This window comes from Pinus tabuliformis, chromosome 9 (assembly GCF_031772625.1).
Source record: "Pinus tabuliformis cultivar Carrire ecotype Pingquan chromosome 9, CPIR1, whole genome shotgun sequence".
In the NCBI taxonomy this organism is placed as follows: Eukaryota; Viridiplantae; Streptophyta; class Pinopsida; order Pinales; family Pinaceae; genus Pinus; species Pinus tabuliformis.
In genome coordinates, this window is record NC_142307.1 from 1,417,447,811 (window position 1) to 1,417,519,899 (window position 72,089).

Below are 72,089 nucleotides of genomic sequence, written 5' to 3' on the forward strand. Positions count from 1 at the left end.
CAATGGATCAGGGGATCCCTCCAAAGGAAAAATTTAAGCGGACTTTACCTTGACCGCAAGGGTTTCAAAAAAGCCTAACAGTGAGTGAGAAGATGAGGGAGGGTTTGGAGCCACAGAGGTATGGATGTCTGCAGGCGGCACGATGAAAAATGCCAAAATGGACGGATGAATATCGAAAGAGGGTGATGGGGGTGTATTCGCAGTCAGAATGTGCGGGATACCAAGTGATAAAGGAGGGAAATCCAAGGCATGGGAATCTATCGAGAGCGACCCAATGTGAGGAGGTGCAGAACAGTGCCCAGAAGATGAGACCACCAGCAACGAAATAGGCGGAGCAAGTTCGGACAAAAAATGCTGAGATTGAAACAAGATGATGGAGCTTAGTGAAAAGAGTCGCCTTCACTAAGTGGGCCCGTAGGCAAATTATGGCGCAAGTTCTATTTTTGGATCACAGCAGGGATGATCACAGCAGGAGTGACCACAGCAAGGATGATCACAGCAGGAGTGATCAAAGTCTATTTTTAGACTGGCTGTCCAAAATAGAAAAGTCAAATATTATTGTCTCATAATAATATTTGGACTATAAACTTGATCTTATTCTCTTGGATCACTTCAGTTTGAGCTACAGATGTGGCACATGCAGCTGTCAGAAGGAAGTTTGCTTTCTTTGTGGGTCAGTTGAGTTGTTGCATGCATGACTTCAGTTAGAACTCATTTAGTTGAGTTTGGTGGAGTTGATTGTGGAGTTGATGGAGTTGTGTTCAGTTTGACTTGGTTAAACTAGTTGTAATTAGTCTAACTGCAAATAGACTAATGATGAGTTGTTAAACTAATTATTAACTCATAATGAAACTATAGAATACATCAGTTAACTCAATTGCATGTCAGTGCATGTTCAGTTCAGCAGGGACAGGTGTTAGAGGATCAGATTGCTATCAGTTGTGACTATAGTTGTGCATGAGGATTTGCACAATCAAGGGATTGAGTATGCCAATGAGTTTGCCCAAGTATTTGCCCAATATTATAGCCTCTGCTCACGTCTTTCCCAGTGTGAGTGATTCTTTGGAGGTAAATACGAGTTTGGTTAATCCATTCTCATTCTTTCTTGAGCAGGTATTGAGCAGTGGAATAGATTTGGAGATCAGATCTGAGCTGTATTGTGTGTAACAAGTGGAGCTAGTACTGGATTTCTTGTGATAAGAATTGTACTTTGTAATGTTACATGTTCTCAATTATTAATATACAGATAGTGTGGGGTTTTCAGCTATAAGCTTTCCCCGAGTTACATACTGTGTTAAAGTGTGAATGCTCTTGATGTTTTATTGTTATTGATGCTGCTAAATTGATGATCAACATAGAGGAGCTTATGTATTGTGTATGTATTCTGCAATAGTACATGATCAGGATAATCTCCATTGAATATGTGCTAAATTATTCAAAATTTCTACATGGTATCGGAGCTGTTGATCATCAGATCTACTATTCAGGAAGTGTTTACATTTTATTTCTTCAGGGAGAGTCTGTAATCGGGCGAGGTAGCCTCTGGATTCATCCTTCCTTTGGAAGGTGAGATATCCGGTGAATTCCCATAAAGTCAATCTCTGTATGAGAAATATTGTGTTCTCACGAATCTTAGATCCGAGGCAGTTGAGTTTGGAGCTGGTGGAATTCGAATTTGCATCAGTGTTTTCTTGGTGGCAACACAGCAATGTCTTTCAACGGATTGCGATTGGAGTATGCTCTTAAGGGCAGCTCAAACTATATTGCATGGAAGGACAGGATGGAGGCAGTATTGGATAATAACGAGCTGAAGGAGTTCATAGAGACGGATGTCCCAAAGCCCATTGATGCTGCTGAAGCGGAAGTTTGGCAAAAGAAGACTGCAAAATGTCGAAGGATTCTGTTGGAAGGCGTGAAGGATCACATTGTGTCCAGCCTGCATGGAAAGACTTCTCCATATCTGATGTGGAAGGCTTTAATAGATCTATTCCAAAGCAAGAGCGATCAGAGGAAGCTGGCGCTCAAAGATAAACTCAGAAACATCAAATGCGAGAAGGGTGACAGTATGCCCAAGTATCTCACGAAGTTCACTCATTGTCGAGATGAGCTGGGAAGTGTGGGGGTGACTGTCGATGATGAGGACTTGGTGAGCTTGGCTCTCCTTGGTCTTCCGAAGAGTTGGCATTCCTATTAGGATTCTGTCAATTGTCGGGAGAAATTTCCAGGATGGGAAACACTGTGGTCAGATCTTGTGCAGGAGGAGATTAGGCGGAGTACCAGGGATGGATCTGCGTCAAAGGGAGCTGATGAAGAAAATTGCGCTTTGGCTGCCAAAGCAAAGAAAGGGAAGAGCAAGAAAGCTTCTCAGTCTGGTGCGAAAGGCAAGAAGCAGGATATGTCCAAGGTGAAGTGTTTTCACTATCACCAGCACGGACACTATGCCACTAATTGTCTGTAGAAGAAGAAGAACAAGCAGGCTGCTGGATCTACAGCAGGAGAGGCTCTAGCCTCGCAGTTTGAGCTTGATTTTTCATTGATCGCATGCTTAGTTTCAAGTGTGATGGGATCGATGTGGTTCTTGGACAGTGGTGCGTCTTTCACATGACAGGAGATAGAGATTTGTTTTATGATCTGGAGGACAAAGATCTTGGAGTGCACATCAAGATGGGCGATGATGGTAGATATAGTGCGACCTGTATCGGTACCATTTCCTTTGAGAGGGAGTCTGGTAAACCCTTCGTATTGAAGGAAGTCATGCATGTTCCAGGATTGAAGAAGAATCTTATCTCTGTGGCGATGTTAGAAGACAAGGGGTATGATGTTGTTTTCAGTGAGGGAAAGGCTTTCCTGCGCAGCAAGACAACTGGTGAGACCCGGAAGATAGGGGTTCGAGTCAGGAACCTTTATCAGTTGCATGTATATGGATGCGCAGAAATGGCAGGCAAGGCAGAAGGATTGGTGAGCCGGGATGATGGCGAGTTGTGGCACAGCAGATTGGGTCACCTTCACCATGGAGCCTTGAAGATACTGCAGCAGATCACTACAGGGCTTCCGAAAGGCACTCTTGTGCAGTCAGATCAGTGCAATGGATGTACTTTGGGGAAGTTTGTGAAAGCCACCTTTCACGAGAAGGATAATCACGTCACGACGATCCTTGAGATAATTCACACATACGTGTGTGGACCTTTCTCAGTTGCTTCGACAACAAAACACAGGTATTATGTGATTTTTGTTGATGATTTCTCTCGTAAGTGCTGGATCTTCTTCATGCAGAAGAAGAGCGAGACATATTCAAAGTTATGTGAATTCAAAGCACTGATCGAGAAGGAGTCGGGGAAGAAGGTGAAGGCTCTTAGGAGCGATAATGGTGGTGAATACATCTCAGACGAGTTCAAGGATTTCTGCAAGGCAGAAGGGATTCGAAGAGAGCTCATAGCTCCCCATAACCCACAGCAGAACGAGGTAGCTGAGCGGAAGAACAGAACGATTGTGGGTGTTGCACAGGAAATGTTGCATGATCAGGGCCTACCCCTTCACTTGTGGGCGGAAGCATGCAATACAGCAGTTTATGTGCAGAACCGTTGTCCTCATAGGATACTTGGCATGAGTACACCCGAGGAGGCTTATTCTGGTAAGAAGTCTGATCTTTCTCATTTGAGGATTTTTGGTGCTAACATTTACATGCATGTGACAAAGGATGCCAGGAAGAAGTTGGAGCTGACCACAGAGGTTGGGATATTTGTGGGGTACACTGATACGCCTCACAACTATCGTGTGTATTTGCCAGACAGTGGTAAAACTGTTGTACGACGGGATATAAAATTTCAGGAGGAGAAAGCCATGAAGTGTTTGCTTGAGAGGGAGCTACACTTGCATGCAGATGAGGAGCTATTAGTTCCTAAGGATGAGCTTCAGGACATGGATCAGCCACAGGACGAGGTTCATGGAGTGGAAGAGACCACTCATGCAGCGCCAACCATCAGAGGGCGAAAGCGCTTGACAGAAGTTGAGCGACTGGCTCAAGATGCAAAGAAAGTTGTAGGACCACCTACAGCCCAACGCAGGCAGAGACAGTCACCTGATCGGTACACTGGATACATGGCTCTTATGAGCAAGTGTGTTGTGACTGAGCCATCCTCTTTAGAGGAAGCTGTGGAGGATCCCGCATGGGTAGACGCCATGGTGGAAGAGTATGATTCTATTGTCAGAAACAGTGCATGGGAGATTGTTCCTAGAGCAGAAGGGAAATCAGTGGTGGGTTCGAGATGGATCTACAAAGTTAAGCAGGCAGCTGACGAGAGTTTGGAGAAGTACAAGGCAAGATTTGTTGCCTGAGGCTTTTCACAGATAGAGGGGATCGATTATGAGGAGACCTTTGCACCTGTCGCAAGGTATTCTTCCATACAGATGATTCTTGCTCTCTTAGCGCAGATGGGATGGCACATTCATCAAATGGATGTGAAGACTGTGTTCCTCAACGGAGTCATTGAGGAGGAGGTGTACATTGAGCAGCCCGAAGGCTTTGAGGTATTCAGCAGCGAGTCGCATGTATGCAGGCTCAAGAGAGCGTTGTATGGGTTGAAGCAAGCACCACGTGCTTGGTACACAGGAATAGGCAGCTATTTCACAAGACTTGGATTCTCCAAGAGCGAGATAGATCCTAACCTATACTAGATTATGGTGGAGGGTAAGTTGCTTATCATTGTACTGTATGTTGATGATTTGATTCTAACGGGTGATGAGCTGTTGATACATTCATGCAAGGATGATCTTGCTAAGGAGTTTGAGATGAAGGACTTGGGCATCCTTCACTATTTCCTAGGATTGGAAATATGGCAGCGCAGTGGTGCACTGTTTGTTTCTCAGGGCAAGTATTCTCGAGAGATAATGGAGAAGTTCAACATGCATGGCTGCAAGCCTGTTGATACTCCTTTTCCTGGAGGTTGGAGGAAGGAGGATGCCACTTTGGGAGAAGAAGTGGATGCCATTGTTTATCGAAAGTTGGTGTGGTCACTGATGTATTTGGTCAATACACGACCCGACATATGCTATGCTGTTAACCAGCTTTCACAAGCTATGGTTAATCCTACCAAGCTCTTCTGGAAGGCGGGCAAGCATGTATTGCGTTATTTGACAGGCACATTGGGATATGGATTGTGGTACAGACAGGAGGATGAGGTGAAGCTATGTGAATTCACGGATGCAGATTGGGCAGGGAGCCCAACGGACAGAAAGAGCACATCAGGAGGGGTCTTCAGTATTGGATCGACAGCAGTTTCTTGGTACAGCAGGAAGCAGAGATTCGTGGCACTCAGTTCAGTGGAGGCCGAGTATATGGCAGCAAGTTTGGCTGCATGCGAGGCTATATGGATGAGGAAGATCCTGGTTGGTTTGTTCGGTTCTAATTTGGATCCTACTGTGATTTACTGTGATAACCAGAGTTGCATTGAACTCTCGGCTAATCCTGTATTTCATGATAGATCTAAGCATATTGACTTCAGGTACCATCATATCAGAGATTGTGTGCAGCAGAGGATCATGTTGCTTTCATACATTCCAACGGAGGATCAGGATGTTGATATCCTGATGAAGGCTCTCACCAGGAGCAAATTCGAATACCACCGAGGCAGGATAGGGGTTGCTGATAATCCATATCTTGTCAAGAGGGAGTGTTGAGATTGCAACAAGATGATGGAGCTTAGTGAAAAGAGTCGCCTTCACTAAGTGGGCCCGCAGGAAAATTATGGCGCAAGTTCTATTTTTGGATCACAGCGCGGATGATCACAGCAGCAGTGACCACAGCAAGGATGATCACAGCAGGAGTGATCAAAGTCTATATTTAGACTGGCTGTCCAAAATAGAAAAGTCAAATATTATTGTCTCATAATAATATTTGGACTATAAACTTGATCTTATTCTCTTGGAGCACTTCAGTTTGAGCTACAGATGTGGCACATGCAGCTGTCAGAAGGAAGTTTGCTTTCTTTGTGGGTCAGTTGAGTTGTTGCATGCATGACTTCAGTTAGAACTCAATCAGTTGAGTTTGGTGGAGTTGATTGTGGAGTTGATGGAGTTGTGTTCAGTTTGACTTGGTTAAACTAGATGTAATTAGTCTAACTGCAAATATACTAATGATGAGTTATTAAACTAATTATTAACTCATAATGCAACTACAATATACATCAGTTAACTCAGTTGCATGTCAGTGCATGTTCAGTTCAGCAGGGACAGGTGTTAGAGGATCAGATTGCTATCAGTTGTGACTATAGTTGTGCATGAGGATTTGCACAATCAAGGGATTGAGTATGCCAATGAGTTTGCCCAAGTATTTGCCCAGTATTATAGCCTCTGCTCACATCTTTCCCAGTGTGAGTGATTCTTTGGAGGTAAATACGAGTTTGGTTAATCCATTCTCGTTCATTCTTGAGCAAGTATTGAGCAGTGGAGGCAGGCAAGCAGTGGAATAGATTTGGAGATCAGATCTGAGCTGTATTGTGTGTAACAGGTGGAGCTGGTACTGGATTGCTTGTGATAAGCATTGTACTTTGTAATGTTACATGTTCTCAATCATTAATATACAGATAGTGTGGGGTTTTCAGCTGTAAGCTTTCCCCGGGTTACATACTGTGTTAATGTGTGAATGCTCTTGATGTTTTATTGTTATTGATGCTACTAAATTGATGATCAACGTAGAGGAGCTTATGTATTGTGTTTGTATTCCGCAATAGTACATGAACAGGATAATCTCCATTGAATATGTGTTAAATTATTCAAAATTTCTACAAAAAATTAGGGCCAGATGCCGGCGAGGTGAAGCTAGGATTCCCAAAGATGACACGGTCTGGATAGGGATCCTTGGAATAATCGATCTCTTCTACTTCCATTGTATCCCCCATGTTCCAAGCTAGAATCCGACAGCGAAAAGCGATGGACAAGGTGAAACAGAAACGGCGGGCATTACCGACGGTATATGGGTACTCTGCTCCAGATGTCTATAGTAATCTACAGTAAAAACCCTAGGGTTTTACCCTAAACCCTTACGGAAAACGCCAGAATTCCTCTCCATCTTCACCTTCTAACCCCCCCCCCCCCCCCCCCCCACTATATATATATATATATATATAAATCCTTTGTTTAATGGGTAAACAAATATTTTAATGGAAAAAATATATATATATTCTTTCCATTAAAATATTTGTTTACCCATTACACAAAGGATTTATAAACAAAAAATGAATAACATACATAAATGTCCATAAATAAACAAATATTAGTATTTTGGAATTAACTATTAATTCTTTGTACTCAAAGCATCTTAGTTTGAGTGGTTTGGTGAACAATTTGTTTCCCCACCTGTGTGGGTTATCAATTCTTCAAAAATTCTCATTTCTATTAAAAAAAAACTAAACTAATATTTTTTTGCAAGTATTTTTTCATCTAATTATATGCACTTTGATATGGTTTCTATGGGATCATGGGAAAATTTCTACAAATTGGTTTTAAATTTTCTTGCATTGAGTAATTTGAAAAATTCAAATAATTGTATTTTTATAAATTTAAAATCCATTTTTATTAATAATACTCTCTAGTGTTAATGTTACTCAACATTCAAAAAGAAATTTTATAAGAAATAAATTATTTTCTCTTAAATGCAATTTCTCAAACAATTGTTTTTTCCTCCAATGTAACATGGCTCGCCAAAATCTGGAAATGACCGGCTCCAATCAAAACCATTCTATTCGCATGGTTGTCATAGTCGAATTAGATACTAACATGAGATAATCTAATGAAAAGAGGCCACTCAAGTCCAGGTCACTGTATATTCTGCAGGGTAGCGTCATAATCTGTCACTCACATTTTCTTTTCATGTACAATTACCAATATAATATGGGAATGCATATCTATTGCACTACATATCCCATACAGGAGGACAAACAACCTTGAAGACTACATAATGAATTAGCACACTATTAAAAAAAAATTATGAGTTTCCCCTCTACATCATCTGGGAAATTTTGAGGGCACGCAACCATCAATTGTTTGAAGAAAAACAATACAACATTAGCTAGATTGTTCATAAGGTATTTACATGTATTAAAGCTATCACTCAGAAGACTATTCACACTGTTGATCTTTCCCATAGATTGAGCCCTACATTGATCAATCTCCTAGCTAGATTTTTTTATGGAGCTGCACAGCTGGTCATATGTGGATATGGAGCAGTACTTCAGATAGACAGAAGAAAGCAATACTATCTACATTGGAATAGAGGCAAAGGCACCAACACAAGATTTGAGGTAAACACATTATGGGGGCTACTCTGGTTTACACAACAAAAGAAACTAAACGACCTACATATCTATGGGGATTCCAAATCTCTTATTGATGGAATTAGGGGACAATTAGAGTTTGATCCACCCTCACTATCAATTTGGATAAAGAGGATAAATCACATCTTGGGATCTCTAACTACATACCCTATCACTCATATATATAGAGAATCATCATGTTTCTCCTTGAGAACTTGCCCCAGCATCGTTTTTAATTGCCAATGTAAAGTGATCGAATGTATGTATTATGATCTTTTCCCCCTAGTATTTCCTAGGTCCAAGAGCCAATGAGAGGCTTCTACAATAAGTTTGGAATCTAAAAAAGATTGTCTCTCCCAATGCATAATCCTCTCCAATCTTTGAATATCAGATTGAGTGCTAGGATAGGTCGTGGTCTAAAATGTAGCAATAGCCTCCTAGGCCTGAATCTTAGCCCGTGAATGGTTGGGCTAGCCACAACTAGATTGCCCATGTTCCCCCTCCCCACAGGGCTACGACCCTGTCACCTAGGCATAATGAGTTGTGTTGCTGGCCCATCTCAACACTTGTTATGGAGGCATTCATGATACTAACTCAAACAATCTCTCCACTCAAGCTCCATTGGACGTGCACAAGAGTGTCTTCCCTTTATTATAATTTTTTTTTCCTGATTGTCATGTTAATTCATATATGGAATACACCACCAGGAGGATGACAAGACAATGTATGAGATATGGTGGAGCCCCATCCCCTACTAAAATCCCTAACCCTAAAGGAACAAAGGTCGAGGAAGGGGCGTCAATATAAAACTAGAACAAGACAATAATTGAAGCTCAATAATACAAAATTCCAATGAATATACGGACAGGGAAATCCCTAGAGTCATAGCCATGACAATTCTAAAATACAGTAAAAGCATTATAGAAGAAATGAGCATTAGAGTTAAATTAAATAAGCCAAGCAGTCGAGATTACCTCAGAGCCTAATTTTGGATGTCATGAGACCTTAGTGCTTATTGCATGCATGTAATTCTTGTTTCGGCTAGGGGTGATGAAACCCTTATTCAATTTCTTCCAAATTGTCATGTTTATCAAATTGGTTATCTTCCCCTGCCAAATGGAGCAAAGAGTTTGCAAAACCATACCACACTTTCTGCAATGATAAAGCGTTATACAACAATGCCACCTAGTTCCATCCCAGGCTGAGAATCCCATAGAAGACCCCGACTCATTCAGCCAACATCCTAAATTAAAAATTTTCAACCGAGTTACAAGGGAGCTTGGCTAGCAACCCTGCAACCATCTAAGACCCCTATCTACTCTCCTCTACATACCCTTTGAAGGATAAACGAAATAGCATTTGATGCAAGTTGTCATTAAATGATGTTTACTCTACACACATTGAGCATGGGATGGGTGTGTCATGCCGCCCCCCTCCTTAATCACCATGGGAGTCCGTAGGGTGGCAGACAACCCCCGCCCCCATGAGATCCCTTTCGCTTCAATCATCCACCTCATGAGGGTTAAATATAGATATTTTATACATATTAAATTTGATATTTAATTTAATGGTAGTTTTTAAAATTACATTATTAAATATAGTAATACAATTAATAAAAAATAGTTTTTGAATAAATTACCCCCCCCCCCTCTCCCTATATATATATATAGTAATACAATTAATAAAAAATAGTTTTCGAATAAATTACCCCCCCCCCACAACCCCATATATATATATATATATATTTCCACTGGAAAAATCATAATTTTTCATTAAGACTTAGAAAAATTACATATTGTAGATGCGATTGCATATGCTGTATCATTCTAGCCACTGAGGACTTGATTCAAATATTCACCAAAAAGCTAAGTACCTTTCATATTTAGGGTGATCTTCCAAAAACTATAAGAGGAGCCTGTTATAAGCCTATACATATGCCACACAGGGCATTTAAAATCCACATATATGTCTTGTGAAATAAAATATATACAAAGTCAAAATTTACATTTCTCAATAATAGACATAATAACCAGTGATCAAGGGCTCTCTGCCCCGTCATAGTGCTGATCTATTTGAGAGCGATGATAGTAGTGGTATTCATTTGTCCCCCGTTGTTCCCGGATCATCCACTCTCCTCTGGGAAGTGTCGTGGCCTCCTTGGATAGCCCGTCAGCACTGCTATTATGTTCCCTGTAGATGTGATTGCAAGTGATGTTATTAAATTGAGCCTTGAAAATATTAACTTCATCCAATATATTACTGAGTGTGTGTATGTGACAAGCAGTAATATTATTGAACCAATTGCTTGGTACACATGAATAGACAACTATTTCACAGGACTTGGATTCTCCAAGAGTGAGGCGGATCCTAACCTATACCAGATTGTGGTGGAGGGTAAGTTGCTTATCAGTGTACTGTATGTTGATGAATTGATTCTAACGGGTGATGAGCTATTGATACATTCATGCAAGGATGATCTTGCTAAGGAGTTTGAGATGAAGGACTTGGGCCTCCTTCACTATTTCCTAGGATTGGAAATATGGCAGCGCAGTGGTGGACTGTTTGTTTCTCAGGGCAAGTATGCTCGGGAGATACTGGAGAAGTTCAACATGCATGGCTGCAAGCCTGTTGATACTCCTCTTCCTGGAGGTTGGAGGAAGGAGGATGCCACTTCGGGAGAAGAAGTGGATGCCACTGTTTATCGACAGTTGGTGGGGTCACTGATGTATTTGGTCAATACACGACCCGACATATGCTATGCAGTTAACCAGCTTTCACAAGCTAATGTTAAGCCTACCAAGCTCTTCTGGAAGGCGGGCAAGCATGTATTGCGTTATTTGAGAGGCACATTGGGATATGGATTGTGGTACAGACAGGAGGATGAGGTGAAGCTATGTGGCTTCACGGATGCAGATTGGGCAGGGAGCCCAATGGACAGAAAGAGCACATCAGGAGGGGTCTTCAGTATTGGATCGACAGCAGTTTCTTGGTACAGCAGGAAGCAGAGATCCGTGGCACTCAGTTCAGCGGAGGCCGAGTATATGGCAGCAAGTTTGGCTGCATGCGAGGCTATATGGATGAGGAAGATCCTTGTTGGTTTGTTCGGTTCTCATTTGGATCCTACTGTGATTTACTGTGATAACCAGAGTTGCATTGAACTCTCAGCTAATCCTGTATTTCATGATAGATCTAAGCATATTGACATCAGGTACCATCATATCAGAGATTGTGTGCAGTGGAGGATCATGTTTCTTTCATACATTCCAACGGAGGATCAGGATGTTGATATCCTGACGAAGGCTCTCACCAGGAAAAAATTCGAATACCACCGAGGTAGGATAGGGGTTGCTGATAATCCATATCTTGTCGAGAGGGAGTGTTGAGATTGCAACAAGATGATGGAGCTTAGTGAAAAGAGTCGCCTTCACTAAGTGGGCCCGCAGGCAAATTATGGCGCAAGTTCTATTTTTGGATCACAGCGGGGATGATCACAGCAGCAGTGACCACAGCAAGGATGATCACAGCAGGAGTGATCACAGCAGGAGTGATCAAAGTCTATTTTTAGACTGGCTGTCCAAAATAGAAAAGTCAAATATTATTGTTTCATAATAATATTTGGACTATAAACTTGATCTTATTCTCTTGGAGCACTTCAGTTTGAGCTACAGATGTGGCACATGTAGCTGTCAGAAGGAAGTACACTTTATTTTTGGGTCAGTTGAGTTGTTGCATGCATGACTTCAGTTAGAACTCAATTAGTTGAGTTTGGTGGAGTTGTTTGTGGAGTTGATGGAGTTGTGTTCAGTTTGACTTGGTTAAACTAGTTGTAATTAGTCTAACTGCAAATAGACTAATGATGAGTTATTAAACTAATTATTAACTCATAATGCAACTATAGAATACATCAGTTAACTCAGTTGCATATCAGTGCATGCTCAGTTCAACAGGGACAGGTGTTATAGGATCAGATTGCTATCAGTTGTGACTATAGTTGTGCATGAGGATTTGCACAATCAAGGGATTGAGTATGCCAATGAGTTTGCCCAAGTATTTGCCCAGTATTATAGCCTCTGCTCACGTCTTTCCCAGTGTGAGTGATTCTTTGGAGGTAAATACGAGTTTGGTTAATCCATTCTCATTCATTCTTGAGCAGGTATTGAGCAGTGGAGGCAAGCAAGCAGTGGAATAGATTTGGAGATAAGATCTGAGTTGTATTGTGTGTAACAAGTGGAGCTAGTACTGTATTGCTTGTGATAAGCATTGTACTTTGTAATGTTACATGTTCTCAATCATTAATATACAGATAGTGTGGGGTTTTCAGCTGTAAGCTTTCCCCGTGTTACATACTGTGTTAATGTGTGAATGCTCTTGATGTTTTATTGTTATTGATGCTGCTAAATTGATGATCAATGTAGAGGAGCTTATGTATTGTGTATGTATTCCGCAATAGTACATGATCAGGATAATCTCCATTGAATATGTGTTAAATTATTCAAAATTTCTACAAAAAATTGGCCAGATGCCGGCGAGGTGAAGCTAGGATTCCCAAAGATGACACGGTCTGGATAGGGATCCTTGGAATAAGCGAGCTCTTCTACTTCCATTGTATCCCCCATGTTCCAAGCCAGAATCCGATAGCCAAAAGCGATGGACAAGGTGAAACAGAAACGGCGGGCATTACCGACAGTATACGGGTACTCTGCTCCAGATGTCTATAGTAATTTGCAGTAAAAACCCTAAGGTTTTACCCTAAACCCTTACGGAAAATGCCAGAATTCCTCTCCATCTTCACCTTCTTTCCATTAAAATATTTGTTTACCCATTACACAAAGGATTTATAAACAAAAAAATGAATAACATACATAAATGTCCATAAATAAACAAATATTAGTATTTTGGAATTAACTATTAATTCTTTGTACTCAAAGCATCTTAGTTTGAGTGGTTTGGTGAACAATTTGTTTCCCCACCTGTGTGGGTTATCAATTCTTCAAAAATTCTCATTTCTATTAAAAGAAAAACTAAACTAATATTTTTTTGCATGTATTTTTTCATCTAATTATATGCACTTTGATATGGTTTCTATGGGATCATGGGAAAATTTCTACAAATTGGTTTTAAATTTTCTCGCATTGAGTAATTTGAAAAATTCAAATAATTGTATTTTTATAAATTTAAAATCCATTTTTATTAATAATACTCTCTAGTGTTAATGTTACTCAACATTCAAAAAGAAATTTTATAAGAAATAAATTATTTTCTCTAAAATGCAATTTCTCAAACAGTTGTTTTTTCCTCCAATGTAACATGGTTCGCCAAAATCTGGAAATGGCCAGCTCCCATCAAAACCATTCTATTCGCATGGTTTTCATAGACGAATCAGATACTAACATGGGATAATCTAATGAAAAGAGGCCACTCAGGTCTAGGTCACTGTATATTCTGTATGGTAGCGTCGGAATCTGTCACTCACATTTTCTTTTCATGTACAATTACCAATATAATATGGGAATGCATATCTATTGCACTACATATCCTATACAAGAGGACAAACAACCTTGAAGACTACATAATGAATTAGCACACTATTAAAAAAAATTATGAGTTTCCCCTCTACATCATCTGGGAAATTTGGAGGGCAGGCAACCATCAATTGTTTGAAGAAAAACAATACAACATTAGCTAGATTGTTCATAGGGTATTTACATGTATTAAAGCTATCACTCAGAAGACTATTCACACTGTTTATCTTTCCCATAGATTGAGCCCAACATTGATCAATCTCCTAGCTAGATTTTTTATGGAGCTACACAGCTGGTCATATGTGGATATGGAGCAGTACTTCAGATAGACAGAAGAAAGCAATATTATCTACATTGGAATAGAGGCATAGGCACCAACACAAGATTTGAGGTAAACACATTATGGGGGCTACTCTGGTTTACACAACAAAAGAAACTAAACGACCTACATATCTATGGGGATTCCAAATCTCTTATTGATGGAATTAGGGGACAATTAGAGTTTGATCCACCCTCACTATCGATTTGGATAAAGAGGATAAATCACATCTTGGGATCTCTAACTACATACCCTATCACTCATATATACAGAGAATCCAATAGGGAGGCTGACAAATTGTCTAAGGATGGAACTTGAGATCCCTATGGATACATGAGCTTCAGACTCATGGTGGACAACACTACACGGGATGAGGGTCTGCTCGGCCTACCGTGACAAATTTTTGCACACAACAACTTTCCTTTCTACTTTATTGTGGTATCTGTATTATTCCAGTCAACATATATTTCTATCTTATGAAAGTTTAGTGATAGACATTTTCACAATATTTATATTAGAAAATGGAGATATGAATGTATGTTTGTTTAACAAAATAGTTGATTATTAGTCTTGGCATAAATGGCTATCCTTATATACTAGACCAATTTCTGCAATTTATATGAAGATCCTATACATGTACTGGTTTTATTTTTGTTAATAGAATCAACATTTTTTAATCTTAAAAAAAACAACAACAACAACAAATGGATATTTTCTTCTAGGAACAATAGATTTCCCCCTATTTATAATGGTTGATCATTTCTCCAAAGTTCATAATTGAATTTTGAATATGGTTATTGCATAGGTATCATAATAAATTTAGAAGGAATTGCACTAAAACAACATGGTCCAATAGAATGAGAAAGTGGACGATAACAACTAAAATATAAAGAAGTTCAAATGTTCTATGAATTTGAATTTTTTTAATTGCCATCATTGAAATTAGGCATAAAATTTACACTGAAAATGAAATTTTGGATTGTTTCTATCATTGTTTTAAATGTAAAAATAGATTTAACAACCCAAAAAATACCCTTCTCGTAAATTGATTTTGCAATGTTAATGATTGATATTTATAATTTCATCAATCCAAAATAATTATAGATCGCTTTTAGAGAAAAATTCTACAAAAGGTCAATATGCATTAAACTAGCACAACCATATAAATAAAAGGGTTGACAAACTTCGATAGTCATCAAAACACTTATGTGACATTTGATGTATGTAATGCTAATTATTTTTAACGTCATAATAGAGTGAAGGTAGCAAATACATCGGAGAAATTTTGAAGTAGAAAAATGGTTTAGAGGTGGCAGACATCGAACATAAGTTTTGAAACAGAAAAACCATTTGGAAACTCTTGATTTCATCCCACAAATTGTATATGTGTTGAAGAATATTCTGAAATTATTAAATCTAGACCATTTATACATTTTTATTTTTTAAAGAATGGAAATTCTAGAATCCCTATTCCAAAATAGACCATGCATATCGACATAAATATGGATGAAAAGTCATTTGTATGATGAAATTCATTCATTCGCATCATGTTGAACCCATGTATACCTATAAATCTAATTCCAAAAGTTTGTCAAAATTTTGTAACATAGGTAAAGGTTAAAAAACTTAAGGTAAAGTGGACAAAAGTAGAATATTATTATTTATTTCCCTTATCCCCTTAAGTTCTTTTTTTCCTTATAATGAACTCATATTCCCCTCTATATTCACTTGTGGTTGTAGGATACCCCCTTAGAATATCTCAATTTTTTCCCCTAAGATTTTTTAGTTTGTTAAAGTTTTTCAATGATGTATTTTGTCAAACAATTTGCATCAATATGGTTGTAGGTACATTTCTCTTGCATTTAGTTTAAATAAATGTGTACATAGTTTTAAATAACACCACAAAAATGCTTCAGCACAACAATATATGAATTATATTTAACTCAGAGAAAGTACATACCAGTAATGAAGCATGCCACAACAATATTAAGAGAAATGTAATAATAAATATCGAGAAACTCAATGCAACAACCAAGTTGTAGGTTACATTCAGAAGATAAATCTAGAACTCAACACAGAGAGATAAGTTGGACTAACAACATAGAATATATGTAGCTATCTCGACCAACCCTCAGCGAATAATGACAAATATTCACCAACAGCTCGAATAGACACCCAAAATGGGAACTAGGCCCTCTTAAAATCAACAAATCGACCTCTAAAGGATTGGTTGTAAGTCGACCCCAAAGTATGATAAACTCAGCCCCACAAACAAACTTTTTATGACAATCAACTTGGCCAATAAGGAATGTGGTTCTTATCCTATGTTAACATGTATAAAATTGGCCCAACTCACAATAGAACTCAGATCTTGGGAATGATATAACTCAACCCTCTTTAACTGAAAATCTTGGCCTCTTTTAATAGTGGGAAACTCGCCCCCTTAACCAACCAAACTCGTCCAAAAAACATAGTAGGAACTCAACCTAATGCTCCAACAAACAATATTAATTTGGCCCTCCAAATAAATCCAAAAACTCGTCCTCTTCTAGATGTGAGCCTAGTCCTAACGGATCTGCAAAGATAATATGAAATACCAAACATCAAGTTATAAAATCAACTAATAACACATTTAAAACTTACTCCATTTCTTCCATTGTCTTTATCCTTGTCAATAATGAAGTCGAATGTCAAAGTTTGAGTGATTCTGCTCTAATACCTACTAGGGTGTATATTTTCAACACTGAAAACATCAATCAGAACAAGGGTTTCCAAAGTCCTAGTCTCTTTCTTAAGATCTCTCCAAAATTCTATTTTTCAAGTGAGCAAATGATAGAATGAGGAGAGACTCCTCATTTCCCCTTTTTATATCTCACTTGACTCTCTTGCCACCCTTTTACCATTTTATTTTAATAAAAGTCACTTTAGTGGGTTTTCTCAATTTATAATTTAAAAGTGACTTTTTGTTAGCCTAGGGCCCATGTCCCCTTGCCCCCCTTTAGCTTTTATAAGGTTTTCTCCTAGGTGAATTGTGTTCCCTTAATTAATTTTCTTGTCCTATCATATGTGAACTTAATTAAGCTAGTGGAATCATCCCCTTATGTCTCCTAAGTGGATGGGGAGATTACAGTCCTCCCCACCCAAGATTGATTTTCCTCAAGCAAATTCAATCTAGGATGTTAGAGAATTTTTTCTCCTTCCTAAGTGGTGTCTTCGACAAGAAAATATTTCCATTTGACCAGGTATTCTTTAATGGTCATGTTCCTTAAATTTTGCTCCCTTACCTCCAAAATTTCCTCCAGGACTAGAATCAACTCCCCTTCTTCATCCAATGGTGGAAGCTCAATAGAAGTGGCAATGTTTTACCCAAGGGACTTCTTGACACATGAAACATGGAAGGCATTGTGTACCTTACACCTCTCTAGAAGCCTTCCATCTCATAGAACACCTCTTCCATGCGCCTCCCAATCATGTAGGGTCCATAGAATCTGGGTTTAAATTTGTCTACCCCTTTCTTTTTAAGTAATGATTGTCATCAAGGTTGCATACAAAGATATACCAAGAACCCAACCTCAAAGCTATGATCCACCTGATTATTATATGCATAAATGTTTTGTTGATTATGAGTCATCTAAAAATTATCTCTGAGGATTTGTTGTATGTCTTGGCTCTCCTAAATCTATTCCTTATCTATAGGAACCCTACTGTCTCCAAAAAACTGATCTACAAATATTGGTGCATCATACCCATATAGGGCTCTTAAGGGAGTCATCCCAATCAACATGTGATAATTCGTGGTATAACAATGTTCTCCCAAGTGTAACCACTTTATCCAAGCTTTTTGTTAGCCTGACACATAGTTTCTCAAATAGATCTCCATCCATTTTTTGACTATCTTGGTCTTCCCATCAATCTATGGGTGGTAACTAGTACTTGACATTAACTTTGTCCCAACCAACCTGAACAAGTCCTACCAAAATCCTACCATGAACCCATTTTCCTTGTGATCAGGTGCTCAAGTTTATGCTTAAAAATCAAAGTGTTAGAATCTTGTTAAACTCAGCTTCAGATCGAAGAGCTCGTCATTATGAATCCAGTGGTGTGAATGGCACACAAATCCGAGCTCGTATGTAGAAGTTAGAGCAAGTCAAAGTTCATTTTTTACTTGTCCACATGGCAAGATTGGATGATGTGGCAAGGCCTTCAGCGAATGAGGAGGCACCAAGTGGCAGGCTGCCATTGGGCCCAGTAAATCCAAGTCAAAGGTGTTACAAATCGGCCCCTGACAGGTACAGGGTTACAATGCGATCGCACATCGCATATCGTAAACAGGTCAGAATTAGCCCCAGCAAGTACCAGGTTGCGATGTGATGGATCGCAGATCACAATCGCAACTCGTAGGAAAACACAAGTCCCGCTTTATGACTATCACTAGTTCTCCAATGATTGTGAAATGCGATAAGTTCCGGATGCGAGGCTTTTATGAATTCTAGTTAATACTCCCGTCGGGTCTGCTGATGTTGCAATCGCAACAACCCCATCGTGTTAACAAGACCTTCAGTGGCCAAACTTTCACAATCAGTCAAAGAAGCTCCTCCAAATCTTAGTAGCAGCATCAAGATCATCAGCATCACCATCCAACACCTACACATCAACATCAACTCAACAGCAGCATGCAGGTCTCTCAAACAACCAGCAAGTAGGTACAGTTATGCAATATTCTTGACCTCTTCTCTTAAGCATATTATAGCTGGAAATTTGTTGTCAATGCATGAGAGATGAGGTTTTATGAGCTAAGGATGGGTCAGCAGTCTCAGCCCCGTATATTGCAAGTCATAGGTGGAAAGCTGTTACAAATCAGCCCTCGGCAGGTACAGGGTTACGATGTGATTGCACATCGCATATCGCAAACAAGTCATAATCAGCCCCAGCAAGTACCAAGTTGCGATGTGATGGATCGCAAATCATAATCGCAACTTGCAGGAAAACACAAGTCCCGCTTTATGACTACTGCCAGTTCTCCACCGATTATGAAAAGCGATAAGTTTCGGACGTGAGGTTTTTATGAATTCTAGTTAATACTCTCGTCGGGCTGTTGATTTCGCAATCGCAACATCCCCGTCGTCTTAAAAAGACATTCAACCACCAAACTTTCACAATAGGTCAAAGAATCTCCTCCAGAGCTTAGTAGTAGCATCAGGATCATCATCATCACCATCCAACACCTACACATCAACATCAACTCAATAGCAACATGCCGGTCTCCCAAACAACCAACAGGTAGGTACAGGTATGCAATATTCGCGACCTCTTCTCTTGAGCATATTATAGTTGGCAATTTGTTGTCAATGCATGAGAGATGAGGTTTCATGAGCTAAGGATGGTTCAACAATCTCAGCCGCCTTCAACTAGATAATTGCAACTCACTCGTTCACTCATGCAATGTGAAAAGTCAAATTATGAAGGGTGATGATTTCAAGGAATAAGGTCAGCAGTTAAAAGAAGAATTTTTTTTGCAAAGGCCAAGTCACCACAGCACTCCAAGCCCTCCATCCACTTCATATTCACTATCTATCCATGATTCATCCATCCCATTTCATAATTTCAAGAACAAGTCATATCTCACCCTAAAAATTTCTTGAAAAAGAAAACAAAGCATCCTCTCCATTTTCACAAACCTACATCATTTCTCATCACTCCCATACAATTAGAAGACTTTGAAGGAAGAAGGAATTACTACTACATGAAGGTAAAATGCTGCTACAAGAAGGAAGAAATAAAAAGTTTGTGCTGAAACCCAAAATGACAGTGCCTAAGAGAGACCTAATCAAAACAGAGAACTCCAAGGCCATTAGGCAATCATCTAGGCTACAAGAGAGAAGAATTAGGCAACAAAAGGAAATGAGGCATCCACCATCAAAACAGAACTCAAACTGCAATGATGAAAAGAGGCTTTCCAACAGGTCTCTAATCTCTTTCTAGCTTTTGTCCAAGGCCTAAAAGATGTTATAGAAATGAGAGAAAGGCATGGGAATCAAGTTGAGGGCCTCACCTAACCTCAAACTATCATTTATGCTCAAACTGGTTTCTTGTAGTTTTAACAGGGTTTCCTATAGGTTTCCTGTAGTTTTGACATGAATTACTACAGGATGTCCTAGTTCTCATCTAAATGCATTTTGAAGGTGTTATAGGTGTACAAATGGTGGAACAAGGTAGCAGAAGGTTGATAAGGGTGTGGAAGACCTTGCCAAATTGAAAGATATTCAAGAACCCATCTTGAATAAGGGGAAGAAGGAAATCTAATGGTCTCAGGAAACAATGATTTTTCTTTGCACAAATATGTTTTTGGGCTTGTCCTTGCAGAAATTACAGCCAAGATTCTTAATGCACAAGAGACAGGCCACCAGTGCCATGGATGAGGCACAATGAGGTCACTAAGTTGCTCAAAGGATGAGCAACACTTTCAGCAGGGGGATATGATGGGCCTCTAAATTAGACATAAATTAAGGCCCATGCTTCTAAATTAAACTATAATTGATTTTTAACTTTAATATATTCATTAGGAAGGTTTATGAATAAATGGATATTTGTGCCTAATATTATTTATTTTTGTGGAATATTATGAGAATATTGGGTAGATTATGAAGATTTGGAGGAGGAGATAATTTTGATGGCTTAGATGATCTTAGGTCACAGTTTCTTAGACCATATGGTAGTCTCACAAGTCAAGGACACATTACCAAAGTACCAAAAAAAGATATTGAGCTATACCCCAAAACTTTAAAACTTCTACAATATTATTATAGGCCAGCAACTTAAAGATAACCTCTATTCTATTAAGAACAATCTTTAACATGCATATATTTGTGGGTAATTAATATTTCTAAAATATCTTATATGCCTATTACAAATTGTTAATACTTCATATATTCCAATACTTATATATACAAGCTCTCATAGTAAAAATATAATTCTAACATCAAGATCCAAAAAATTAACTATATATCTAAAAAACTTACATAGAAAACTTCAAAATTGTGTACCATAACATTCCCTAAGAAAAATGAAATTAAAGAAACCATTACCAACAATTCCCTGGAAAAAATTAAAAAAAAAATATTAATCCAATGTGAAGGGATGACTCAAATGTGAAGCCATGCTTTCCATATGAGAGTTGTCAACCATGTCTTAGACATGGTCACATTTCCATAAAATCATGGAAAAGATCAGCAAAACTAAGTTAAATATTTAAATTGTCATACCTAATCCCCTAATTCCCTTTCATTGGTTTATAGCAATTCTCTTATTCCCATGAAATCAAATTTCATTGTCAAGATTTTAATTATATTATATTATTTGAAATGAGTTACATCATATGGTATGGAAACTTTGAAATTTTGTAATAGTCTTAAGCCTGTAATGGGACCTAGGCCCAAGCCCTTGCATTTCACTACCACTAGGTTTAAAACTAATGGATACCAGTAATGGTTTATTGACATGTTGGCATAATGAATGTGGCATAACTGTAAGAGGTGCAAGTGAACATATTAGGACAAGAGTTTAGAGCAATGATGGGACGCAACAATCTAGGTCCCCCTTAAAAGTAACAAAGAATGCTCTTCTACTACTCTTCTTCGGTAGGGAGCACCAAAAACCTGCCCTCCCTACTCCATATTCCTTGCTTCCCTACCTGAAAACATAGACCTAGAATGATACCTAATATTAATTTAGGAAACCCCCCACCTATTATTAATGTATTAACTTGTGCGACATGGTCTGCGACCTCTAGATGATGGGATATTCAACATCGACGACGAGCCTACAATGGAAGAGGAAGTTCGCTAGCAAGATGGAATTTGATGGCCAAATATTTTGTCATGGGGTGAATGGATCATCAAATACAGTTTAAAAAATAGTTAAATTGTCAAATATTTTTCTTGAAACTATGAAAATGGACCCTGGAGGTGTGAAAACCATAAAAATTTAACCAATGTTCTATTTTGGAATTCCAACCCTAGTCACCAGCACTAAGATTTACTCTCTTGGCTTTCAGAACAACACAAAGTAATCGGTCAAGAAGCTCGCGCACACTTGACTCTTTCTTATTCTCAAACATGCTCCTACCTAACTAGGGACACCCTCAGACCTCTAGGATATCTGTAATAAAATGAAATGATAGTTTAATGTCCACAAGACTAAAAACAGTCTATGGGGACATTATTTCTCTTATTTTTTCCTTTTACAAGTCAATCCTCTTCTTATTCAAATTGATGATGAGCGGGACCAATCTTCCAACAATACAATCGCTAAAAAGACAAAGCCAAGAAACTGAAGCTCACATATTCCCATAACATTCTCTGATGTCTTTGAATGCATCACATTCCAAAATGAATTTTTTTTCCAATTACACTGCCCCAGACATGCAAAATGTACACACTCATTCTTCCCAAGCTTCTCTAGTCCTTTTCCACTGTCATGTTTTACACTGAAGTTGATGTGAGTTGGTTCTTAATTAACCAATAAGAACCTTTTCCCTCCATGGAATTCTAGCTCCAATGAACTCTTTTTATTGTAGATCACACGTAGGTTTGAATTCCTTAATGTAGTACTTCTTATTTCTACCCAACTCTTTTCCCCATACCCGTTTATGAATCTTCTCCATAACAAAATTCATTAGCTCTTTTCTATTTATGTGACAGCCATTGAGGTAGATATCCCATTTTTGCATCCATGTGTATTTTTGTTTCCTTAATGTTTTCTTTCTTTCTCTCATGAATTCATTGAAGATAACATTAGGCCATCTACCTACTCTCATTTGCTCAATTACTTTTATATATCTTATGAGCCGCACCATAGCAATTGCTTTGATGGGCGTTGCCCATGTTTCACTCAACACTATCTCTTGTTGCTCCTGTATGATCTCTTGAGGAAACATACGCTTTGGTGTGAATCCTGGTTGCCTCACGCTCGACCTCATGGATATTCTTTTCGGAAATGCCTCCTAGAGGACAATGGGGGCGACCATTAATCAGCTCGTTACTCCCACAATTATCGAAGAGTCCAGAGATATTTCAATGTAGGAGACATATAAAGAAATAAGTATTTCGACATAGGAGAAACAATCTCACATAGGTCGCAAGTTGTTTAACTAACAAATAGATGTTTTGGTATTTTATTTTGGAATTTTATTAAATAATTTTAGGTTATATGGCAGCCATATAAATTAAATTAATTAAATTGTCTATTGATATCACTTTATGATAAGCATCAAAACAATTATTTTTATTATTTTTGAAAAATATATAAAACATTTAGAATATATATATATATATATATATAATTCTTTTAACAGCATGAAAATATTATCTTATTTCTTAAATATAGATTTTTTTTTTAAGTCAAAGATTTTTCATTTTGTCTAAGAAGTTACGTTGTTATCTACAGTTTTTCAAAATCCTATAAACCTCACCCCTATTGGAATTATTGGCTGGTAGTTGATTCACCAAAATTTTTACGTTAGCAAAAAAAAACAAATAAAGTCAAAAAAAGATAGTACCCAGAAACTAAAAAACCACCAAAATCTCCACCCAACCTCTAAGCATCAGGAATCTAAAGAAGTGACTAACCCAGGGTTTGTAGAACTAGAACCTATGGGATGAGGCTTTGGAAATTCACACTAAATGTGCCTCCCCTTATGTTCCAAATGGGCATCTAGACAAGTCGGGCATGCCTCCAATCAAGCCATATTTTCTACATCCTCCATTGGTTCCTCTGCAAATCATTGAGGAATGAAATAATCACGTTGTAGTCATCATGTTTCTCCTTAAGAACTTTCCCCAACATCATTTTTAATTGCCAATGTAAAGTGACCAAATGGATGTACTATGATCTCCACCCCCTAGTATTGCCTAGGTTCGAGAGACAATGAGAGACTTCTCCAATAGGCTTGGAGTATAAAAAATATTGTCTCTCTTGGTGCACAATCATCTCCAATCTTCGAATATCAAATTGAGTACCAGGAGAAGTTGCGGTCTAAAATTCAGCAATGAACTCCTGGGCCTGAATCTCAACCCGTGAATGGTTAGGCTAGCTGCGACTAGATTTCCCATGTTCCCCTCACCCAACGACTATGATCTTGTTGCGTAAGCATTGTGAGTCGTGTTGTTGACCTATCTCGACACTTGTTAGGGAGGCATTCGTGATACGAACTTAGACAATCTCTCCACTCAATCTCCATTAGATGTGCGCAAGAGTGTCTTCCCTCTATTATAATTGTTCTTCTTAACTACTTTGTTAATTAAGATATGGAGTACACCACCAAGAGGCTGAAAAGATAATGTATGAGATATGGTGGAGCCCCATCCCCTACTAAAATCCATAACCCCAGAGGAACTAAGGTCAAGGAAGGTGTGTCAATAGAAAACCAGAACAAGACAAGAACTAAAGCCTAATAGTACAAAATTCCAATGAATATACTGACAAGGCAAGCCCTAGAGTAATAACCATGACAATTCTAAAATATAGTGAAAGCATTATAAAATAAATGAACATTAGATCTAAATTGAATAAGCCAAGCAATTGAGATTATCTCATAGCCTAATGTGAGATGTTGCGAGACCTTAAACCATATCATATGCCTGTAATTCTCATTTTTACTAAGGGTGATGAAACCCTTATTCAATTTCTTGTAAACCATCGTCTCTATCAAATTGGTTATCTTCCCCCACCAAATGGAGCCAAGAGTTTGCAGAACCCAACCACACTTGTTACAATGATAAAGGATTATACAGTAGCGCCATCCAGTTCCAACCCAACCTGAGAATCCCACAGAAGACCCCAACTCATTCGACCAACATCGCAAATGAAAAATTGCCAACTGGGTTACAAGGGACCTTGGCCAACAACCATGCAACCATCTAAGACCACTCTCTGCTCTCCTCTGCATACCCTTCAAAGGATAAATGAAATAACATTTGTCACAAGGTGTCATTAAATGGTGTTTACTCCACACACATCATGCATGGGAGGGGTGTACACGCCACCCCACCTTGATCGCCATGGGAGTCAATAGGGTGGCAGGCAACATTGCCCTGATCCCCACCACCACCCACACCACACCCCCCCCCCCCCAAGATCTCTTTCACCTCGATTTTCCACCCCCATTGAGGTTAAATATAGAGATCTTATACATATTAAATTGGATATTTAATTTGATAGTAATTTTGAAATTACATCATTAAATATAGTAATACAATTAATAAAAAACCACTTTTTGAGTAAATTACCACCATATATATATGCACCATTAAAATATTTGTTTACTCATTAAACAAAGGATTTATAAACAAAAATGAATATCATACATAGTTGTCAATCAATAAACAAACATTATTTTTTTTTGAGTTAACTATTAATTCTTTTTACTCAAACGATCTTTGCTTGAGTGGTTTGGTGAACAATTTGTATTCCCACCAGTGTGGGTTATCGATTCTTCAAAAAATTTCATTTTGATTATATATATATATATATATATATATATATATATATATATATATATATATTGTTAATTAATTAATTAATAATTTTTTGCAACCAAATGTTTTTTCATCTAATTATATGCACTTTGATATAGAGGATATGCTCATGCAATGGCTATGATATCATGGAGAATTTCTACAAATTGGTTTTGAATTTCCTCACATTGAGTGACTTGAAAAATTCAAATAATTGCTTATGTTTGTTTTTTTCTTTTTCTTTATTTCTTTCTTGTTTTGTTTTTCTTTTTATTTTTCTTTTCTTTTCTTTCTTTCTTTCTTTCTTTCTTTCTTTCTTCTTTTGTTTTTTTTTGAGGAAATATCCAGGCAGATTCACCAGATGGGATCACATCCTGGCGACTTATTAGCAAATCCTAACAACAAGAGCATCGAGGAGAATTGACATTGTGACCTCTCATTAGTGAGATGATTTAGCAATGGAAACTCAACTAATTGAACTAACCCTTAAAGCTAAATAATATCCTTTAATATTAATGTTACTTAATATTAAAAAAAAATACTAAAAAAGAAATTATTTTTACCATGGTTGATCATTTCTCCAAATTTTAGAATTGAATTCTAAACATGGTTATCGCATAGGTATCGCAACAAATTTAGAAGGAATCATATTAAAACAACATGGTACAATAAAATGAGCAAGTGAACGGTAACCACTAAAATATAAAGAAGGTCAAATGTTCTATAAATTTGAAATGTTTGTATTTTCTATCATTGAAATTAGGCATAAGCTTTACATGGAAAGGAAATTTTAGATGGTTGAAATTATTGTTTTAATTTAAAAATAAATTTAACCATTCAAAAAAATACTTTTTTCGCAAATTGATTTTGCATTGTTAATGATTGATATTTGTAGTTTTATCTATTCAAAATAATTATAGATCAATTTCAAAGAAAAATTCTACAAAATGTCAATATGGCTTAAACTAACACAACCATATAAATCAAATAGTTGAAAAATGTCGATAGTCATCAAAATACTTCTATTCTATTTGATTTATGTAATGCTAATTATTTTTAATATCGGGACAGAGTGAAGTGTGCCAAATATACTAGAGAAGTTTTGAAATGGAAAAATGAAGTGTGCCAACTTATGCGATGTGGTCCACCACCTCGTGGGCGACGGGATCTTCAACGCCAACGAGGGTCTGAACGGCTAAGGAAGACTGTGATAAGGGTTGGAATTTCAAAACAGATTTATTAATTGGTTTTTGTATTTTTTTAATTAGTCGTTATCTTTCAAGAATTTTAATAATTTTGTAATTTATTAATTATATTTGACTAATAAATCACTTTAATAAAATCACCTTTAATAAACAATTTATTTCATCCATGACGACCACAACCAACATCGAGCTCCACTCTCTCGGCTTCCAGAACCACATGGAACAATTAGTCAATGAGCTCGTGCACACCCTGCTCTTGCCTATTCTCAAACAAGCTACTGCCTGACCAGTGACACCCTCAGACCTATTCTCTTGCCTATTCTCAAGGACGTCTGTATGATCGCCTGAGGCAGCGTCCGTTTTGGCGTGAATCCCGGTTGCCTTGGGCTGGACCTCCCGGAGATTCTTTTCGCAAAGGCCTTCGAGAACACAACGAGGGCGACCGTTAATCGGCTCGTTACTCCCACGGTTCTCGAAGAGTCCTGAGGTATTTCAACGTAGGAGAAATATAAAGCAATAGGTATTTCGACATAGGAGAAACAGTCTCGCGTAAGTCAGAGGTTTAACTAAAAAAGATGTTTTTTTTGTTTGTTCTATTTTTTTTAATCTTAGGTAACGCGTGGACATATAAATTTATTTATTGACATTAATATTATATAAAATAGTTAGAATATATATAATATTATTATTACAAGTTTTTTAAATATGAGAGTATTATCTTATTTTTTAAATATAGATATATAATTTTTTAAAAGTCATTTTTATTGGATTTATTGGTTGGCATCAAGTTTTTTGTGTTAACCAAAAAGATGGAGAAAGCTAAAACAAGGGAGTACCTAGAAACCAAAAAACTATCGAAATCTTCACACAACCTCTAACCATTAGGAATTTGAAGAAATGACCGACACAAGATTTGTAGGATTAGAACATGGGAGGAGGCTTTGGAAATTCGCACTAAATATGTCTCTTCTTGTGTTCCAAGCGAGCATCTAGACGAATCGGACATGCCTCCAATCAAGCCATATTGTCCTACATCATCCACTATTTCCTCTACAATTCATTGAGGAAGGAAATAATCTTGTTGCAATCATCATGTTTCTCCTTGAGAACTTGCCCCAACATCGTTTTTAATTGCCAATGTAAAGTGACCGAATGTATGTATTATGATCTTCTCCCCCTAGTATTTCTTGGGTCCGGGATCCAATGAGAGACTTCTCCAATGAGCTTGGAATCTGAAAAAGATTGTCTCTCCCAATGCATAATCCTCTCCAATCTTTGAATATCAGATTGAGTGCCAGGAGAGGTCGCGGTCTGAAATGTAGCAACAGCCTCCTAGGCTTGAATCTTAGCCCGTGAATGGTTGGGCTAGCTGCAACTAGATTGCCCATGTTCCCCCTCCCCATAGGGCTACGATCCTGTCACCTAGGCATAATGAGTTGTGTTGCTGGCCCATCTCAACACTTGTTATGGAGGCATTCACGATACTAACTCAAACAATCTCTCCACTCAAGCTCCATTGGACATACACAAGAGTGTCTTCCCTTTATTATAATTATTTTTGCTTGACTGTTATGTTAATTCATATATGGAATACACCACCAGGAGAATGAGAAGACAATGTATGAGATATGGTGGAGCCCCATCCCCTACTAAAATCCATAACCCTAAAGGAACTAAGGTCGAGGAAGGGGCGTCAATAGAAAACTAGAACAAGACAATAATTGAAGCTCAATAATACAAAATTCCAATGAATATACGAACAGGGCAATCCCTAGAGTCATAGCCATGACAATTCTAAAATACAGTAAAAGCATTACAGAAGAAAAGAGCATTAGAGTTAAACTAAATAAGCCAAGCAGTCGGGATTACCTCAGAGCCTAATTTGGGATGTCATGAGACCTTAGCGCTTATTGCATACATGTAATTCTTGTTTCAGCTAGGGGTGATGTAACCCTGATTCAATTTCTTCCAAATTGTCGTGTTTATCAAATTGGTTATCTTCCCCTGCCAAATGGAGCAAAGAGTTTGCAAAACCATACCACACTTTCCGCAATGATAAAGCATTATACAACATTGCCACCTAGTTCCATCCTAGCTTGAGAATCCCATAGAAGACCCCGACTCATTCAGCCAACATCCCAAATTAAAAATGTTCAACTGAGTTACAAGGGAGCTTGGCCAGCAACCCTGCAACCATCTAAGACCCCTATCTACTCTCCTATACACACCCTTCGAAGGATAAACGAAATAGCATTTGATGCAAGTTGTCATTAAATGATGTTTACTCTACACACATTGTGCATGGGCCGAGTGTGTCATGCCACCCCCCTCCTTAATCACCATGGGAGTCAGTAGGGTGGCAGACAACCCCCGCCCCCATGAGATCCCTTTTGCTTCGATCATCCACCTCATGAGGGTTAAATATAGATATTTTATACATATTAAATTTGATATTTAATTTAATGGTAATTTTTAAAATTACATTATTAAATATAGTAATACAATTAATAAAAAATAGTTTTTGAATAAATTAACCCCCCCCCCCCAAAATATATATATATATTTTTCCACTAAAAAAATCGTAATTGTTCATTAAGACTTAGAAAAATTACATATTGTAGATGTGATTGCATATGCTGTATCATTCTAGCCTCTGAGGACTTGATTCAAAAATTCACCAAAAAGCTAAGTACCTTTCAGATTCACCACGCAGGGTGATCTTCCAAAAACTGTAAGAGGAGCCTGTTATAAGCCTATACATATGCCACGCAGGGCATTTAAAATCCACATATATGTCTTGTGAAATAAAATATATACAAAGTCAAAATTTACATTTCTCAACAATAGACATAATAACCAGTGATCAAGGGCTCTCTGCCCTGTGATAGTGCTGATCTATATAAGGGCAATGATAGTAGCGATATTCATTTGTCCCCTGCTGTTCCTAGATCATCCTCTCTCCTTTGGGAAGTTTCATGGCCTCCTTGGATAGCCCGTCAACACTGTTGTTATGTTCCCTGTAGATATGATTGCAAGTGATGTTATTAAATTGAGCCTTGAAAATATTAACTTCATCCAATATATTACTGAGTGTGTGTATGTGACAAGCAGTAATATTATTGAACCAATTTATGATGATCTTTGAGTCTCCAAAAATGTTTATGTTCATGCAATGATGTCCCAAAGAGAAATGTAGAAGGTGTTGAAGGGTAATGAGTTCAACGAAGTTATTAGTTCCAGCTCCTAAACCCATCTTCACTTTATAGTAATGTTGTTCACTTAAGTATAGGATAAAACGCCACCACATCCCTGCTGATTTACTGCACCATCGAAATACGCCCAAAGTGTGATTTTATCAATGAGAGGAGGTGCATGAGTTTTTCTGGCTCTAGGTTGTTGTGGTTCGGGCATCTCATTATATGGTGATACAATACATGCTGCAATGTGAGGCCAACACACAGGCCTGTTATCAAAGATAGAGCGGTTCCGAGCCAGCCAGACATACCAGCTGATAATCAAAGGGAGGTTTTGAAGTTTGGATCCCTTATGCTAATTAAACCAATCATCCCATGAACTGCTAAGATCATCGCCAACCCATTGCTAGAAAAATGTATAGAAGAAGATAAGATATGCCAAAGAGTAATCAGGGCAGAGCAATTCAAAAAAAAGATGTGAAGTCGATTCGGATGACATTTTGCATATGGTGCACCAATTAGGTCCATGAAAAGATCTATGTGTGAGGTGCTCTCCCGTAGGCACTTTATCTCTAAAATTACACTAGGAAAGAAATCTGGTCCAAGGAGGTGCTGTAAGTTTCCAAATGGACTTCCACCAAGATGTAATCTGATCTGGTTTTTTGTGGGAGATCAAGGATAGATACCCTGACTTTGGAGAGTAGATACCATTCTCCGCATAATACCCAATAAGTTCATCAGGGCCCTCTTTAATCATGATAAGCGATTCAGATAGTGCAGAGATATATTCATGATATTCCTGGTGCCAGCATGGAGGTAATTCAAGTTGCCTTGCAGTTTTCCATGCTTGGGAAAAAATACAAGTGTTTTGATGATCTGCAATATTTGCAATCAGCTTGATCTAATGGGAGTGTAGATGTTGTATGAGATCTCTAGATAGTTGATATCTTCCTCCTCCTCCAGTACATGGATCCAAGCCTATGCGGGCCTTTGAACCATCATTGATTCGCCAAACAAGATTGTACACGATATGAGGGAGAGAGTGAAGGAGTGCCTTCCAAACTATTGAGATGCCTGACTTTGGCCAACTTGGAATTCGGACCTAGTCCATGATGTGCTAAGGCCAGATATACTTATGATAAGAAATGGTAGTCCAAAGGTTTTGTCCTGTCAGCAGGGTCCAACCCATTTTTGCAGTAAGGGCTTGTGCAAATAAAGGGAGATCTTTTAGACCGCAACCGCCCCATTTCTTAGGCAATGCAATCTTCTTCCAGCTTACCCATGCAAAAAAAATAAATTCCTGATTCCCATTCCAGAGATATCTGTTGCAGAGCTGTTGTATACGAGCTAAGATATTCCTAGGTATCCACGCAAGTGCCATCTAGAAGACTGGCGTTGCCTCCAGAAAAGATTTGATAAGAATGAGCCAACCTGCCCTAGATAAATATCTGTGACTCCAGATGGATGGCCTTTTTTTCCAATATTGTAACTAGCCAAACCCAATCTGCAATCCTCTGACTAATAGGCTTTATGCAAAATCCCAATTATTTGAGACCCCTATCCAATGGATGGATACAGTAAGGAAAAAGCTGATGAGTAAGGTGGGACTCTTCAGTGGAGGTTCGGGCAAAGGTGATGGTAGATTTTGATTGGTTGGCTAGCATCCTGGTAGCAGTCGAGAAAAGAAGGAGGATTTTGGAGAAGGTATGAGAGTCCCAAATACTACCATCAAGGAAGATGAGAACATCATCCACAAATAAGAGGTGAGAGAGAAAACAATCATCTGATATCTTGAGACCATAGAGATCTCCATCCTGCTTAGCCGATGCAATCAAGCGACTAAGTCCATCCATGACAATCAAAAAAAGGAGGGGAGAGAGTGGGCAGCCTTGTCTAAGCCCCCTTTTTGAATGGAAGAAATGAGAAGCAAAGCCATTAATGAGGACACTAAAGGTAGGGGATGTAATGCAGGCCATAATCCAAGTGATGAAGTGATGAGGGAAGCCCAAATGGATAAGGAGCATCTTAATGTAAAGCCAGCTAACACGATCAAAGGCTTTTTCCAGATCTATCTTGAGAATAATGCCCTTATGATGTCTAGTCCAGATAGAATGAATTGCTTCTTGTGCCGATCCAATGGCTTCGTGAATCTGTCGATGTTATAGGAAGGCAAATTACTGAGGGGAAATATGACGGGAGAGAATAGGCCGGATTTTGTTGGCAATGATATTGGAAATAATTTTGTACAAACAGTTGCACAAATATATAGGCCTATAATCATAGAAAGAGGAAGGAGTATCAGATTTTGGAATGAGAGCAATGAAAGTTGAATTGATGGCATTGTATAACGATCCGGATAATCTGCATTCTTCCACAACTTTCAACAGATCCTGTCCCAGAAGATCGTAAAATACAAGATAGAATTCTATGGCCTAACCATCCGGGCCCGGGCTCTTGTCCTTCTTGAACCATTTTAACATGCTTTCAAGTTCACCAGTAGTCACCAGTGCATATAGCTCCTCTGCCTTGTCCTCATTAACAAATCTGGGGAAATGTCCAGCCACATTTATGATGTCAGCAAGATTTGAACCATGAGGGCTTTTATATAGATTCCTGAAATGTGTAGAGCCAAGATGGGAGAGTTTATTGAAAGAGTCAGCAACTCCTCCCTCATGTAGTGGAAGATTCCAGATGGTGTTTGATACCTTTCTTCCTTTAGTATAATTTTGAAAGAATCTAGTGTTGTCATCCCCAGCTTTTAACCATATGGCCCTACTCCTTAATCTTAGGGATTCCTCTCTCTCCTTCAAAATTTGAGCCTTCTGGTTCTCTAGCTCAATCAGGTGTGACTTGTCTTTAGCTGAAATAAACCCCAAGCTTCTCTCGTGGAGAAAAGAACTCAGCTCAGATTCAATGTGGGCTAGTAGCGAGTTCTCCCTCAGATACTTCTCTCTAGCCCAATTAATAGAAAGATGCTTGAGCTTGGACAGATTATTACAGAACCCTTTAGCCAAGGAATCAGATCTATTAATCGGTTTAGAAGCCCAGAAGTCCGTAACCAAGCTAATGTAGGTAGGGTCCTGTAACCAAACTTGGTTGAATTTAAAGGGGGCTTTTGCTTTAGGATGAGGGCTCAAAACCTCCAGATAGATTGGGGAATGATCTGAAATGCCCCCTGAACCAACCCATTGTTGTAGTGATGCAGATGTTGTAAGAGGGGGCCTTTCATTAGAAATTTGTCTAGTCTTCGCACGAGTGTAGCTTCACCCACCCTTCTATTCCTCCAAGTATGAAGGGGTTTATTCATGGGGACATCCACAAAATTGTAATGCTCCAGGAGGTTTGTCATAAACCCCAAGATTGACTCCACTTGTGCCATAGACCCCCAAGATTCACAGAAACCCAAGGAAAAATTTAGATCTCCTCCTATGATGATGTGATCATAAGAAAAGATCGATAGGTTTAGCATATGCTGCCATAAATTCTCCCCCTATTGACAGGGTCCATAAATATTGACAACCCGAAGGTTGGTTCCAAGCTTAGCCGAGAATAAATCTATGCCCATGAATCCGTGGCCTCCCCATGATGCTGAAACCCTGATGGTGCAATGGTTGTAACCAATGGAAAGTCCTCCAGATCTCCCCACAGCATCCATTGCCAAAAAGGTCCAACCCGGGAAAAGAGATTGTAGAGATCTGGTAATGTGATCAGCTGTACCTAGGGTTTCTTAAAGCAAGATCATATCGATAGGATCAACCTCAAAGAGTCTCCGCAGGGCTAGTTTCTTAGAGGAACTAGCGATGCCTCTGCAGTTAAAAGAGAGACACTTCATGGGGGAACTCCACTCGGGGTGTTCAAAGCTCTAAGAACCCCATCGAGAGTGGATTGACGACCAGAGGCTACTTTAGCCCCAGCATGCTTGATCGCTTTGGAGAGATCAGATTTCCTCCACCGAGATGTCAAAGGAACCAAACCGGGTAGAGTAAGACCCAGTCCAACATGTCAAACTGGGGTACCACTAGCTAGGGTTTGGGAACGAAGATAATAGTGATGTGATGGCGAAACCCTGGAGGATGATGGAGAGGTGGAGGATGTAGTGAGCGAATGCAGAGAGGGGGCAGTAGTGGCCATTAAGGGTGGAGACGACATAGTGTAATGTGCCATAGATTTGTATATGGAAGATGCAACAACAGATGAAAAATAAGCAATAGATGAGTTAGAAGAGGTCAGATGAGTACCTGAAGCTTTTGTGGCTTTAGCAGCTGCTCGAGACCTGGTGAGCGGCGGCGAGATCGATCTGTGCACAACATCCACTGCCTTATGTAGGGGAGTGCTTACCAGAGGAGTAGGACCCGGTGTAGGAGAGCGCAAAACAGCCGGCAAGTCAATCCTGGATGGTGCAGGTAATGCTTTTGGGGTGTCCTCTAATTTTTTGATGAGAGGGCAATCTTTGAAGATATGTCCCACCCTGTGGCATCACCTGCAGCAGAACGGAACCCCTTCATAGTCCAGGATCTGGACCCTAATGAACTTCCCCCATTGTAATGTAATATTCTCCTCCAAACCCTCATGTGTGTCCAAATGGACCAGAATGCGAGCGAGGGGTCTATTCTTTGATTCCACAAATGCTCGATCATGATCCAGATAGGTACCGAGAGCATTACCAATTCTGATGAAGACTTCCTCACACCAGTACTGTAATGGAAGCCCCGACAAGCATACCCGGAGGGGTCCAGCCCCAATTTCCTTTCTCTCAAGGTTGAACAAGGGACTCCATCACTTAAGAAGGACTGGGGCCATCTCGATATGCCAATACCTAGCGAGAACCAAATCCATATAGTTTTCCTTTGCAAAGTGAAGAGAAAACCACCCCCTGGGAAGTATCTGTACCTCAGGCAATTCCTTCAACAATCCACCCCATCTCTCCTTGACCCATAGAGTAAGTCTAGTAGCCGAGTATGCTCTACCACAGACATGCCCAACAAGCACCGTACTAGCCATGTATGCTACCTCCCCAATTGCAGAGGTCTCACCGAATCGAATGGTGATGTCCTTGGAGGTTTCCTTCACGCACTTGGTCTTTCTCTTGCCTGAACGAGGTGTAGATGGATGGTCCACCAATGGATTAGGGGATCCCTCCAAAGGAAAAATTTTAGCGGACTTTACCTTGACCGTAGGGGTTTCGAAACAGCCTGACAACGAGTGAGCAGATGAGGGAGGGTTTGGAGCCGCAGAGGTATGGATGTCTACAGGTGGCGCGGTGGAAAATGCCGAAATGGACAGATGAGGATCGAAAGAGGGCGATGGGGGTGTATTCACAGTCAAAATGTGCAGGGTACCAAGTGATAAAGGAAGGAAATCCAAGGCAGGGGAATCTATCGAGAGCGACCCGATGTGAGGAGGTGCAGAACAGTGCCCAGAAGATGAGACCACCGGCGACGAAATAGGCGAAGCAAGTTCGAACAAAAAATTAGGGCCAGATGCCTGCAAAGTGAAGTTAGGATTCCCAAAGATGACACGGTCCGGATAGGGATCCTTGGAATAATCGAGCTCTTCTACTTCCATTGTATCCCCCATGTTCCAAGCCAAAATCCAACAGCCGAAAGCGATGGACAAGGTGAAACAGAAACAGCGGGAAATACCGACAGTATATGGGTACTCTGCTCCAGATGTCTACAGTAATCTGCAGTAAAAACCCTAGGGTTTTACCTTAAACCCTTATGGCAAATGCCAGAATTCCTCTCCATCTTCATCTCTTTCCTTCTACCCCCCACCCTATATATATATATATATATATATATATATATATATATATATATATATTTGTTCCATTAAAATATTTGTTTACCCATTACACAAAGGATTTATAAACAAAAAATGAATAACATACATAAATGTCCATAAATAAACAAATATCAGTGTTTTGGAAATAACTATTAATTCTTTGTACTCAAAGCATCTTAGTTTGAGTGGTTTGGTGAAAAAATTGTTTCCCCACCTGTGTGGGTTATCAATTCTTCAAAAATTCTTATTTCTATTAAAAAAACAACTAAACTAATATTTTTTTGGAAGTGTTTTTTCATCTAATTATATGCACTTTGATATGGTACCTATGAGATCATGGGAAAATTTCTACAAATTGGTTTTAAATTTTCTCACATTGAGTAATTTGAAAAATTCAAATAATTGTATTTTTTATAAATTTAATATCCATTTTTATTAATAATACTCTCTAGTGTTAATGTTACTCAATATTCAAAAAGAAATTTTATAAGAAATAAATTATTTTCTCTAAAATGCAATTTCTCGAACAATTGTTTTTTCCTCCAACGTAACATGGTTCGCCAAAATCTGGAAATGGCCGGCTCCCATCAAAACCATTCTATTCACATGGTTGTCATGGAGGAATAACATACTAACATGGGATAATCTAATGAAAAGAGGCCACTCAAGTCCTGGTCACTGTATATTTTGCAGGGTAGCATCGGAATTTATCACTCACATTTTCTTTTCATGTACAATTACCAATATAATATGGGAATGCATATATGTTGCACTACATATCCCATATAGGAGGACAAACAACCTTGAAGACTACATAATGAATTAGCACACTATTAAAAAAAGCTTATGATTTTCCCCTCTACATCATCTGGGAAATTTGGAGGGCGTGCAGCCATTAATTGTTTGAAGAAAAACAATACAACATTAGCTAGATTGTTCATAAGGTATTTACATGGATTAAAGCTATCACTCAGAAGACTATTCACACTGTTGATCCTTCCCATAGATTGAGCCCTACATTGATCAGTCTCCTAGATAGATTTTTTTATGGCGCTGCACAGCTGGGCAGATGTGGATATGGAGCAATACTTCAGATAAACAGAAGCAAGCAATATTATCTACATTGGAATAGGGGCATAGGCACCAACACAAGATTTGAGGTAAACACATTATGGGGGCTACTCTAGTTTACAAAACAAAAGAAACTAAACGACCTACATATCTATGGGGATTCCAAATCTCTTATTGATGGAATTAGGGGACAATTAGAGTTTGATCCACTCTCACTATCGAGTTGGATAAAGAGGATAAATCACATCTTGGGATCTCTCACTGCATACACTATCACTCGTATATACAGAGAATCTAATAGGGAGGCGGACAAATTGTCTAAGGATGGAACTTGAGATCCCTATGGATACATGAACTTCAGACTCATGGTGGAAAACACTACACGGGATGAGGGTCTGCTCAGCCTACCGTGACACATTTTTGCACACAACAACTTTCCTTTCTGCTTTATTGTGGTATCTGTATTATTCCAATCAACATATATTTCTATCTTATGAAAGTTTAATGATAGACATTTTCAGAAACTTTATATTAGAAGATGGAGATATGAATGTATGTTTGTTTAAGAAAATAGTTGATTATTAGTCTTGGCATAAATGGCTATCCTTATATACTAGACGAATTTCTGCAATTTATATGAAGATCCTACACATGTACTGGTAAATTATTTTTGTTAATAGAATCAACATTTTTTCCTCTTAAAAAAAACAACAACAATAACAAGGGGATATTTTCTTCTAGGAACAATAGATTTCCTCCTATTTATAATGGTTGATCATTTCTCCAAAGTTCATAATTGAATTTTGAATATGGTTATTGCATAGGTATCATAATAAATTTAGAAGGAATTGCACTAAAACAACATGGTCCAATAGAATGAGAAAGTGGACGATAACCACTAAAATATAAATAAGGTCAAATTTTCTATGAATTTGAATTTTTTTAATTGCCATCATTGAAATTAGGCATAAAATTTACACTGAAAATGAAATTTTGGATTGTTTCTATCATTGTTTTTAATGTAAAAATAGATTTAACAACCCAAAAAATACTCGTCTCGTAAATTGATTTTGCAATGTTAATGATTGATATTTGTAATTTCATCAATCCAAAATAATTATAGTTCGATTTCAGAGAAAAATTCTACAAAAGGTCAATATGCATTAAACAAGCACAACCATATAAATAAAAGGGTTGACAAACTTTGATAGTCATCAAAACACTTATGTGGCATTTGATGTATGTAATGCTAATTATTTTTAACGTCATAATAGAGTGAAGGTAGCAAATACATCGGAGAAATTTTGAAGTAGAAAAATGGTTTAGAGGTGGCAGACATCGCACATAAGTTTTGAAACAGAAAAACCATTTGGAAACTCTTGATTTCATCCCAAAAATTGTATATGTGATGAAGAATATTCTCAAATTATTAAATCTAGACCATTTATACATTTTTATTTTTTAAAGAATGGAAATTCTAGAATCCCTATTCCAAAATAGACCATGCATATCGACATAAATATGGATGAAAAGTCATTTGTATGATGAAATTCATACATTAGCATCATGTGGAACCCATGTATACCTATAAATCTAATTCCAAAAGTTTGATAAAATTTAGTAACATAGGTAAAGGTTAAAAAACTTAAGGTAAAGTGGACAAAAGTAGAATATTATTATTTATTTCACTTATCCCCTTAAGTTCTTTTTTTCCTTATAATGAACTCATATTCCCCTCTATATTCACTTATGGTTGTAGGATACCCCCTTAGAATATCTCAATTTTTTCCCCTAAGATTTTTGAGTTTGTTTAAGTTTTTCAATGATGTATTTTGTCAAACAATTTGCATCAATATGGTTGTAGGTACATTTTCCTTGCATTTATTTTAAATAAATGTGTACATAGTTTTAAATAACACCACAAAAATGCTTAAGCACAACAATATATGAATTATATTTAACTCAGAGAAGGTACATACCAGTAATGAAGAATGCCACAACAATATTAAGAGAAATGTAATAATAAATATCGAGAAACTTAGTACAACAACCAAGTTGTAGGTTACATTCAGAAGATAAATCTAGAACTCAGCACGAAGAGATAAGTTGGACTAACAACATAGAATATATGTAGCTATCTCAACCAACCCTCAACAAATAATGACAAATATTCACCAACAGCTCGAATAGACACCCAAAATGGGAACTAGGCCCTCTTAAAATCAACAAATCGACCTCTAAAGGATTGGTTGTAAGTCGACCCCAAAGTACGATAAACTCAGCACCACAAACAAACTGTTTATGACAATCAAATTGGCCAGTAAGGAATGTGGTTCTTATCCTATGATAATAGGTATAAAATTGGCCCAACTCACAATAGAACTCAGACCTTGGGAATGATATAACTCAACCCTCTTTAACTGACAATCTTGGCCTCTTTTAACAGTGGGAAACTCACCCCCTTAACCAACCAAACTCGTCCAAAAAACATAGTAGGAACTCAGCATCATGCTCCAACAAACAATATTAATTTGGCCCTCCAAATAAATCCAAAAACTCATCCTCTTCTAGATGTGAGCCTAGTCCCAACGGATCTGCAAAGATAATATGAAATACCAAACATCAAGTTATAAAATCAACTAATAACACATTTAAAACTTACTCCATTTCTTCCATTGTCTTTATCTTTGTCAATAATGAAGCCCAATTTCAAAATTTGAGTGATTCTACTCTAATAACTACTAGGGTGTATAGTTTCAACACTGAAACCATCAATCAGAACAAGGGTTTCCAAAATCCTAGTCTCTTTCTTAAGAGCTCTCCAAAATTCTATTTTTCAAGTGAGAAAATGATAGAATGAGGAGAGACTCCTCATTTTCCCCTTTTTATATCTCACTTGACTCTTTTGCCACCCTTTTACCATTTTATTTTAATAAAGTCACTTTAGTGGGTTTTCTCAATTTATAATTTAAAAGTGACTTTTTGTTAGCCTAGGGCCCATATCCCCTTCCCCCCCTTTGGCTTTTATAAGTTTTTCTCCTATGTGAATTGTGTTCCCTTAATTACTTTTCTTGTCCTATCATATGCAAACTTAATTAGGCTAGTGGAATCATCCCCTTATGTCTCCTAAGTGGATGGGGACATTATAGTCCTCCCAGCCTAAGATTGATTTTCCTCAAGCAACTTCAATCTAGGATGTTAGAGAATTTTTTCTCCTTCCCAAGTGGTGTCTTCAACAAGAAAATATTTCGATTTGACCAAGTATTCTTTAATGGTCATGTTCCTTAAATTTTGCTCCTTTACCTCCAAAATTTCCTTCAGGACTAGAATCAACTCCCCTTCTTCATCCAATGGTGGAAGCTCAATATAAGTGGCAATGTTTTACCCAAGGGACTTCTTGACGCATGAAACGTGGAAGGCATTGTGTCCTTGCACCTCTCTAGAAGCCTTCCATCTCATAGAACACCTCTTCCATGCGCCTCCCAATCATGTAGGGTCCATAGAATCTGGGTTTAAATTTGTCTACCCCCTTCTTTTTAAGTAATGATTGTCATCAGGGTTGCATACAAAGATATACCAAGACCCCAACCTAAAAGCTATGATCCACCTGATTCTTATATGCATAAATGTTTTGTTGATTATGAGTCATCTATAAATTATCTCTAAGGATTCGTTGTATGTCTTGGCTCTCCTAAATCTATTCCTTATCTATAGGAACCCTACTATCTCCAAAAACCCGATCTAAAAATATTGGTGCATCATACCCATATAGGGCTCTTAAGGAAGTCATCCCAATCAATATGTGATAAGTCGTGGTATAAGAATGTTCTCCCAAGTGTAACCACTTTATCCAAGCTTTTTGTTAGCCTGACACATAGTTTCTCAAATAGATCTCCATCCATTTGTTGACTATCTTGGTCTTCCCATCAATCTACTGGTGGTAACTAGTACTTGACATTAACTTTGTCCCAACCAACCTGAACAAGTCCTACCAAAATCCCGCCATGAACCCATTTTCCTTGTGATCAGGTGCTCAAGTTTATGCTTAAAAATCAGAGTGTTAGAATCTTGTTAAACTCAGCTTCAAATTGAAGAGCTCGTCATTATGAATCCAACGGTGTGAATGGCACTCAAATCCGAGCTCGTATGTAGAAGTTAGAGCAAGTCAAAGTTCATTTTTGACTTGTCCACATGGCAGGATTGGATGATTTGGCAAGGCCTTTAGCGAATGAGGAGGCACCAAGTGGCAGGCTACCATTGGGCCCAGTATATCGCAAGTCACAGGTGGAAAGGTGTTACAAATCGGCCCCCGGCAGGTACAGGGTTACAATGCAATCGCACATCGCATATCGCAAATAGGTCAAAATCAACCCCAGCAAGTACCAGGTTGTGATGTGATGGATCACAGATCACAATTGCGACTCGTAGGAAAACACAAGTCCCACTTTATGACTATCACCGATTCTCCACCGATTGTGAAAAGCGATAAGTTCCAGATGCGAGGTTTTTATGAATTCCAGTTAATACTCCCGTCGGGTCTGTTGATGTTGCAATCGCAACATCCCCGTCGTGTTAACAAGACCTTCAGCGGCCAAACTTTCACAATCAGTCAAAGAAGCTCCTCCAGAGCTTAGCGGAAGCATCAAGATCATCAGCATTACTATCCAACACCTACACATCAACATCAACTCAACAGCAGCATGCAAGTCTCTCAAACAACCAGCAGGTAGGTACAGGTATGCAATATTTAGATTGACCTCTTCTCTTAAGCATATTATAGTTGGAAATTTGTTGTTAATGCATGAGAGATGTGGTTTATGAGCTAAGGATGGGTCAGCAATCTCAACTCCGTATATTGCAAGTCATAGGTGGAAAGGTGTTACAAATCAGCCCTAGGCAGGTACAGGGTTATGATGCGATTACACATCGTATATCACAAACAGGTCAGAATCAACCCCAGTAGGTACCAGGTTGTGATGTGATGGATCATAGATCACAATCGCAACTCGCAAGAAAACACATGTCCCGCTTTATGACTACTACCAGTTCTCCACCGATTGTGAAAAGCAATAAGTTCCGGATGCGAGGTTTTTATGAATTCCAGTTAATACTCCCGTCGGGCCGCTGATGTCGCAATCGCAACATCCCCGTCATGTTAACAAGACCTTCAACCGCCAAACTTTCACAATAGGTCAAAGAAGCTCCTCCGGAGCTTAGCAGCAGCATCAGGATCATCAACACCACCATCCACCACCTACACATCAACATCAACTCAACAGCAGCATGCAGGTCTCTCAAACAACCAGCAGGTAGGTGCAGGTATGCAATATTCTTGACCTCTTCTCTTGAGCATATTATAGTTGGTAATTTGTTGTCAATGCATGAGAGATGAGGTTTTATGAGCTAAGGATGGGTCAATAGTCTCAGCTGCCTTCAACTAGATAATTGCAACTCACTCCTTCACTCATGCAATGTGAAAAGTCAAATTATGAAGGGTGATGATTTCACGGAATAAGGTCAGCAGTTAAAAGAAGAATTTTTTTTGCAAAGGCCAAGTCACCCCAGCACTCCAAGCCCTCCATCCACTTCATATTCACTATCTATCCATGATTCATCCATCCCATTTCATAATTTCAAGAACAAGTCATATCTCACCCTAAAAATTTCTTGAAAAAGCAAACAAGGCATCCTCTCCATTTTCACAAACCTACATCATTTCTCATCACTCCCATACAGTTAGAAGACTTTGAAGGAAGAAGGAATGACTACTACAGGAAGGCAGAATGCTGCTACAAGAAGGAAGAAAGAAAAAGTTTGTGCTGAAACCCAAAATGACAGTGCCTAAGAGAGACCTAATCAAAACATAGAACTCCAAGGCCATTAGGCAATCATCTAGGCTACAAGAGAGAAGAAGGCAACAAAAGGAAATGAGGCATCCACCATCAAAACAGAACTCAAACTGCAATGATGAAATAAGGCTTTCCAAGAGGTCTCTAATCTCTTTCTAGCTTTTGTCCAAGGCCTAAAATATGTTATAGAAATGAGAGAAAGGCATGGGAGTCAAGTTGAGGGCCTGCCCTAACCTCAGACTATCATTTATGCTCAAAACTGGTTTCTTGTAGTTTTAACAGGGTTTCCTGTAGGTTTCCTGTAGTTTTGAGTTGAATTACTACAAGATGTCCTAGTTCTCATCTAAATGCATTTTGAAGGTGTTATAGGTGAACAAATGGTGGAACAAGGTAGCAGAAGGTTGATAAGGGTGTGGAAGGCCTTGCCAAACTAAAATATATTCAAGAACCCAACTTGAACAAGGGGAAGAAGGAAAGCTAATGGTCTCAAGAAACAATGATTTTTCTTTGCACAAATATGCTTTTGGGCTTGTCCTTGCAGAACTTACAGCCAATATTCTTAATGCACAAGAGACAAGCCACCAGGGCCATGGATGAGGCACAATAAGGTCACTAAGTTGCTCAAAGGATGAGCAACACTTTTAGCAAGGGGATATGATGGGCCTCTAAATTAGACATAAATTAAGGCCCATGCTTCTAAATTAAACTATAATTTATTTTTAACTTTAATATATTCATTAGGAAGGTTTATGAATAAATGGATATTTGTGCCTAATATTATTTATTTTTGTGGAATATTATGAGAATATTGGGCAGATTATGAAGATTTGGAGGAGGAGATAATTTTGATAGCTTAGATGATCTTAGGTCACGGTTTCTTAGACCATATGCTAGTCTCACAAGTCAAGGACACATTACCAAAGTACCAAAAAAGGATATTGAGCTATACCCCAAAACTTTAAAACTTCTACAATATTAGTATAGGCCAGCAACTTAAGGATAACCTCTATTCTATTAAGAACAATCTTTAACATGCATATATTTGTGGGTAATTAATATTTCTAAACTATCTTATATGCCTATTACAAATTTTTAATACTTCATATATTCCAATACTTATACATAGAAGTTCTCGTAGTAAAAATATAATTCTAAAATTAAACTCCAAAAAATTAACTATATATATATAAAACTTACATAGAAAACTTCAAAATTGTGTACTATAACATTCCCTAAGAAAAATTAAATTAAAGAAACCATTACCAACAATTCCCGGGAAAAAATTAAAAAAAAATAATAATCCAATGTGAAGGGATGACTCAAATGTGAAGCCATGCTTTCCGTATGAGAGTTGTCAACCATGTCTCAGACATGGTCACATTTCCATAAAATTAGGGAAAAGATCAGCAAAACTAAGTTAAATATTTAAATTGTCATACCTAAGCCCCCTAATTCCCTTTCATTGGTTTATAGCAATTCTCTTATTCCCATGAAATCAAATTTCATTTTCAAGATTTTAATTATATTATATTATTTGACATGAGTTACACCATATGGTATGGAAACTTTGAAATTTTGTAATAGTCTTAAGCCTATAATGGGACCTAAGCCCAAGCCCTCACATTTCACTACCACTAGGTTTACAACTAATGGATAGCATTAATGGTTTATTGACATGTTGGCATAATGAATCTGGCATGATTGTAAGAGGTGCAAGTGAACATATTAGGACAAGAGTTTAGAGCAATGATGGGATGCAACAATCTAGGTCCCCCTTAAAAGTAACAAAGAATGCTCTTCTACTACTCTTCTTCGGTAGGGAGCACCAACAACCTACCCTCCCCACTCCATATTCCTTGCTTCCCTACCTGAAAACATAGACCTAGAATGATACCTAATATTAATTTAGGAAACCCCCCACCTATTATTAATGTATGAACTTGTGTGACATGGTCTGCGACCTCTACATGATGGGATATTCAACATTGACGATGAGCCTACAATGGCAAAGGAAGTTCGCTAGCAAGATGGAATTTGACGACCAAATTTTTTGTCATGGGGTGAATGGATCATCAAATACAGTTTAAAAAATAGTTAAATTGTCAAATATCTTTTCTTGAAACTATGAAAATGGACCCTTGAGGTGTGAAAACCATCAAAATTTAACGAATGGGTCTATTTTGGAATTCCAACTCTAGCCGCCAACACTAAGATCCACTCTCTTGGCTTTCAGAACAACACAAAGTAATCAGTCAAGAAGCTCGTGCACACTTGACTCTTTCTTATTCTCAAACACGCTCCTACCTAACTAAGGACACCCTCAGACCTCTAGGACATCTATAATGAAATGAAATGATAATTTAACATCCACGAGACTAAAAACAGTCTATGGGGACATTATTTCTCTTATTTTTGCCTTTTTCAATTCAATCCTTTTCTTATTCAAATTGATGATGAGCGGGACCAATCTTCCAACAATCCAATCGCTAAAAAGACAAAGCCAAGAAACCGATGCTAACATATTCCCATAACATTCTCTGATGTCTTTGAATGCATCACATTCCAAAATGATTTTTTTTTCAGATTCCACTACCCCAGACATGCAAAATGTACACACTCATTCATCCCAAGCTTCTCTAGGCCTTTTCCACTGTCATGTTTCACACTGAAGTTGATGTGAGTTGGTTCTTAATTAACCAATAAGAACATTTTCCCTCCATGGAATTCTAGCTCCAATGAACTCTTTTTATTCTAGATCACAGGTAGGTTTGAATTCCTTAATGTAGTACTTCTTATTTCTACCCAACTCTTTTCCCCATACCTGTTTACAAAAATTCTCCATAACAAAATTCTTTAGCTCCTTTCTATTTATGGGATAGCCATTGAGGTAGATATCCCATTTTTGCATCCATGTGTATTTTTGTTTCCTCCATGTTTTCTTTCTTTCACTCATGAATTCATTGAAGATAACATCAGGCCATCTACCTACTCCCATTTTCTCAATTACTTTTATATATCTTATGAGCCGCACCATAGCAATTGCTTTGATGGGCATTGCCCATGTTTCACTCAACATTATCTCTTGTTGCTCCTGTATGATCGTCTAAGGCAGCATACACTTTGGTGTGAATCCCGGTTGCCTCAAACTGGATGTCGTGGATATTCTTTTCACAAATGCCTCCTAAAGGACAATGGGGACGACCATTAATCAGCTTGTTACTCCCACAGTTCTCGAAGAGTCCGGAGATATTTCAAAGTAGGATACATATAAAGAAATAGGTATTTCGACATAGGAGAAACAATCTCACATAGGTCACAGTTGTTTAACTAACAAATAGATGTTTTGGTATTTTATTTTGGAATTTTATTATATAATTCTAGGTTATATGGCAACCATATAAATTAAATTAATTAAATTGTCTATTGATATCACTTTTTGATAAGCATCAAAACAATTATTTTTATTAGTTTTGAGAAATCTATAAAACATTTAGAATATATGTATATGTATATGTATATGTATATGTATATGTATATGTGTATATATCTATATCTGTATATATATATATATATATATATATATATATTATATATATATATATATATATATATATATATATATATAGATATATATGTATATAGATATATCTATATATATATATATATATATATATATATATATACACACATATACATATACATATACATATACATATACATATATATATAATTCTTTTAACAGCATGAAATATTATCCTATTTCTTAAATATAGATATTTTTTAAAGTCAAATACTTTTCATTATGTCTAAGAAGTTACGTTGTTATCTGCAGTTTTTCAAAATTCTATCAGCCTCACCCCTATTGGATTTATTGGCTGGTAGTTGATTCACCAAAATTTTTACATTAGCACAAAAAACACATAAAGTCAAAAAAAGATAGTACCCAGAAACCAAAAAACCACCAAAATCTCCACACAACCTCTAAGCATCAGGAATCTGAAGAAGTGACTGACGCAGGGTTTGTAGAACTAGAACCTATGGGAGGAGGCTTTGGAAATTCACACTAAATGTGCCTCCCCTTATGTTCCAAATGGGCATCTAGACAAGTCGGGCATGCCTCCAATCAATCCATATTTTCCTACATCCTCCATTGGTCCCTCTGCAAATCATTGAGGAATGAAATAATCACGTTGTAATCATCATGTTTCTCCTTAAAAACTTTCCCCAACATCATTTTTAATTGCCAATTTAAAGTGACCAAATGGATGTACTATGATCTCCACCCCCTAGTATTGCCTAGGTTCAAGAGACAATGAGAGACTTCTCCAAAAGGCTTGGAGTATGAAAAATATTGTCTCTCTTGGTGCACAATCCTCTCCAATCTTCTAATGTCAAATTGAGTACCAAGAGAGGTTGCGGTCTAAAATTCCGCAAATAACTCCTGAGCCTGAATCTCAACCCGTGAATGGTTAGGCTAGCTGCGACTAGATTTCCCATATTCCCCTCACCCAGTGGCTATGATCTTGTTGCCTAGGCATTGTGAGTCGTGTTGTTGACCTATCTCAACACTTGTTAGGGAGGCATTCGTGGTACGGACTTAGACAATCTCTCCACTCAATCTCCATTAGATATGCACAAGAGTGTCTTCCCTCTATTATAATTGTTCTTCTTAACTACTTTGTTAATTAAGATATGGAGTACACCACCAAGAGGCTAAAACGATAATGTATGAGATATGGTGGAGCCCCATCCCCTACTAAAATCCATAACCCCAGAGGAACTAAGGTCAAGGAAGGTGTGTCAATAGAAAACTAGAACAAGACAAGAACTAAAGCCTAATAGTACAAAATTCCAATGAATATACTGACAAGGCAAGCCCTAAAGTAATAACCATGACAGTTCTAAAATATAGTGAAAGCATTATAAAATAAATTAACATTAGATCTAAATTGAATAAGCCAAGCAATTGAGATTATCTCAGAGCCTAATGTGGGACGTTGTGAGACCTTAAACCCTATCATATGCTTGTAATTCTCATTTTTACTAAGGGTGATGAAACCCTTATTCAATTTCTTGTAAACCATCGTCTCTATCAAATTGGTTATCTCCCCCCACCAAATGGAGCCAAGAGTTTGCAGAACCCAACCACACTTGTTACAATGATAAAGGATTATATAGCAGTGCCACCCAGTTCCAACCCAACTTGAGAATCCCACAAAAGACCCCCTCATTCGACCAACATCACAAATGAAAAATTGCCAATTTGTTACAAGGGACCTTGGCCAACAACCATGCAACCAGCTAAGACCACACTCTACTCTCCTCTGCATACCCTTCAAAGGATAAATGAAATAACATTTGTCACAAGGTGTCATTAAATGGTGTTTACTCCACACACATCATGCATGGGAGGGGTGTACACGCCACCCCACCTTGATCGCTATGGGAGTCGATGGGGTGGCAGGCAACATTGCCCTGATCCCCCCAACCTCCCTCCCCCCCACCCCAAATATCTCTTTCACCTCAATTGTCCACCCCCATTGAGGTTAAATGTAGAGATCTTATACATATTAAATTGGATATTTAATTTGATAGTAATTTTGAAATTACATTATTAAATATAGTAATACAATTAATAAAAAACCACTTTTCGAGTAAATTACCACCATATATATATGCACCATTAAAATATTTGTTTACTCATTAAACAAAGGATTTATAAACAAAAATGAATATCATACATAGTTGTCAATCAATAAACAAACATTATTTTTTTTTGAGTTAACTATTAATTCTTTTTACTCAAACGATCTTTGCTTGAGTAGTTTGGTGAACAATTTGTATTCCCACCAGTGTGGGTTATCGATTCTTCAAAAAATTTCATTTTGATTATATATATTATATATATAAATAAAAATAAATTATTAATTAATAATTTTTTGCAACCAAATGTTTTTTCATCTAATTATATGCACTTTGATATAGAGGATATGCTCATGCAATGGCTATGATATCATGGGAAAATTTCTACAAATTGGTTTTGAATTTCCTCACATTGAGTAACTTGAAAAATTCAAATAATTGTTTATGTTTGTTTTTTTTCTTTTTCTTTCTTTCTTTTTTCTTTTTCTTTTCTTTTTCTTTTTCTTTTCTTTTCTTTCTTTCTTTCTTTCTTCTTTTTTTTTCGAGGAAATATCCAAGCAAATTCACCAGATGGGATCACATCCTGGTGACTTATTAGCAAATCCTAACCCCAAGAGCGTCGAGGAGAATTGACATTGTGACCTCTCATTAGTGAAATGATTTAGCAATGGAAACTCAACTAATTGAACTAACCCTTAAAGCTAAATAATATTCTTTAATATTAATGTTACTTAATATTAAAAAAAAATACTAAAAAAGAAATTATTTTTACCATGGTTGATCATTTCTCCAAATTTTAGAATTGAATTCTAAACATGGTTATCGCATAGGTATCGCAACAAATTTAGAAGGAATTGTATTAAAACAACATGGTACAATAAAATGAGGAAGTGAACGGTAACCACTAAAATATAAAGAAGGTCCAATGTTCTATGAATTTGAAATGTTTGTATTTTCTATCATTGAAATTAGGCATAAGCTTTACATGGAAAGGAAATTTTAGATGGTTGAAATTATTGTTTTAATTTAAAAATAAATTTAACCATTCAAAAAAATAATTTTTTCGCAAATTGATTTTGCATTGTTAATGATTGATATTTGTAGTTTTATCTATTCAAAATAATTATAGATCAATTTCAAAGAAAAATTCTACAAAATGTCAATATGGCTTAAACTAACACAACCATATAAATCAAATGGTTGAAAAATGTCGATAGTCATCAAAATACTTCTATTCTATTTGATTTATGTAATGCTAATTATTTTTAATATCGGGACAGAGTGAAGTGTGCCAAATATACTAGAGAAGTTTTGAAATGGAAAAATGGTTTAGAGGTGGCAGACACCCCACATAAGTTTTTATATAGAAAAATGATTTGGAAACCCTTGATTTCATATGATAAAAATTGTATATGACGAAGAATATTCTCAAATTATTAAATCTATACCATCTATACATTTTTATTTTTTAAAGAATGGAAATTTTAGAAGCCCTATTCCAAAATAGACGATTTTTAAAGTATGGTAATTCTAGAAGCCCTATTCTAAAATAGATGACGTATATTGGATGAAAAATCATTTGTATGATGAAATTCAACAAAATAATCATACATTTTCATCATGTGCTTTCTATAGGATCCCATGTATCATTCCCTATAAAACTAATTCCAAAATTTTGTCAAAATTTACTATCATAGACAGAAATTTGTCAAAAAACTTAATTGACAAAAATAAATATTATTATTTATTTCTCTTATCCCTTTAAGTTTACTATAATGAACTCATAATACTTCAATGATTATGAATATAATTAAATGTACCATTGCACCAAATCAAAATATATCTTCAAAATGATTACCTATTTGATAATTATATTGATGGTACTTTAAACCTAAAATTACTTTTATTTATGTTTTAATTAAATTTTATTAAATGTATTCATGTATATTATAAAAATCAAAATTAAAATATTACACTAATTACATTTTTAATTTTTAATAATTAAAAATAATAAAACATACCATTAAAATCTTGTTGTGACATATAAAATATACTACAATAACAAAAACAAACAATGAATTCAACTATTTACCATGTAAATCCATATAGTACAATCCACAATGAAAATTTATTCCCATTATCTTCTCATACTGTGAATACTATATATATCAAGATTATCATATTGATTAAAATGTGGTATAAGCTTAGTTTGAAGTGGTGAGAGATTATCATTTTCTATAGTTCTCTACAATATTTTTATTTCTATTATTTTTAATATCTTTTTCATACTTTTAATCATATAATTTTTTCCATACTCTTAATCATATAGAGTTAAAAAGTTAAAAGTTATATATATCTATATATCTATAAATAATTTTTAACATCTATAATTAGGATTTTTTAGGGTTTTTAATTTCTGTTATAATTTACATAATCTTTTATAGGTTTGTGAACTTGTAGGTTACTAACTCTCCATATTCTAATTATGATGTATTAATATGATCAACGACCAATAAAGAATAACTAGATCATTAGTTTATTCTGGTCTCATAACTTTCATATATAAACTACACTTTAGCACATAATAGTTAGTTGAAATTTTCTCAATAAGAACATTTTTAGTTAATTTTGGAATAAGGTTATGGAAATCGTCAAGAGTTCAAGAGAAAAAATTATTGTTTAAGGCCCGCAAATGTGCCTTGTCCAAGTTTACGTGTGGCTTATAAGTATTATAAAAGTTGGTGATTAGTATGGATGATGGTTTCCTTACTTAATAGATAATTCTCCCTCACATTACTCTTATGCTCACCCTTCCCGACCATAGCCCCCAAGGATTCTTCCCTATCCAGAAATCCCTTATCTCTATACTTGCTACTGAGTTTCTGATGATCATCCCTATCTATCTTCAGGCCTACTATATAATTCAAACTGAATATTTTTTCCAAGGATGGAGTGGGAAATTTTACATACCCATCTACCTTGTTGCACTGTTCTATCTTCTGCAGCTCTCATTTGTTGTCTGTGCGTTCTCTCTCGCAACCTTCCTTCTTTCACGTCCACATACAAAATGCATGGTTTCCCTCTGACTCTATCCCTTTATCATTCTCCTATCGTAATTCTACCACCAGTTGTTCGCTCTTCCTTCCTTCCTTGGCCCATCTTCCTTCCAACATGCCTTGGAATGCTACCCATCTATCTTGTCCTCTGTTCTTCATTTATTTCTTTCCTCTCCCGATTGCTCTTACCATCTGTTTGCTGACTCTGTGCTGCCATTTGGCATCAACTTGTTGTCCCTTCTCGGTCTTGATGTCTTGCCCTCCCTTCTTCCCCACCTTTCCATTTCTGGCCCCACTCTCCTTGGGTTTGTCCTTTCTTTGCCCCCCTTCATCATCTGATTCATCTCTGTCCTTTCATCCATCCTTTGCTATTACGTGATTGATATATTATGTCCTGCCTGCACCTGCCCTTGTCCTTTTTCCCTCCCATCAACATCAACCGGATTCTCTAGATGCTTGTTGTGTCGCTTATCTTCTTCAACTGCCTGTATCATTTGTTTCATTTCCTCTTTCTGATTAACCTCTTCCCCTCTCACGTCTAACTATTGCTCTGTATTTCGGCATCCCCAGTTTGCGAGGAGGTCCACCGGAGCATTTCCTTTCCTTTTCACATGGGATGGTATGGTGTATGCAATATTCTGTAGTTGATGTCGTAATTCTGTTATTACCCAAGCCGTCCTCCAGCTTTTTCTCAGATTTTCAGCTGTTGTTCCCTACTCTAGTTGTTTCATTGTTTCTATTACCAGCATTCAGTCGCCTTCTATCTGTAGACTTTGGTACCCTTCCCTTATCGCTATCTCTAGTCCCTTGTTTAGCGTGTGGTATTCTGCTTCAATGTTTCTGGCGATGCCGCAGTCCATTGCATAGGCCCATTTGATCTTCCCTTCCTCGTCTTTGAATATCCCTCCTATGCTAGCCTCCCCTGGGTTGCCTTTTGCCGCACATCAAAGTTTAGCTTAATGAGCCCCTGTGACGGATTCCTATATCATTCTTCGGCTCTTGCCTTGCCTGCATCATGTCCCTTCCCTATCCTGTTTGTGTTTTTTACTTTGATTTCTAGTCAGTTCATAATGCGGGCCTCTGTTCCTTCCGTCTTCCAGTCGTCCTCTTTCCAGTTTTTCAGAATTACTATTTCTCTTATGTTTTTCATGGTTTGGTTCCATATTTCCCCTTTGTCTTTTTTATCTTCACTAAATATCACCCTGTTTCGTGCCTTCCAATGGTTCCACAAGAGAAACCCAATTGATAGATTCCAGGCATGGTTCAGAATTATGTTGCGGCACAGCTTGCTGCTCCACTTCTCTATTGTTGTTTTTATGCTCCCTATGTTCCTCTCAGTAATCTCAAATAGTTGGTGGTGGTTTTGCCATAGGTTGTTACTTACACTACAGGAGTTTGCAACGTGCTCCATGGTTTCTTCTTGGTTTTGGCACAATGCGCATTGCGAGGGCCTATGCGTCCTTTTCCTTCTCAATTGGTCCAAAGTTAAGGCTCACCCATACAGGACTGTCCAAGTAAAAAATGCCACTTTTGGCCAAGTTTTTAACTACCATATTCTTTTCGATTTTTTTATGTCTGAGTTTCCAGCTCCTCTTGTCTTTATATGGTAACCTTCTGAGATAGTAAACATGCCTTTTATGCGTTTACCCCATCTTATTATATTTGATCCTTCTTTAATTTCAATTTTCCTAGTTGCCAATTCTTTTTGATAAATTATCCATTGATCAGTTTCTGGTGCTTCGGGCTAGTCACTCATCATCTTCCATTTTCTCCAGTAACTGTTATGTTCCCCTACCCAATAATTTCTTACAGCATATTCCATTATTTGGGTTGTGTACTATTGGATTTCTTGGAGCTGAGGTTCCTAATTCAGGATTCCTCTCTGTTGCCACGCCTCCTGCCAAAATTATGCTTTGTCTCCCTCTCGAATTTCCCAAAAATTGTGGTCTCTTATCAAGGCTCTGTTCAAGCTTGCCAGGTTCCAAATGGTTGAGCCTTTCCTTTCTGATAGTGTTCGGAGTTTGCCCTCCGGAGTCCTTGCTATCTCATATTTCTTTTCCCATAGCAATTTCCATAGGTTGTCCCCTCCTTGAACCCATCTCCACCATAATTTTTCCCCCATGACATAGTTTAATATGTATGGGTCTCTTAGTCTTAGGCCCCCCTTTGTGACAAATTTTATTAACCATGTCTATGAAAGTAAAGCCCACTTTTTTGTTTTGTTTGACCCTTGCCACAGAAATTTTTTGAATATTTGCACCATTTTCTCGCATATGGATTTAGGTATCGCTTGACTAGCCGAACAAATTTCAATAGTATAAGACAGCTCGGGGTGTTGATTGTTCTGAACGTCCAATTGTCCATTCTTTTTTGAATTTTCCCTAGCAATCCTTTCCAAATCACAATTCTGTTCTTTTGATCACTCAATTGGACTCCTAGGTATTTAGTTGGAAACTGTCCATTTTTGAACCCCATTGTTCTTGTTAGGAAGGCTTGGCCCACCCTTAGTGTGTTGAAGAAGAATACTTATGTTTTCTCCTTATTTACCTCTGTTCCTGATGCTTTTGTGAATTCTGTAAGGATTTCCCCTAGTTTTTTTGCTTCCTTGAGATTTGCTTGACTATACATCATTACATCATCCACGAATTGTTGATGTGTAATGGTTAATTCTTACCCCATAATCTCAGCCCTTTGAATTCCCCTCTGTTTACTCTTGCGTTGATTAATTTACCTAAACCATCCGCTGCTAAAATAAACAGGAACGGTGAAAGTGGATCTCCCTGTCTTAGGCCGCAGGATGGTTTAAAGGTGTCTATTGGGGTTCCATTGAGTAGGATTGACATTCTGGGCATGGATATCATTGACATTATCCATGTTATCCATCTATCGTCAAATCCATAGGCTTGTAGGATTCTTTGAAGATATTGCCAGCTGAGTTTATCATAGGCTTTTGCTAAGTCAAGTTTAATCAGCATTCCTTTATTTCCCATCTTCTTTAAGGAATGAATCACCTCTTGAGTGATAACAATCCCATCCACTATCTGTATCCCTTTCACAAACCTTGTTTGTTCTTTTGCTATCAATTCTAGGAGTAGAGGTTGTAATCTTTTTACCATTATGGTAGCTAAAATTTTATAGATTACATTACAAAGAGATATTGGTCTGAAGCTATGAGGTTCTTCATCCTGTTCTACCTTTGGTATTAATGCCAGAAAGGTTGCATTCCATGTTGGATGCATTCTCTTATTGCATCTTGATTCTTCTATTGCGCTAACTATATCTTTTTTCATAAAGCTCCATATTGCTTGAAAGAACTCTGTTGTAAATCCATCCGGGCCAGGAGGTTTATTTTTGGCCATTATCTTTACTAATTCCTCTACCTCTTTCTCGATGATTACCCTTAGGAGAGCCACGTTTTGTTCCCTGTTTACCTTTTATGGGATGTATTGACTTATCTTTGCTATCTTCTCTTCTTTGTTACTTTGCGGCTCTGCCAGTATGCCCTTGAAATCCTGGATTAGGAGATTTTCCATTTCCTCTTTCTGGGTTACCCTATTACCTTGTTTGTTTTTTAGGGAGAAAATTCTATTCTGTTGCTTATGTTGCTACATTGCTCTATGGAAGAATTTTGTGTTCCTTTCCCCCTCTTTTAACCATTGTACCCTTGACTTTTGTCACCATAGGATTTCCTCATGTTTTCTTCTTTCCTTCAATCTAATTAGCACCCCTCCTTCTTCCTGGGTGAGCTACTCTGTTCTCCCTTCTTCTATTATTTTCTGTTGTGTCTTTTTCATTGTTATTTGGAGATGTTCCAGGTCTTTATGTATGTTGCCAAATTCTTCTTTATTCCAAGTCTTAATTTTGCTTTTTAACTCCTTAAGTCTTAGTTGGAGCGTGTGCATCTTATTCTTGCCTTGTATTTCCTCTTCGTTGTTCTGCCACCAGTTTTCCATCTTTTCTATGAGGGTTGGGTCTCTTAGCCAGAAGGCTTCAAACCTGAAAGGTTTGTGCTGGTTTTGATTGTTCATAGCGATTTCAAGTTTTATTGGCCAGTGGTCTGATCCTTGGCATGGTAAGATAGTTGCTTCATAGAATATATCTTTCCCAAGAAAGTGTTATGTTGCTAAGAACCTGTCCAGTCTGGAGGCTATCTGCCTACTACCTCCTCTTCTATTATTCCAGGTGTATTTTCCATTGATAGTGTTTATATCAATCAATTGTAGGGTTGTCTGGGTTTCCCTAAATCTCTCCATATCTGCATCCTCCCGTTGTAGTCTGCCTTTCTTTTTCATTATGGTTGTGATCATATTAAAATCTCCTGCTATCGCCCACATTTTTTCTATGTGTAGGTTACCCAGTCGATGCAACTGTGTTAGGAAGGCCTCTCTCTCTATCGGTATGTGAGGCCCATACACCACTGATACAAGGAACCATTCTTTATGTCCTATCATTCTGAATCTCCCTGAGAGAATCCTTTTCATTCCTATCCATAAGTCAACCATGACTTCTGCTGGATTCCATAAGATTTCAATACGCCTTGCACTCCCTTTTGAATCCAATGTCATGCTTTCATAAGAGGGCTTGATTTTTTTATGAATTTCCTCCATTTCCCCCCCGTTATTTTTTTTTCTTGAAGCAGCATAATTTGGGGTTTTTCTTTTTTGATCCTCTCTGCCAAGTACCTTTGCTTACCCTTGCTGTTAAGCCCTCTTATATTCCATGATGTAATAATCATTGGGAAGGTTGGGTTGTTTGTTGGAAGACCGCTGAAAGCGGCACTACTCTTATTGTATTGACTAACATTTCTCCCATTACTTGAATTGTTTCCTGTAGGTTCTTTCTTCCTTGTTCTTTCCCCCCTTTCCCTTTGCTTTGATGTTCCTGACTATTGTCATGTTGTGTTCTTAACTGCTCATTCATCCCTGTAGTTCTATGCTCCCATTTTTCTTTGTAATTTTGGAATATTTCTTTGTATAATTTTTTATCCTCTTCTGGGATAAACCTCTCATCCAGGTTTCGCCACTTATCCAGTAGGTTTCTCAGAATTTCCTCTTCTGTTGTTGGATCGTCCCCTTTATTTAAGTCTATTTCCATTACTTCATTCTCCTGGTTTTCCTCCTTTTATTTTCTCCCCTTTTTCTCTATTTCTCCTTTAGCTTTCTGCTTGTTGCTATTGACATCCTGATTTATTCTACTTTCTTGATCTCGTTCCTCTTGGTAGTCCATACCTCGAGTTTCTTCATCTTCTTCTTCTGTCTGCAATATTTAGAACCTATTTGTTTCTTTTACTTTGGTTTGTTGTTCATTTCTACCTTCCTTAGGGGTTTCCTTGGTAGGTTGTTTCTTGGTTTTGATTTCTTGAAACCCCTCATTGTCTTCGATGGTTTTCTGTTGTTGCTTAGTCATTCTTTCCTCTTCCTCTGCATTTAAGGGGCATTCCTTGAAAAGGTGTCCATATTCATGACATTTTCTACATCTAAAAGGTATGTGTTCGTAGTCCAACGCTTACTGCCAGACCTCTTCGTGATATTCTAGTTCAACTACACCTGGTATAGGGTTTTCAATGTTCATATAAACACATATTCTTGCATATGAGGTATATATTCCTCTTTTAGTTGATTCCGCTAACTTTACAAAGCTACCTATGGTATTCCCTATTCCTTCCAATATCTATGGGTCCCAGAAATCCATAGGGAGTCCAAACAGTCTAACCCATACATGTGCTGCTAGGAATTTCTCCTTTTCCGGATTATAGCATTCCTCCCAATACCTCATAAATAAACCTGCATTGTTATGGAAATATGTGCCATTTTCAAAAACTTTTTCTTTGTCTTGTAGGTTTGAGAAGATTACCGTAAAGAATCCTCGTGCGCTTAGCTTCAGTTCGATGTGGCCACGTGGCTGCCATTTTTGCTGGATCCATTTTGTCAGTTCTTTCTCTGAGGGCTAGACGCCAATGAACTTGCATATCATTGCATGGTCTTTCATGTAACTTCTGTATCTTTCAAGTTTGTTCATTGGAATAACAAACCTCGGTTTCTTCACTGTGCATGGCAGACATTTTCCTTTACTTCCTGCTTGTCAGCGTGCTCCCAGGACTAGTCCCGGTGTCCTTTATTTAGCCTCCGCTTTGTTGTTGCTTGTTCCTTCTCGCGTTGTTGCATCTCTATAGGAGGGGATCTCTCCCCTCCTAGTCTCCTCTGCCATTTTTGAGCCACCTATCCTCTTCTTTCCGTGCTTGTCTGCTTGTTTTTTAGGTGTTCTGCACCACCTACCTCATGGCCGCAAGGTCATTAGGGTTGCAAAGCTCCAAGAATCCCTCATCGTTTTTTAGAGTGATCAATAATTAATATTATTTTCCAATATATTCTAGCATATATGTTTTTAAAAACTAAATCAAATAACAAATATATCATACATCAATAATTAATTGATTAATTAATTATATTGTCAATATCAACTATTAAATATTATATCATATTTAAATTAATTAATTAAATATATTGTATAATAAAATTTATTTGTCATTAAATATTATCTTTAAAATATTATTTAACATATAACTTTTAAATAAGTGAAAAAGGGGGGGAGCGATGGCGGGTTCTCGAGAGATCAGGGTTTCAGAAGGTCTATTCTGCGCCGCCGCTGCCCTCAAAGATCAGCATTACCTTGGAACGGCTTGGGGCCTGGTAGATGGGTTCGCAGTGATTGATCTTTCCCTTTGGGTTTGGTCCGGATCTTCTACCGGAAAGGAGTATTATGATTCGAAACAAAGCAAACAGAGTCTGGAGATTCTCCTTCCCTTCTCGGCTCAGGATGTTTCTCTCAGGTTGGATCTGGGTACCATTTTTCACTGCTTTCGGCGTTTTGCCTCAAATCAGCCGGACCCCAACCAGTATTGGGTAGCTGCGTTCTCCCCAGCGAGGGTTACGCCCTGGATAGGAAGTATTGCCTGCGTCCATAAGGAAAAGATCCGGCAGACTGTTCCTCTACCCCCTCTCGGAAAGTTGTGGGCCCGATCTGTCACATTCTGGCAGCCCTCAAATGGATCGTTCGAAGACCAAGCATGGGGCGAGAGCTTGGGTCTGGATTCCCTGAGGTTTACAGTACTGGATAGGGGAAGAATAGAAGGAACCTGGGACGCGGCAGGGTTGGGGATTGCAGTTTTTCAAAATGATTCGGCTGTTGCATTCAAAGAAGGGGGACTGCATGTTGCAGATCTGCTCCCTCTCACAATGGATTGGCACAAATACTGCAGATCCGGGCTGGATCCATTCGATCTGACCAATATTCGAAGACAACCAGAACCCAGGCAGCAGATCGGTGGAAATTTGCATCAATCGAGCAGAGGGGATGCAGATCTTGACATGCAAATGGAAGATCGACCCAATAAGAGGTTAGATCTGGAAGACTGCCTACAGCCAGAGCACATGGCAATCAGCAGCGACATCGGCTTAGGCAGATCAGGAACTCAGCCAAAACCCAGACTTCAGGTAACAACAACTCGTTTTCAGATTTTTATTAAAACCCCTGAGGGGAAATCCTGTATAGTATGGGTACATGCAGGAAGCACTATCATGCAGCTGAAACAGCAAATTTGGGCAATGATCGGATATCCTGTTCAGATCCAACACTTGGTCAGTGGTAGGTGGTCTCTCCAGGACAGTAGAACTTTGGAAAGCTACGAGATTAGTTCAGAAAAAACCATTGTTTTAAACCTCAGGCTGAGAGGAGGAGCTCTGCCTCAGGGACAGCCAAGCTTCTCAGGAGGAGATAAGGGGAAAAAGACAGCATCTCAGCATCAACCCAAGGGAGGGTTCTCCTACAAAAACATTCTACAAGGTAACAGAGATTCAGGGTCCTCTCCAGATCAAGGCGGATATATATCCAGGCCATACATAGTAGATCAGCTAGGGCAAACTCCAGCCCTTAACTTTGATTCTACAGGGCTTGATGATTTCGTTAAGTCTTATGAAACGCAGGCCCTAATCTGTCGTTTCAACAGTTTTTGGCCAAAACCATCGGATCTATTTCACTGGATTTTCACCAGTTGGACCATGGAATGTGATATACATTTATGCTCCAAGGGGTTCTTCATAGTTAGATTTGCATCCAGGGAAGTCAGAGACAAAATCATCAGTGATGGACCTTGGTTCTGGGGAACGTCGGGGTTGTTCATGACTCCATGGTTTCCAGATTTCGATCCAAACAAAATGACTGTATCCAAAGTGTCGGTCTGGGTCCGTCTATACAACCTTCCCCTTCACTTTTGGAGTGAACGAGTTTTGGAAGGAATTGGGAACAGCATAGGGAAATACATCAAAACAGATCTGGAGAGGATTGATGAAAGGGTCTACACTTTTGCACGCATTTGTGTGGAAGTAGATCTAAGTAAAGGGTTGCCAGACAACATAAGGCTGATCTACAAACAACAAAATTGGCTGCAAGCACTAGACTATGAAAATACAGCTTTCAGATGCAGGCTATGCAGGCAAACAGGACACCTGCAAAGCACATGTCCAGAAGCCAAGAAAGCAAACAGTAAAAGAAAGCAGAAAGGGAAGCAGAGGAAAGGATGGCAATTTTCTCCCCCCAACTCTGAAGACGAAGAATCAGAAGCAGAAGAGGAAGATACACCCGCAGAGAATGCTGAGGTATCCCAAGAAATGGAGACACAGAAGGAAACTACATCAGACAACAAGGCTTTACAGCTTCATCCAAATCAGGCAGAGAAGACAAACGAGGATCAGAGCATGGGAGGGATCAAACGGCATCACCACTCAGATACTTCGGATTCAGACAAGGAAGCAGGATCTCAGAAAGCAGAAACACAGTTAGTCATAGCTTCGATCGAGCCCACCCAAGGAGAGTGGCGCAAGGTTGAAAAGAAAAACTTGAAGTGTGAGTTTTTACTCACTACCGAACTCAGTTTTTCTTGCCTCCTCCTTTTTTTCTCTTTTTTCCCTTTCTTCTTCTTCATCTGCACGTTAGCTTTGTAACGTTGCGTGGGGTGCGAAAGCACTCGAGCCCAATGGGCGTCTTATGGAAATGCTTCAAGCATCTGCTAGTGTAACTTTTCATTTTTTAAATAAAAAGTTACCGATTTTTCCACTGGAAAAAAAAAAACAAACAAACAAACTTTTAAATAACTAAATCAACCAATAAATATATTCAAAATTAATAATTAATTAATTAATTATATTTATATTATTATTTGAATTTGAATATTAAGTAATACATGAATTTTATTATATGTAAATTAGTTAATTATTATACATATTATGAAATCAAATTAATTTGATTTGAAATTTATTTATTTTTTTTCCCGTAGAAAAAGTCGTAATTTCCATTAGTCAAAAGAAATTACATTCTGTAGATGTTTAAACATATGCATAGTGAGGCTGACTACCTCTCTTAACAGTAGCATAATTATACACAGTTTTTCCAACCATGTACATTCAGCACTACAAAAAAAACCATTTACCTCCACGCAGGGAGTTTCCTGGATTCATATAGTTTGTTGTATCATTAAATACCAGTAATATACTTTGTTATAGTGCTCCACGCAGGGAGACTTCAGAGTATGAACCGTATATGAAAAACTAGCATAAGCCGGCCTGTGGCGACCGGATAGAAAGTCTGTAATATATATATAAACCCCAAGTTTGCAGCTACTTCAAAACTGAAAGCAAAAAACCTGTGTGAATAGGATGGAGCCATCTTTAAATCAAAAATAAAAAATTTGAAATTTTTTTATTATTCAAACTATCTCCAAAATATTATTTAATATACAAATTTTTATTAACTAAATCAATCAATCAATATATGATACATCAATAATTCATTAATTATATTTTACAATTATATTATTCATATTGGATAATATTTTTTTGAATACTATGTAATATATGAATTTTATGATATTTAAATTAGTTAACTAAATACATTATGAAATTAAATTAATTTTATCTTAAATTTATTTGTTATCTAATATTATTTTCAAAATATTGTTTAACATATAAGTTTTTTTTAATGACTAAATCAACTAATAAATATCGTACATCAATAAATTATATTTCACAATCATAATATTTATATTTTATTGTACAATTTTTACTTAATAAATGAGTAATAACATCCAATATTCAATAAACCACCAATACCCTCTCTTTTCTTTAAATGTGTTATCTAATATTATTTTTTGAATATTACATACCAATTTTATTATATTTATATTAATTAAATAAATATTAAATTTATTTAAACTTTAGCATACAAACATATTTTTCATATCTTATGGTGTTATTTTTACTTACTAAATGAGTAAGAATTTTTAATACTCAATAAAAGCTCAAAAAAATATATAGGCATGTTAAAAGTTGGTGTGGTCTAGGTTAGGTACAATTGAATGATTTTGATAAATTAAATGATCTTGAGTTATAATTGCTTAGACCATATACTAGTCTCACAAGTCAAAGACACATTAGCAAAGTACCAAAAAAAAATATTAAACTGTATCCCTAAAACTTTAAAACTACAACATTAATATAGCCCAACAACTTAAAAATAACCTCTATTCTATTAAAAACAATTTTTAACATATATCAATCAATTAAATGTTCCAAATACACAAAACACTACTTAAAATATTCATATATTTATAAATAATTATTGTTTCTAAAATATCAGAATGCTTATTATTGTAAATACATTACTTTTAAAATGTTTAAATTTTTTTGATAATAGAAATATAATTCTAATTGTAAAATCCAAAAACATTAACTATATACCTAGAAAAAAAACTTCAAAATTATGTACTATAACATTCCCAGAACAATAACTATATATCTTTAAAAAATCTTCAAAATTATGTAAACTTCAAATTTATGTACTATAACATTCCCTAAAACATTAACTATAAATCTTAAAAAAATCTTCAAAATCATGTACTATAACATTTCCCAAGGAAAAAATGAAATTAAGGAAACCATTACCAACCATTCCTTCCCGTGATTAGCAGATGAACAAATAAAAAACAAATAATAATCCAATGTGAAGGGATGACTTCTAAGTGAAGTTATGCATGCCATATGAGAGGTGTCAACCATGTCTCAGAGGTGTCAACCATGTCTCAAACTGAGTTAAATATTTATATTATCAAGTCCCCATTTCCCTTTCATTGGTTCATAGCAATTCTCTTATTAGTGGGAAGGCAAATTTCATTGTCAAGATTTTAATTATATTATATTCTTTCACATGAGTTACATCTTATGCTATGCAGACTTTGAAATTATATAACATTATTAAGCCTCTAATGGGATGTAGGCCCTGGCCCTCGCATTTGGCTATCACTTGGAAACCATTACCCACCATTCCTAAGGAAACCATTACCAACCATTCCTTCCCGTGATTAGCAGATGAAAAAATTAAAACAAATAATAATCCAATGTGAAGGGATGACTTCTAAGTGAAGTTATGCATGCCATATGAGAGGTGTCAACCATGTCTGAGACAGAGTTAAATATTTAAATTATCAAGTCCCCATTTCCCTTTCATTGGTTCATAGCAATTCTCTTATTAGTAGGAAGTCAAATTTCATTGTCAAGATTTTAATTATATTATATTCTTTCACATGAGTTACATGTAATGCTATGCAAACTTTGAAATTATATAACATTATTAAGCCTCTAAGGGGATCTAGGCCCTGGCCCTCGCATTTCGCTACCACTTGGAAGCTTTACAGCTAATGTATAGTATTAATGGTTGATTGTTGAGTTGGCATAACGAATGTTGTACGACCGTAAGAGGTGCAAGTGAACATATTAGGACAAGAGTTTGGAACATTGACGGGACGCAAACAATCTACCTACTCTTCTACATGAATGAATGCCTGCCTTAAAAGTAACGAGGAATTCTCTTCTGCTGCTCTTCTTCGGTAGGGATCGCCAACAACCTACTCTCCCTAATCCATATTCCTTGCTGCCCCACCTGAAAAAACATTAAAATCTTAATTTACGAAACCCAACTACCTATCGTCAATGTACCAACTTATGCGACGTGGTCCGCCACCTCGTGGGCGACGGGATCTTCAACGCCGACGAGGCTCTGAACGGCAGAGGAAGGCTATGATAAGAGTTGGAATTTCAAAAGGAGTTGTTTATAATGTGATTTTTTGGAGATTCTGGTGACGGAATCTGGCGAAAAAAATTGAGGTTAAATTTTGATTTGTATTATTTAAAATGGTTTTTTAACTGCATATTTGGATTCAGCACCCTGAAAACCCCCTGAGACGATTTGATTGTGCAGAAACTAGCTATCAAACTTGCGATTCCAATAAATTGCTGCCAGATTTTGACCGGAAAAACCCACCGGAAAAGCTTCCAAAAAGTCGCATTATAGACAACTGCATTTCAAAACAGATTTATTAATTGGTTTTTGTATTTTTTTAATTAGTAGTTATCGTTTCAAGAATTTTAAAGATTTTTTAATTTTTTAATTATATTTGACGAACAAATCACCTTAATAAAATCACCTTTGATAGACAATTTACCCATCAAATTCCATCCATGACGACCACGACCAACATCGAGCTCCACATAAATGTCCATAAATAAACAAATATTAGTATTTTGGAATTAACTATTAATTCTTTGTACTCAAAGCATCTTAGTTTGAGTGGTTTGGTGAACAATTTGTTTCCCCACCTGTTTGAGTTATCAATTCTTCAAAAATTCTCATTTCTATTAAAAAAAAAAACAACTAAACTAATATTTTTTTGCAAGTAAGTGTTTTTTCATCTAACTGTATGCACTTTGATATGGTTGCTATGAGATCATGGGAAAATTTCTACAAATTGGTTTTAAATTTTCTCACAGAGTAATTTGAAAAATTCAAATGATTGTACTTTTTTATAAATTTAAAATCCATTTTTATTTATAATACTCTCTAGTGTTAATGTTACTTGATATTCAAAAAGAAATTTTATTAAGGAAAATTTTTTTTTCTCTAAAATGCGATTTCTCAAATAATCGTTTTTTCCTCCAATGTAACATGGTTCGCCAAAATCTACAAATGGCATACTCCCATCAAAACCATTCTATTCACATGGTTGGCATGGAGGAATAAGATACTAACATGGGATAATCTAATGAAAAGAGGCCACTCAATTCCAGGTCACTGTATATTCTGCAGGGCAGCATCGGAATTTGTCACTCACATTTTCTTTACATGTCCAATTACCAATATTATAGGGGAATTCATATCTATTGCACTACATATTCCATACAGGAGGACAAAAAACCTTGAATATTGCATAATGAATGAGCACGATGTTAAAAAAAATCATAAGGAGTTTCCCCTCTACATCATCTGGGAAATTTGGAGGATGTGCAACTATCAATTGTTTGAAGAAAAGAAATACAACATTAGCTGGATTGTTTACAAGGTATTTACATGGATTAAAGCTATCACTTAGAAGACTATTCACATTGTTGATCTTTCCCAGAGAATGATACCTACATTGATTAGTCTCCTAGTTGGATTTTTTGATGGAGCTGCACAATTGGGCGAATGTGGATGTGGAGCAGTACTTCAGATAGACAGAAGCAAGCAATGTTATCTACATTGGAACAAAGGCATAGGCACCAACACAAGATTTGAGGTAAACACATTATGGGGGCTACTCTGGCTTACACAACAAAAGAAACTAAACTGCCTACATATCTATGGGGATTCCAAATCGCTTATTGATGGAATTAGTGGACAATTAGAGTTTGATCCACCCTCACTATCGAGTTGGATAAAGAGGATAAATCACATCTTGGGATAACTCACTGCATACGCTATCTCTCATATATACAGAGAAGCTAACAGGGAGGTGGAAAAATTGTCTAAGGATGGCACTCAAGATCCCTATGGATACATGAACTTCATACGCATGGTGGACAACACTACATGGGATGAGGGTCTGCTCAGCTTATCGTGACACATTTTTGCACACAGAAACTTTCCTTTCTACTTTATTGTGGTATCGGTATTATTCCAGTCAACATATATTTTTGTCTTATGAAAGTTTAGTGATAGACATTTTCATAAATTTTATATTAGAAAATGGAGATATGAATGTTTGCTTGTTTAATCAAATAGTTGATTATTTGTCTTGGCATAAATGGCTATCCTTATATACAGGACCAATTTCTGCAATTTATATGAAGATCCTGCACATGTATTGGTTTTATTTTTGTTAATAGAATCAACATTTTTTCCTCTGAAAAAATAAAATAAATATATATATATATATATATATATATATATATATATATATATATAGATTGGAAATTGTTGCTATCATTTTTTTAATGTAAAAATACATTTAACAACCCAAAAAATATGCTTCTTGCAAATTGATTTTCCAATGTTAATGATTGATATTTGTATTGTCATCCATCCAAAATAATTATAGATCGATTTCAAAGAAAAATTCTACAAAAGGTTAATATGCTATCAAACTAGCACAACCATATAAATAAAAGGGTTGACAAACTTCGACAGTCATCAAAACACTTATGTGACATTCGATGTATGTAATGTAATTATTTTTAACATCAAAATAGAGTGAAGGTAGAAAATACATCGGAGAATTTTTGAAGCGGAAAAATGGTTTAGAGGTGGTAGACATCACATATAAGTTTTGAAACACAAAAACCATTTGGAAACCCTCGATTTCATCCCACAAATTGTATATGTGATGCAGAATATTCTCAAATTATTAAATCTAGACCATTTACACTTTTTTATTTTTTAAAGAATGGAAATTCTAGAATCCCTATTCCAAATTAGACCATGCATATCGACATAAATATGGATGAAAAATCATTTGTATGATGAAAATCAAGGAATATTCATACATTAGCATCATGTGGAACCCATGTATAACTATAAATCTAATTCCAAAATTTTGTCAAAATTTAGTAATATTGGTAAAGGTTAAAAAACTTAAGTTAAAGTGGACAAAAATAGAATATTATTATTTATTTCCCTTATCCCCTTAAGTTCTTTTTTTCCTTATAATGAACTCATATACCCCTATATATTCACTTGTGGCTGTAGGATACCCCCTTAGAATATCTCAATTTTTTCCCCTAAGATTTTTGAGTTTGTTTAAGTTTTTCAATGATGTATTTTGTCAAACAGTTTGCATCAATATGGTTGTAGGTACATTTCTCTTGCATTTATTTCAAATAAATGTGTACATAGTTTTAAATAACACCACGAAAATGCTTCAGCACAACAATATATGAATTATATTGAACGCAGAGAAGGTACATACGAGTAATGAAGCATGCCATAGCAATATTAAGAGAAATATAATAATAAATATCGACAAACTCAGTACAACAGTCAAGCTGTAGGTTACATTTAGAAGATAAATCTAGAACTCAGCCCACAAAGATAAGTTGGACTAATAAAATAGAATATATGTATCTATCTTAACCAGCCCTCAGTGAATAATGACAAATATTCACCAACAACTCGAATAGACACCCCAAATGGGAACTAAGCCCTCTTAAAATCAACAAACCGACCTCTAAAAGATTGGTTGTAAGTCGACCCCAAAGTATGATAAACTCAGCCCCACAAACAAATTATTTATGACAATCAACTTGGCCAGTAAGGAATGTGGTTCTTGTCCTATGTTAACAGGCATAAACTCAACCCAAATCACAGTAGAACTCGGACCTTGGGAATGATATAACTCAACCCTCTTTAACTGACAATCTTGGCCTCTTTTAATAGTGGGAAACTTGCCCCCTTAACTAACCAAACTCGTCCAGAAAACATAGTAGGAACTCAGCCTAATGCTCCAACAAACAATATTAATTTGGCCCTTCAAATAAACCCAAAAAATCGTCCTCTTCTAGATGTGAGCCTACTCCCAACGAGGCACAGAATTGGGTTTGTAAAGATAATATGAAATACCAAACATCAAGTTATAAAATCAACTAATAATACATTTAAAACTTACTCCATTTCTTCCATTGTCTTTATCTTCGTCAATAATGAAGCCCAATGAGAAAATTTGTGCGATTCTACTCTAATACCTGCTAGGGTGTATAGTTTCAACACTGCAACCATCAACCAGAATGAGGGTTTCCAAAATCCTAGTTTCTTTCTTAAGAGCTCTCCAATATTTTATTTTCAAGTCAGCAAATGATAGAATGAGGAGAGACTCCTCATTTTCCCCTTTTTATATCTCACTTGACTCTTTTGCCACCCTTTTACCCTTTTATTTAAATAAAATTCACTTTAGTGGGTTTTCTCAATTTATAATTTAAAAGTGACTTTTTGTTAGCCTAGGACCCATGTCCCCTTCTCCCCCTTTAGCTTTCATAAGGTTTTCTCCTAGGTGAATTGTGTTCCCTTAATTAATTTTCTCGTCCTATCATATGGGAACTTAATTAGGCTAGTGGAATCATCTCCTTATGTCTCCTAAGTGGATGGGGACATTATAGTCCTCCCCACCCAAGATTGATTTTCCTCAAGAAACTTCAATCTAGGATGTTAGACATTTGTTCTCCTTCCCAACTGGTGTCTTCGACAAGAAAATATTTCCATTTGACTAGGTATTCTTTAATGGTCATGGTCTTTAAATTTTGCTCCCTTACCTCCAAAATTTCCTCCAGGACCATAATCAAATCCCCTTCTTCATCCAATGGTGGAAGCTCGGTAGAAGTGGCAATGTTTTACCCAAGGGCCTTCTTGAGGCATGAAACATGGAATGCATTGTGTACCTTACACCTCTCTAGAAGCCTTCCATCTCATAGGACACCTCTTCCATGTGCCTCCCAATCATGTAGGGTCCATAGAATATGGGTTTAAATTTGTCTACCCTCTTCCTTTTAAGTAATGATTGTCATCAGGGTTGCATACAAAGATATACCAAGACCCCAACCTCAAAGCTATGCTTCACCTGATTCTTATATGCATAAATTTTTTGTTGATTGTGAGCCATCTACAAATTATCTCTAAGGAGTCGTTGTATGTCTTGGCTCTCATAAATCTATTCCTTAGCTATAGGCACCCTATTGTCTCCAAAATCCTGATCTAAAAATATTAGTGCTTCATAACCATATAGGGCTCTTAAGGTAATCATCCCAATTGACATGTGATAAGTGGTGATATAACAATGTTCTCCCAAGTGTAACTGCTTTATCCAAGATTTTTGTTGGCCTGACACATAGTTTCTCAAATAGCTCTCCATCCATTTGATGACTATCTTGGTCTTCCCATCAATCTACGGGTGGTAACTAGTACTTGACATTAACTTTGTCCCAACTAGCCTGGACAACTCCTGCCAAAATCCCACCATGAACGCATTTTCCTTGTGATCAGGTACTCAAGTTTATGCTCAAAAATCAAAGTGTTAAAATCTTGTTAATCTTAGCTTCAGATCGAAGAGCTTGTCATTCTGAATCCAACAGTCTGAATGACACTCAAATCTGATCTCGTCTGCAGAGGTTAGAGCAAGTCAAAGTTCATCTTTGACTTGTCCACATGGCAGGATTGGATGATGTGGCAAGGCCTTCAGTGAATGAGGAGGAGCCAAGTGGCAGGCTACCATTAGCCCCTGCATATCACAAATTGCAAGTCACAGGTGGAAATGTGTTACAAATAGGCCCCCGATAGGTACAAGGTTGCGATGCGATCGCACATCGCATATCACAAACAGGTCAGAATCAACCCCAGCAAGTACTAGGTTGCGATGCGATGGATCGTAGATCATAATCACAGCTCACAGGAAAACACAAGTCCCACTTTATGACTGTTGTTGGTCTCCGCCAATTTTGAAAAGTGATAAGTTCTGGACACGAGGTGTCTATGAATTCCAGTTAATACTCCCGTCGGGTCTGTTGATATTGCAATCGCAACATCCCCGTTGTGTTAACAAAACCTTCAACAGCCAAACTTCGTCGATTATGAAATGTGATAGACTGCCTGGACACGATATTTTTATATGTTGCAGTTTATATCCCTGACGAGTCCGCTAATACCACAGTGTATAGGTATTGGTCCTTGGCGATTGTGATTTCCGAACTCACCGAGAAGTATGGCTCCGGTGGTCGAAATGTGGAAAATTTGATGGATTTTAGGCCGAATTTGATGGTTAGTGTTTGGAAAAGGGGAGTTTGTTGAGCAAATTGTGGGAGAATTGTGAGAGTTCACAACTTCTTCAGTTCTTAACCAAATGAGAGGCAAAAGGAGTCAATTCTAGCAGTTTTGGGTATTCTGAACTGACTGAGACAGGTTTCAGAGCATTTGAGCATTTTAAACACACTTTTGTTGTAATTTTGGGCATAATAGAGAGACCCAAGCATTGGAAGCTGGACCAAGTAGACGTAGCCCAAGAGGGGTGAACTCCTCATCAAATCTATGTGTTGTGTGTCGTATTTTGATGTTCTTTGTTGTTGTTTTGCTAATGTTCATCATATGTTTTATGATAAATTGTTTATAACATTTAGATAAGCAACTCTCATGGGAATCAGTTAATTAAGAAAAAATGGTGAATCCTTAAGCACTTGATAATCAAATGATAAGTATCTTTGGTTTTATTCTGAATAGGGAATTAGCACAACATTACTAATATGTTCCATTTCAAATCAAGTTGGCATCGGAGCCAGGTTTTTTCTTACTAGATTTGCTTTGTGAAAGAAGGATTTAGTTGTTTGTTAGTTTTGTGTCATGCTAACAAGGTTAAAACTCAAAAGAGGATAAGGGAAGCTGTTGAAAATGCAACAAGATGATGGAGCTTAGTGAAAAGAAGTCGCCTTCACTAAGTGGGCCTGCAGGCTATTTTTGGCGCAAAGTCTATTTTTAAACATATGGATCATGGTCTATGAGTTGCAGGATGCTATTTGTGGATGATTGGTCATGTTGGTAAAAATAGATGGAGTTCTATTTTTAGACGTATGGGCAGAGTCTATTTTTAGACTGCCAGGCTAAAAATAGAATAGTCGAATATTATTAGCTCATAATAATATTTGGACTATAAACATTATCTTATCCTCTTGGAGCACTTCAGTTCGAGCTACGGATGTGGCACATGCAGCTGTCAGAAGGAAATACGCTTTTCTTATGAGTCAATTGAGCTATTGCATGATGGACTTCAGTTAGAACTCAAGAGATTGAGTTTGGTGGAGTTGATTGAGGAGTTGATGGAGTTGTGTTCAGTTTGACTTGGTTGAACTAGTTGTATTTAGTCTAACTGTAGAATACACTAGTGATGAGTGATTTGAATTAATTATTAATTAATTCACTAATTATTAACTCATAAAGCAACTAAAGAATACATCAGTTAACTCAGTGCATGGACAGTTCAGTGGAGACAGGTGTTAGAGATTGAGACTGCTATCAGTTGTGACTATAGTTGTGCATGAGATTTGCACATGCATTGATGGAGATTTCCAATGAGGATTGCGCAGTACAAGCCAAGGAAAACGAGCTTGGATCATTCCTATTCTTGCTTTGGATTGCGCAGTAGAGGCAGAAAAAACAGCGGAGGAGATTTGAACCTATGACTTGATTCAGATCAGAGCTAGTTTGTGTGTAGCAGGTGGAGATAGTACTGAATACTTGTGAGGAGTATTGTAATATGTATTGTTACATGTTCTCTATCATTATAATATACAGATAGTGTGGGGTTTTTAGCTGTATGCTTTCCCCGGGTTACATACTGTGTTAATGTGCGCATGCGATTGACGTTTCATTGTTTTTAATTCCGCAAAATTGATGATCAACATAGAGGAGGTTATTTATTATGCATGCATTCCGCAATAGTGTATAATCGGGATAATCTCTGTGAATAAGTGTCATATTATTCGAAATTTCTACATGGTATCGGAGAAGAGTTGATCATCAGATCTATTATTCAGAAAGTGGTTACATTTTATTTCTTCAGGCAGAGTCTGTAATCGGGCCAGGTAGCCTCTGGATTCATCCTTCCTTTGGAAGGTGAGATATCTGGTAAAATCCCATACAGTCAATATCTGTACAAGAAATACTTTGTTCTCACGAATTTTAGATCAGAAGCGGTTGAGTTTTGAGCTGGAGGAATTCGAATTTGCAGCAGTGTTTTCTTGGTGTCAAAGTTGAGTCAAAGTTGAAATGTCTTTCAACGGATTGCAATTGGAGTATGCTCTTGAGGGCAGCTCGAATTATATTGCATTGAAAGACAGGATGGAGGCAGTGTTAGATGACAATGGGCTGAAGGAGTTCATAGAGGCTGAGGTCCCAAAGCCTATTGATGCTACTCACGTTGAGGTTTGGCAAAAGAAGACAGCAAAGTGTCGAAGGATTCTGTTGGAGGGCATGAAGGATCACATTGTGTCCAGCCTGCATGGAAAGGCTTCACCATACTTGATGTGGAAAGCATTGATAGATCTATTCCAAAGCAAGAGCGACCAGAGGAAGTTGGCGCTCAAGGATAAACTCAGAAACATTAAGTGTGAGAAAGGAGACAGTATGCCCAAGTATCTCACGAAGTTCACTCAATGCCGGGATGAGTTGGGAAGTGTGGGGGTGACTATCGATGATGAGGACTTGGTGAGCTTGGCTCTCCTTGGTCTTCC